This window comes from Arachis stenosperma, chromosome 6 (assembly GCF_014773155.1).
Source record: "Arachis stenosperma cultivar V10309 chromosome 6, arast.V10309.gnm1.PFL2, whole genome shotgun sequence".
Lineage (NCBI taxonomy): Eukaryota > Viridiplantae > Streptophyta > Magnoliopsida > Fabales > Fabaceae > Arachis > Arachis stenosperma.
The window spans coordinates 136,233,557-136,305,645 of NC_080382.1; the positions used below are offsets into that span (position 1 = coordinate 136,233,557).

Below are 72,089 nucleotides of genomic sequence, written 5' to 3' on the forward strand. Positions count from 1 at the left end.
TTATTTAGTTAAAGGTTATATCTCTATTTTTTTTTCAATTCCACTTTAATATTTACCAGTAAATTAAAAATTTTTATATTAGACATCTATTTTGATAATTAGTTCTCAAACATAAATTAAAATAAAAATTAATTAAAATATTAATGCATTTTGTACTTTTATCTATCTAAGTAACTAATTATATTATTATTATTATTATTATTATTATTATTATTATTATTATTATTTGAAATTAATTTTTTGTCTTTTTATTAAATAATTAAATAATCTATAAAATATATAATGAGGATATGAAAAATTTAGTATAGATTTTTTTTTCTAAAATATCATTTATTGTATATAATTCATAAAAAAATATATTTTACTTTTATTATTGATTAGAAGATAATCTATTTATATTTTGATTAATTTTATTTATTATTATTATATTTAATTTACAGAAAGATAAATTAATAACTATATTATTATTTATCAATATATTAGTATTGATAATGATTACATAAAAAATATTTAATATTTATTATTTTTATATTATTTATTTTTTTATATATTTTGATATATTTATAAATATTTTTTATTATTTTTATATGCTATATGTTTATTCCCACTATTTAAAATTTTTGGATCCGTCACTATTTTTTAACGTGTTTCTTAATTTATTTTTTATAATTCATTGAATACAATTTATTACAGTAAATTAATTATATCAACTAATTGATTTGATTAAATATTTAAATATCATACGATTTATTATAATTCATATCAATCAAATAATTGTAATTTATTATATCAATTATTTTAATTCATTAATTTATAAGGTACATAATAACATAGATGATTTGTTACTTATAATGATTAAATATAATAAATACAGATTAATTTAGTTAAAAAAATCATTGTCTCATATGTTTTCTTATTTATTTTTTAATTTATTAAATCTAATTAATTATAATAAATTAATTATATCAACTAATTAATTCAATCAATTATTTTTTAATTTATTTTTTTGAATTCAATAAATCAAATAAAATTAATTATACTAATTATTTGTATCAACTAACTGATTTGATTAATTCTTAAAAATATTTCTATTTAATTTATTTTATTTATTTAAATACATGAATTATAATTGATTAGTTATTTAATTTTATTATGATAAATATCAAATTCTATCCCGAATATAAAAATATAAAATTTTATTCCTTCTATTTTTATTTTACCACTATAAAAGATCATATATGCTAGAAGAAAATATCATTCATTTACCAATTACTCTTTCATTAGATAACTTTTACAACAATTCTTTTTCTTCCTATGAGGCGTCATCGCAAGAAGGCAACTATCGTCGACACAAATCACCACACACTCTTCAACTCCCGTGCTCATCATACAGAGCAATATATGATATGTTATCCATGAAACATTTATAGACCATGGTGTTATCATGTATGCATAAATAAAAAAATTTCGTAATTAAGCTTAAGTCATTTACCTGTTTGTGTGGTATATTATAGTATGAAATTACTTTCAATTTGTGTTGTGCAATGATATTATGGTTTAATCTAAACTTTTGTTTTAGAACTGTGTTATGATTTTATCTCATCATTTTCTCTTAGATATCAAGTTGATGTATTTTTATTTATTATTATTGAAACGGATGTGATATAAAATTTGTAAAAAAAAAAATAAAACTCTCACACTTAATTTATTTTATTATAGTATTTTATCTCTTCTATTTCTTTTTATTTTCTTCTTATTCATTTTATTTTCTTTTTAAATATCATATAATTTATTATAATTTATACCAATTAATTAATTATAATTCATTATATCAGTTAGTTTAATTCATTAATTATTTATAATATGCATGATAAAATAGATTATTTGTTACTTATACGTTTATTCTACTAAAAACTAAATCTGAATAATTATATTTTTAGTTTTAGTTATGAACAAAATATTATTAATAATAAATAATAATTAACCACTCATATTTTTAATCAAAGTGTTTGGATGATTTTTATATTTATTAATATTAATTGTTGATTATTTTTCGTCAATAAATTATATTATAATTTTATGTTAGTTCATAATTGATTAATGATTAATATTCATGAAGCTATGTTATTCTAAATTTTATATTTTACAAATATTTTATTTAAATGTATTTTAAATATAAAAATGTATTATTTTTAATACTATCATACTTTTACTTTTTTTTTAATTATTCTAAATAAATATTTTATCTAATACTAATTAAAGCCATCCTTCTATTTGTTTTTACTAATTTATTATCTAACTATTATATAAAATTAAAATCATATTAATGAATTTAATATTAAAGTTAATTTGACTTTTTATTTAGAGTATTTTTCGATTTTTTTAATCTAATCAACCAAAACTATTCAATTATAAATAGTTGCTTCTATCTTATTTTATATTATTAACTAATTAAAATTACTAAAATTTAATAATACAATTCTGTTTTATATTTTTATATTTAGTTCAATCTATCTGAGCTATATAATAATTATTTTAATTTTTATATTTTATAATGTAATACTACATACAGTAATAGTAAAATAACATAGTAATTTTTATGTTTTAATATTAAATATAAAATTAATACGTACAAAAATTGTTAAACTTTTAAATCAATACAAATCATTGTAAATAATACTTATTTATGGCATAAACAAAGAAATACAGAATCTTAATAAGTTTTGCATATAAAAATACAAATGTACTTGCATAGTATTATTTTTTTTAATGGTGTAGACCAACAACTCTAATTTTATTTCATGGTCAAATTTAAAAAAAAGTCATAATTTTAAAGGTAGTTAGAAAAAAAACAACAAAATTAATTAAAAAATAGTTACTTATATTATTCTATTAATTTATTTAATATATTAAATTATTTTTATTTATATTAAGATTAATTTTAAATATTTTAAAATAAAGAGTATAATTAATTATAATTTGCATCTTAAATTATGTTGAGTACATAATATTCTATTGTGCTGCTAAAAGTAAAAATGAGATAACAAATATAATTTTATCTCTTAATTCAGTATATTTATTTATATTTTATACTTTTTTTAAGATTAATTTTGTACGATGTTGGTATATTAAATAAAAATACCTGTTATAATAACAAAAAATAAAATAAAATTTCAATTAATAATTTTATATTCTTTACGTTTTTTTTCAGTTTTATTTTGGATTTTAATTTATTACTAAAAGGTAGTAAAATTCTATTGATATTGAAATAAAGTTGCAAAAAAGTCCATATGGTAGAATAAGTAAAATAATGTGATATCCACATTATAACATCCAAATGAAACAACCTAGGATCTAAAATGTTTATCTTTCTCTTTCTCACTATCTATTATATTATCGATTCTATTATATAAAAATCGATTTTTTTACATTTAATAATAGAGTCAACGTAGCATATTTCTGAGAGTGTTTCTTAATTTATTTTGTTTAACTCATTAAATACAATTCATTATGATGCATTAATTATATCAACTAATTGATTTGATTAGATATTTAAATATCACACAATTTAAAATTATGTATATTGATTTGATTTTTATGATATATAAATTTAAGGAATAAGTTAAAATAATATAATTTATTACTTATTTAATTTGAATACAACAAATACAAAATTAATTTAGTCAAAAGTTTATTATTTTCTAATCTTCTATACATAAAAATGATAAAATAAAATTGTAAAAATAATCTTTTTATCGTTTTTTTATCATATACGATAGGTTAAACCCAGGTTCAAAATGCTGAAACGAATGAAAGAAAACAGTGGATATATGATTAGAGAAAAATTATATAATAACGAGAAATATACTAAAACTAGATTTTTCCTCCAACTAATAAAAGTGAGGTGTCAATTCCTCATGACTTCATTTTTCCTTTAAAATGAAATCACTATTTTCTCTTCTAAATTTATTTTAGAAAAATATCTTTATTATAATTATATTACAATTAATATTTAACGAATAATGCATGATTATACTAATTTAGGAAAATATCTTTATTATAATTATATAAAATCAATATTTAATACATTATCAACTAATAAAATTAAAGTATCAATTTCTCATGAATTTATTTTTTCTCCAAAATGAAAGCACTATTCTCTCTTCTAAATTTATTTTAAAAAATATCTTTATTATAATTATATTACAATATTACAATTATATTACAAGTAGCATTTAATGAATAATGCATAATTATAGTAATTTAGAAAAATAAAATAAAGTCCAGTAATTTATCTTTCGACTGTACACGTATGTAGAATAACTTTTAAGAAGGAGTCACGTATAGTAAATACGGTCGATGATTGTAAAACTGTATACTAACATTGATATAATATTATTTCAGGTATATGTTTTGCAAGTATAAAAAAAAGTGTTGAGTTATTTTTTAGTGGGTTTAAATTATTTATTATTCATTAGAAAATTTTGTGCATTAGAATTCTCTAATAATTTATTATTTATTTTGAGCTGATTTTGATATGTTCTTACTTGACAGTAAAACAATATATAAAAATTTGTTGGTGGGTTTAAGTATTACTATATTATTTATGGTCACATTGAGTATATATGTTTGATTTATTAAAAAAAAAAGTAAATTACTAAAACTAATTAATAACTATTTTAGAGTTAATACATTTAATACTAGATTAAGAAAAAACAAACAATACATAATATATGTTACATTTTTATCAATCAAATTATTATAATTCAAATTAATCTTAACAAAAGAATTTAAAATTATAATTTCAATCTTATCACGTGCATGGCACGGGCTACTACACTTGTTGCAACTATTAAATAAAACTAAAATTTAAAAAAATATGTTTATATACTTAGTGAATATTATTATTGTGTCGTGTATATATATTATATATATTTGATTATTTGTTTAAAACAGAGGTAACTATTAATTTGATATCCAAAAGATTCAGACAAAATAATCGTTGAATGATTTAAAAATTGTAATAAAAATAACTAATAAATATTATATTTATTAAAAGTGACAAAAAAAACTTTTGTATTTAATAAATGACATATTCATTCAACCTAAATTGTTTTGCCATCGTTTGAATAAATATTTAGAAGATACACAAAAATATTTAGAGCAAAATTTGATCTCTAAATTTTACTTTTTTATTTTTCAAAAAAATTTAATCATTCACAATTAAAAAATTTTAAAAAAAATCAGTTGACATAAAATTATAAATTTTTGAGAATGAAAAGATCTTACTTTTTACTATTACTTATAAAAAATTGCATCAAAATATGACATCTAAAGTCTTTTTTTAAAATATATATTTAATATATATATATATATATATATATATATATATAGTTTTTTGGGATTTATTTATTGTTAACACTTTTAGAGTTATTTTTTATTAGCGATGTAAACTTTTCGATACTATTTTGATTGTTTACTCGTTTAAAATAATATATTTTAAAATATTATTCTCTCTTTTATAAATTACTGCTAGGTTAGCATCTTAATTTTAAAACAATAAAAATATTTGATAGTTAATAGAATTCAACTCAATATTTTATTAGATTTGATTATAAATATATAAAATTATTTTGTTTTTTTAACAAAATCAAAATAATACTGTATGTCTATTCATTGGTACTTTTTTTTAAGTTAATTTTAGTTTTTTTTTGGGACAACATTAGTTGGAAAAATCTTTTTAAATATGAATATTATAAAGAATCGATTTCGTAATCGTATATAAGAAATGAATTTTTAAATGATTATTAATTAATGACATATATAAAAAAAGAGATATTTGATTATATTGACAATAAAATTTTAGATTTGATTGTATTTAATCTTTTTAAAATATAAAATCTAAAAAATAAAATTTTAATTTATATATTATTATTTAAATTATTATTTTAGTATTTTAATTTGTTGATTAGATAATTTAAAGACTAATTATATTTTATAATAATAAAGTATAATTATAAAAATTATTATTATATTATGTATATTTTGTCTCCAATCACAAAATTTTTTAGATCCGTCACTACATATAATAAATTAAACATCTAACATATCTATTATTCACAACTAGAAAATGGATTAATACAGACAGATTTACAGACAGATTTAGTCTTTATTACAGACGGATTTTTGGTTACCGACGAAATTACCGACGGATTTTGTCCCTCTGTAAAAGCCCCGTCGGAAATTTTTTACCGACGGATTTTTTTCCGTCGGAAAATTACAGACGGATTTTTACCAGTTACCAACGGATTTTCCCTCTGTAAATTCTCCCTCCATTTCCTGAAGGCGACGAACTTACAGACGGATTTTCCGTCTGTAATTACAGACGGATTTTCAGGCGGATTTTCCGTCTGTAATTACAGACGCATTTTCCGACGGATTTTTCGTCTGTAATTACAGACGGATTTTCAGACGAATTTTCCGTCTGTAATTACAGACGGATTTTTCGACAGATTTTCCGTCTGTAATTTAAACGTTGGAAAATCATGATTACAGATAGAAAATCCGTCTGTAAATCCGTCAGTAAGGTAAAATAGAAAATTTTTTTAATTTTTCTATTGGAAAATAAATACTTTAGATTTGTTTTCTAAATTTACTCCATCAAACACACTGTAAATTGAAAAAATGAAAGCCAAAAATCACATAGATAAACATAATATTCATTACATGATACCTATAAAATTGGATGTTATTTTTCAACACCATTATTCAATATCTCACTGTCTCTATAAAAAAATACCCCAAAATTTCTTTTAAACTACAACAGAGAAGGGTAGGACTTTCAGCCTAAATTTTAAAACTATTTCCTCATGCTCTCTTTAAAGTTTAAACTCTCCAATCTAATCTGAGTTACATGATTCTTCACTTCATGGTAGACTCTTGTGTGGCTGAAACTTGAAAGTATTTGTTCATCTAGTTCTTCTTCTTTGATTTGTTTACATTGGATTGAGCATATGCAATTCCCTGGTGTCAAAAAATAGGATATGGACAGATTTCAGAAGCCTAGCAATGTTTTATAGGATTAAGAAAAAGTGAAGGAGGATAACAAAAACACAACTTTAAAACAGAACTGCAAGAGAGAGAGATGCTTGCATGCTCTTGAAGCACATTTAATTTGTTCTTCAGGAACACTCACATTTAAGAGATATGCTTGCATGCTCTTCAATCATGGTCATGCACAGAATGCATAAAAACAAACATGCATACAAGTTATTTGTCAGATTGAGTGAGATCCAATTCTTAGGGAATGAGAGCAAATATCTCTGCATAGCAAACCTGAAAAGATTCAACCAAGATCACAAGTTAACTAGATAAGCTTTCTAGAAAAAGGGGGATATATACAAATTAATAATTTAAGGGACTAGCCATTGACCCTGAAGAAGGAATCTCAAGCATAATAACAGTTTGAAGTTATTTAATTCCATGCAGATGTATCATTTAGTTAGCTACTGCCAGCAACAGTTAATCATAGATGCAACTGTGCCATAACAAACTATAAAAATTAATTCATGCATAAAACTCAATCATCACAATTAGCAAAAATTATTCCAATACCAAAATTATAAAATAAAAAGAGGTATTAAAGTCTGGTACACAAGCATCCCGCATAATGCAGGGTCCAAGCAAGGGGCATGCTCAAAGAAGAAAGGGAAAAAGATAAATTAATAATTAGTTGATACTTGATAGCATTACACAGGAAAGTATTGGAACACAGCAACAAACCTTATCAGCAGCTGCCTGCAATGTCAAATGATCTCCCCATTCTCCAGACCTGTTATAGTGGACAGAAGATGAATGAGTAAGTTGGAGGAAAAAAGCCCACTAAATATGACGACAAAGGTCCACTCATTCTAGGGTAAATAATAAAGGTAATAAGTACAAAAAGCTTAAATAATAAAGGTAATAATAATAACAATCAATAGTGTAAATCAAAGAGGTGGTAGCCAGAGATACCAACATCAGCTGCAAAATGAACCAATATCGTGTTATTTTAGGAACTTGACCCTGAATAATTGGAGCATAGTAGTTTAGAGAAAGCATTCAAGTGCAAACGAACAGGCCCATTGCAAAACTAAAGCTATATATATATATATATATAGTATCTTTCACCGGATTTTGAATTCACAAGTCACATGAACCCACATATTAAAATATAAACATATACACACACATTAACAATATATAATGTAGTACCAGTAAAATAAAAATAAAAAAAAGGAAAAAAGAAAAGATGATTATGCTGCAATTACTAATTAAATAAGAGCAGGCAGGAGAATGTCAATGATGCGAAATATACAGTCAAAACCAAATAACAGAAAACTGCAAATAACTACTCCCTATTGAAAATTATTTTAGTTTACTTCCATTCACCAAATCATTCAGATATTTAGGCAGTGAAACAATTTTATCTACTGCAGTAACCCCAACAGATGAAATAGACAATGACACTTCTGAATATCTTTTTCACAAAATTTGACACCAAGAATGAAATAGACAATGCACTGACATGTTGGATGGAGAGAGACCATATTGTTGAAAGTAGGCAGGTATGGAAAGAGAGAAAAACAATGATAACCCAACAATGATGATATTCCGAGAGCTTCCAGCCTCACTATATTAGATTGCTTTCTTTAATCATTGCCAACTGAGACATTTGATTGAAAAGTTTGTATATGAAAAAATATCTTAGCTGTAAAACTTAAATAATCAAAATTTAGCATAAGTACTGTCCTCAGCTGTAAACTAATCAATGCCCTTATTTTCCTTCTGAAATTCAGATAACCAAATTACTCAATAAAGAAAGATGGTGTAGCCATATGTAGATAGGATTAGTACAATGAGTCAAAACAATCAAGAGAGTAAGTAATGAATTGAGAGTACTATATAGGTCAAATTTTCAATAAAGTTTGACAATAGTTAGAATGATCATTACTTTTGACTGTCCACAATGATATAAGTAAATGGTGAAGTCCCTTCCTCGGATACCTGCAGATAAAAGAGAAGTAGATAACACAATAAGATAAATTACACATGCATAATAAAGAGTAATTTACCGACCAACGACTAGAAACAAATCAGATAACTGCAAGACTAGAAACTGAAGATCACAGAAACAAAAAGCTTCATGGAGATTGCAAACAGTTAGTTTATCACTATAAAAGATGTATCAACACCATCAGCCTGTAATTCATCTATTATGGCCCTGCCATGAGTGTCATCTGTAACCTAATAATAATCGGGTGTCAAATAGGTTCATAACTATTACATAAAAAACAGGTTATCAAATTAATAAAAAAAAGAATGAAAACAATGAATAATAAAAAAAATAGATTTCATCAATTAATAAAAAAAAGAATGAAAACAATGAATAATAAAAAAAAGAATGAAAACAATTAATTAAGAAACTTAAATTTCAGCTACATTATTATCAATCTGTAAATTAAAAATAGATTTGGTAAATTAAAAATAGATTTTCGTCTCTGTCTATTTAAAACATTTGTATTTCTTGTGTTTATGTACTTTTGTTGTGAAATAGCTGTCGCATAAAATCTAAATATATGTTTGCTTTGAATTTTTATTTTTTATTTTTACAATTTTATGAAAGAAAAAGTAAAAATTAGAAAGATTTCATAATCTTTATTATTTTTCTATTAGATCATTTTAGAGTCATCAATTATATCTACATCTTTCAATTTATTTATTTTTTATTATTTTTAGAATTCTAATAAAAAATAGAGTGCAGATAGAAGCCAGGACAGAGGAAATTTATCTCTCTGTCAAAAGATTGATAGTAATAATGGAATATGTAACTGATGGATGTACCATAAAAAAAAATTAAATATTAATAATCATTTAGAATGAGGTAGATGATGTGTTCATACTTGCCGAAAATCTTCAAGATTTTTCCACTTGAATTCAATTAGTCCCTCAAGGCCATGCTCTATAACACAAGAAAATTAATAACACTTTAGAGATAGTGAGAAGAACATAGAAGGAAACATTCTAAATGTTAATTTGTGAAACCTTTCTTGGTAAGACCAATCAGAAGAGATAAGTATTCGTTCAAAGCTCTCTTCAATTCAGCAATGGCTGATCCACCTGCATCAATTCATACCCAACCTTCAATCTGGAATAAGTTTTACATTACCATTCATTCCTAAAGAAATTTGTACATGTTAATGGTTGAAAAAGGTAGACTCATTATGGAACATAAAAATATTTTGTGAATTACATACCCTCTTAGATTTGTTCTTTAATTTCTCTAAGGAAAATGTCTCCGGGTACATTAATAGAAAAAGAAAAAATGCTATGCACAAAAAATTAGCCACCAAATCATGACAACAATGGTGACATAAAAAATTTATACGCACCAGTATCTTCAGCAACCAATGCTATCTGATTTCTCAGCGAGGACAATTTATGAGCAAGATCCTTAGGGACTACTCCTTTTTGGGAAAATAAAATGGGAAAATATGTAACTCCAACATCATATTCATTCTTACTTTTATTTTTCCAATTTTAAACTAATAGCTTATTCACCATTCAAGTTGATGGCAGGAGACAGTTTCCATGAGGACTCAACATCTTAAAGCAGGTAAAGCATTGTTTTTTCTCATCTATATTTCATTCTAAACCTTACAAATCCTCATTCTGTGAGCTTTATTTTTCACTGCTCATTATGTCATTTGGGGAAAATATTAGTGACATGCTTTCTCACAATGACAATCCCCATGACATTCATTGAGTTCTATATAATAATAATAATGCAAAACAGGGCATCAAGGTAAAACCCCTTTCAACATGTTAATCCCAAAAGGCTAAAAAAATAAAAAGGCTAAAACCCCTTCCCATCATTAGAGTCATGGCTTTTAAGGACCCAGACATGGGGCTCTCTTCTTCAATATCCATCATTCCCCCAAGTTATCAAAGATATCAAATCCAACCATGCAAGCAAACAATTTTTACAAACACCCCTCTGAAATTCAGGATTATATTCGTTAGCCACAACCTCTATTCCAAGTTATAGATCTCGAATTTTACATGCACAAAAGAAAAACTAATATGAAGAAACAAAAACTTTATTTCTCAAATCATACATAGCTCTAACCATTTTAAGTAGCAATTGCCAACATGGAAAACTTCACAGAAAGATTTTGAACATAAAAGAAAAGAACGTGTCTGTTTTATGCAGCATACTAAAAAATAACACAGAATTCGCTAAGTAATTCTTTAACCAAATTTTAAAATCAAAGAAGGAGGAAGAGGAGGAGATGGCATAACGTCCAAACTTATTTTAGAGATTGAGTTGATAAAATCATAAAATTGCATAGTGATTCAGATCTGAATACTTACGTGGATGCCAAGCTGAAACACAGTGTCGCAGATTCACTGTTCTGGCTCTTTGAACAAATAAATAAAGAAAACATTTAAGTACACACCATCAGTTGCTTGAATCCTTTCATGTGGGGTTGCATTTGATGGAAGTTCTTTCTTGTATACAGCAAATGTGAGGATAATGCCTAGACGATTTGTTTTGAGCAGCCTGATGGGAGCAGTTAAGACTCCTTTGCCTGACTCTCTTGCACGCAACACGTTTTCCCGGTCTTCCTGTAGATGAACAAGTGAATAACTTCAAATTTGGTAGCCATATATCGAAAACATCAAACGTGAACAATCACTAACAGTTAAGCATTCTGATGTCCACAAAGTTATACTATTCAATTCTCTATACTCCATAAGGTATCAACTCATGCAGATGAAAGAATAGGGAGAGAAAGAGAATTGAAAAAGTATCAATGTTGGAACATAAATAGTTTTGGGAATAAGCTAACAAGTGTTTAAGACCCCATAGAAGCCTTTAAAGCGAAACCTTAACTTCTCCTGCAAACATTAGAGCGAGACGTATGAAATCACATGGAAAAAAAGAAGACAAAACAAAGTTTCATTGGCTTTCATGACAATAATATTAACTTAGTAAGTATGTTGTTCTTAGTTCAAATAAATATAGCTACAAAAACACAGCAAATCAGTCTAGTATAGATTTAGCTACCATAACTGTGATTCCCAAATATCAAATATCAGCCTATAGAATAGTGTGATTAGATAAGTTATGAAACAAGAAAAGATTGAAATATTCAACCAACCAAAATGAAATGGCCAGAGATTAGAATACTAGTATAGATTTAGCTACCATGACTGCGATTGCCAATGATCAAATATCAGCCTATAGATTAGTATGATTAGATAATTCATGAAACAAGAAAAGATTGAAATATTCAAGTAACCAAAATGAAATGGCCTGAGATTAGAATACTTGCATGTTTAATGTTCAAGGGAGAGTCAAACTGCATAGCCATATCCAAATTGTGAAAGGTTATTGTTTTAGTTTAGAATACTAAATACTTCTATGATAAACCTTGGATGTAAATTCTTTTTCCTTTTTGGTTTAGAAGAAAACTAGAAATCCAAACAATAAAAAATGATCCTAAATGAGTCCTTCATTTTCTAATATGTTCTTCAAGTAATTATTTGCCATACTATAACATGGAAGTTCTTTCTTGTATACAGCAAAACGAATCAGTAAAGGAAAGAAATATAAATCAATTGAAGAAAAAAGAGTCTCTAAAATCCAAAGCATGCAGTTTTTCAACAGAAGAATTCCACTTTATTTATAACAGATGCATGATAAAAGATATTATAGCATCTCAATTGGCCCAAAAAACTCAATAGCTTATGGTAGTTTCATAAACAACTAACAGTTAAACATATGATTGATCTTCAGTAAGCTTTAATTCTTTTAATTTCTTGTCTGGAGATGTCTCACCAACACTTTATTCAGTTTTTTAATCTATTTTTCCACTAATCATAAATGTTACAACACTAAGAACCTTAACATTGAGCAAAATCCCTCAAAAAAAATGTTGAACATAACAATAACAACACAATAAGAAAACTCATCAGAAGAAACACCAAGAACAAAAACAAAAAATAAAAACTAAGAAATAGGAAAAAAATCTCAAATCTTACCTCAGAAATAAAGGAAAAATGGCGTATGGAGGAGGTGTGGAAGGAGGGGCACAATGTGATTGTCGACGACAGCAAGGAACTCAATGATGGAGGAACATGCGACACCTCGGTTCGTGGCTCTTCAGATCTACTTCCAATGGAGGAGTGAAGGAACGGTCATGACTCGTGAATGAAAGCGAGGAGGAAGGGCAGTGGCAGAAACACAACGGCGACACAGAGAGAGAAGGAGAGCGCTCGAACAGAGGAGAAGGCTGTGGGGTTGCGAGGCTGTGGGGTTGCGGAGAGCTGCAATGGCTGATGCGGGGGCTGCGTGGCTGCAGCGGCGGTGGCAGAGACTGCGGTGGCTGCAGCGGCGAAGAGTTTAAGGGGGATGAGGGCGAATGGTTATGCAGAGTGTGAATGGAGTGTGAATGGTGTTCCAAGAGTTTAAGGGATTAGGGTTCTCAATGTTTCCGACGGAAAATTTAAATTACAGACGGAAAAATCCGTCTGTAATAATTTAGTAAAAACGCAGCGTTTTGTCTATTTAATTACAGACGGATTTTCCGTCTGTAACCATTTCTCACTGAAAAAAATTAATTTTTCCGACAGAATTATAGACGGATTCTCTTTTCCATCTGTAATTTATGCTAATCTATTTTTTTTGTTTTCCGACAAAAAAATTTCTCTGAAATTTTGTCTGTATTTCAGTGGGATAAAATCCGTCGGAAATATCCGTCTGTAATAACTAATTTTCTAGTAGTGATTCACATTATTTAATATTTTTATTATCTACCTATATTTTTCCTTTTAAAAATGTTCAAAAGAGACGACAATATCTAAAGCCTTACTCAAAAAAATCCTTTGATTTTTTTTTCCAACTATATATACGATAGTAGAAAAAAATACAATCAACCACTTTTTTCGATGTTCTTCTCTAATGACACGACAATCCAACTTTTAAAATGCTTTTTTATTATTTCTAGAAGCGTTTAAGGACGTCTAGCATTAAATGTCCAAATACACCATATTTATCAGAAAAACTCACAAACAATAACTAAGTGGTGCACATTTTTAATATCCTTATTCCACAACACACATAGTTTTTGCCACAAATAACATTTTATCATATTTTTTATTTACAACAATACATTTTAATCTTTTTATAATTACCAAATAACCAAAATTACATAATTAGCTAATACTCAAAAGATTATATTTTAACCCATTAACCAAAAAAATATTTTCAATAAAAATAGAAAGTTATTATCAACTTTTTCAATAGCAATGATCTTTTTTTACCATCATCTCTAATGCTATATTTAGTTGAAAGGAAAAAAATAAAGAAGAAGGAAATAGAAAGGAAAGAAAGGAAAAAAAATTGAGTAGATTTTTATTTTTCTTAGATGTGTTTAGATAAAAAAAATAAGGAAAGAAATGTTATAAAAAATAATTTTATCTTTATATTATAAATGATATAGAAGAAAGTAAAGGGGTAATATTGGAAGTAGAGAGAGATTTAATTTTTTCTCTATTTTCTCTTCATTGTTGGAAAGAAAAAAATTGGTGGATCCCACTAATATTTTTTCATCCATTTTCTTTTCTCTCCTATTTCTCTCCTCAACCAAACAAGGAAAAATAACTATTTTCCTTCCTATTTCTTTTCCTCCCTTTTCCTTCCTTCCATTTTACCTCAAACAAACACACCTAGAAGTTACAAATCCTCCATCATATTTGTTGAGTTTAACAAAGAATGTTGACTTTTCTGTCATGTACCTAGAACATTCTATCTAAGTACTATATGTATTTCTTCTTCTTGAATGTTAGGTAAATATGCACACATTCTCAAATAACCTTAAGTATCCAAATTAATTTGGATATTTTGAAGTTAATCCATTTTGATTGACCAAAAGCTTTGAAATCACAAACGATCTTATATGTTTTGTTTCTCACTATTCTTTTGACAATAAAGTATTAAGAGAAAGAATGACCATATTTATTGTAAGTAGAACAATGATTTCTGATTGCATAATGCTAAAAGTGATTAAAGATTTTGAATTTTCTAATATTTGAGAAAGATGCAACACTTTTGATAAATTAATTTTTAGCAACAGCATCCTATTTAGCAACATAACTCAAACCAGAATTTTTTGCCACCGATTTAGTTCTTGAAGATGAAACACTTTTATCAAAATGTAATTTTTCAAAAGCAATATCATTGTGAATGAAATAACCCAAATCAGATTTTTCAAATAACGATATTTGATTAACAAGTAATTTGTCCAAGTTGCTGGAACTATGAACAAATTTTGCTAAGTCATTATTTAAACCTTTAATAATTTCATTTAATCTTTTATTTTTCACAATGAGTTCTTGTGAAGTGTCAACTGAGCGCTTTCTTTTAAAATTTTTCAATTTCAAATTTTAAAAATCTATTTTTTCAATAAAATCAATAGCACATTCGATTTTTTTCACTTTCTTTTTTCAAAAAATTATTTTTTGCTTTCAAAATTTAATTTTCAGACTTGCATTTATTGTATTTATTCAGTAATTTTTTCAGATCATCAATAGTAACATGTAAGTCTTCAATGGATAAGTTAAAGTAATTTTCTTCATCTAATTGATCATAATCAGCCATTTGATAGACTTGTGCTCATATTCGGAGTCTTCATCTTCATCAGAATCATTTTCTAAATCCTCTCATGAAACCAAAAGTACTTTCTTCTTTTCTTTCTTTGCCTTATTCTCTTTCTTGAGTTTAGGATAGTTGAACTTGAAGTGACCTGCCACCTTGCATTGATGACATATACCTTTGCTCAGATTCCTTTTTTGCTTCCTTGAACTCGAGCATTTGCTTTTGTCTCTACTCCTCATTAACCTTCTCAATCACCTAATGACTCAACTTTTGATTTTAGGACACTCTTTTTTTTTTGTATTTTGGCTTGTGTATATGGTTTCATATGCAAAAAATTTTTCTCTCAACTTATCATAGGTTAAAAGACTCAGGTTGTTACTCTTGGCCACAACAGTAGTATTTGCTTTTCACTCTTTTGTAAGACTTATAAGGATTTGTTTCACAAGAATGTATTCAGTATAGGTCATACACATAGCATCCAAGATGTTTATGATGGTTGAGAATCACTCAAACATATCATCAATGGTTACTCCATCTTTCATAAAAAATATTTTATACTCTTTTCGCAACTTATCAATCCTTTTTTTACTTGTTTGGTACCTTCGTGTGTGACTTGGAGTTTATCCCAAATCTTTTTTGTAGTCTTGTATCTAGATACCTTCCGATATTCCTCAAAGCTTATAGCACAATGCATCAAGTTTATGGCTTTAGCATTTAACTCCACCTTCTTCTTGTATTCATCATTCCATTCAGCTTCTTCCTTTGGAGTTACCACTCCTTCAGCACTTGCCTTGGTAGGAACTTGAAGACCATTCACAATAATCTTTCATATATTGTAGTCAATGGATTGAACAAAAATTCACATCTATTTCTTCTAGTAGGTATAGTTCTTCCCATTAAAGAAAAGACGGCTATTATTTGACTAACCCTCTGTTAGAGTGTAGGTCACAGTATTTTCACCCAAGTTATTAGCCATTAAATTTTTTCTCCAAGCTGAAACTTGATCATTGAAGACCAAGCTTTGATACCAATGAAGGTTCTTGATGGCTTAGAGAAGAAGGTATGAATCTATGGCCTTCTTTTAATATTGAATAATAAGTCCTCAAGACTAGAAAATGAAACTTTGCTTCTGTTTAGTTTGCAATATTAATTATGCAGGAGAAAATTTTATTTTGTTTCAAAAATCGTGAAAAATAGAATCAAAATAGGAAAGAAGAGGATGATACAGTCATGTATCCTGGTTCAGCTGCCTTGTGCAATGCAACCTACATCCAGTCTCCACCATAATAGTAGTAGAATTTTTACTACCTTTTTAAGTATTACATACACTAATTTCCAAGGATTCAACCTAATTCTATCAGGGACAAACCAAGCTTTAACATAAGCTTGACTTGGCTAGGTTACCTCCTAAACTCTCAACACAGTAAGTGCTCACTTAACTTAGCAAGGGATACCTCAGATACAAGATACAAAACAAGAGTTACAAGCAAAAGAGATTAAGACATAAATCTTAACTTTTCTGTCCAAGTACCTTTATTTGTCTTTTCTCTCAATGACTTTTTCTTAATGCCTCTCTTATATGCCTTTTTTCCACTAAATGAAAATAAAGTGAGATACAACATACAAATAGAATAATCAAAGATAAACTATGAATGAGATAATGTTGAAAAGCTCAAACTCTATACGGTTAATCCAGTTTTTGAACTCTCAAACGTTGTTATTCATCTTGGCGGAGTGCTTCCTTTTGTGTAAGTGTAATATTTCCAAGACTTTAAGCTTTGATTTGTGAGGTTTCTCTTAATTTTGATTTTGGGTTTCTCTCCTTGTTCACAACTGAAGTTGATTTTCCTTTTTTGTATAGAGTGAGATTGCCAAGCTAGGGCTTGCTTTTCAAAGTCAGTTCCTTGATTCTTGAACCAGCTGAGATCTTCACTTTCTTTTCTTTACTTAGACCCAAAAACAGGAATTTAAAATCAGAGCTAAGCAATGTAGCAAGTAGATTGACATCAGCAAGTTCATTGCTAACATATCCGGAATGGATTTAGTAAATCAAAACCATTAATCTAGTGTTTTGGCATCAAGTTTCAATATTAGTCTTTGATTCACAGCAGATTAAAGTAACATCCACCTTCTTCATGTTACCCGAAATAGTTGTACAGAGAGGAAGGTGAGATCAACAAGTAATTTACTTGTATGTTTATGAAAATATTTTACCTTTTTCTTCTTGACTTGAACATTTGCTATTGGCTTCAATCTTGATTTGACATAACCATCAGAGATTACTTTTTCTTTCTTCCTCTTTGGTGCTCAAGAGAAAAGTGATTTTCTCATCCTTCTTAGTGCCATACTCGAATCATAACACCACCTTCAACTAGAAGCTATTCTATCCATGAAGACATTGGACTGGTGCTTGCATTTGATGCTTTTGTCCAAATCTCTATACAATGAGATCCTTGCTCTTTATATTGGACCACACTAATGATTATTGACTTGGGTCTGCAACACTTAACCATTAATCAAAAACACATTTTGGTTATCAACCTAACCAAAGCTATGTTTGTTATCACCAAAAATGTTATTATTGTTCACTAACTCAACATTTATTTTTGACAATCATTGCCCCCAAAATAGCCTACTTCAGTTCATGATAAATGCATTAGCAGACAATTACAATTTTATTCTGAGCATAACTGAATAGAACAGCAAAGCTTTGAGTCTTACTAGGGAGGACTTCATTGCCTGGGAGCCACCAAAAGAGGGATGGGCTGAGTTAGATGTCGACGAGTCTATTTTTCAACTGGGTAATAAGGGCGCGAGTCGGGGATTGATTAGGGACAGCAGAGGAAGATTCATTGCAGGATTTAGTCTAAATTTAGGCAAATACACTATAACAATGGCAAAATTGTAAGGGTTGTATGTGGAAATCAAATTGGCAGTGGATTTGAGAATTCCTTACTTGGCTGTGGAATCCGATTCAAAGTGCACGGTGAACTTCAATGCACAAGCTTCCAATAACTCTCATGTTGGGTCCTCTTTGATTCGTTCCATCAAGGAGTTGATGACAAAATCAGAAAGGATGAGTATTCATCATGTATTTCGATAAGCCAACCAGTACGCAAATATGATGGCAAAGCAAAGTCAAAATCTAGATTTAATCACCACATGAAACTGACATTTTAATGCTGTAATCAAGTTGCTTCATAATATCAACGATGTAAACTCTTTCTCTTCTCTCTACTAGGATTTGAACCACTTTTATCTTTGTGTTGTCTTGGAGGGAGGCTGCCACCGCCGCTAACCAGGTAAGGTGGTGGCCTCCCTCTCCCCTCTCTTTCTCCTTTTTTAATTCTCTTTTCTTTCTTCTCTTGGTTCTTTTATTTTTCTTTTTTTTTGTAATTTTGTTTTCTCTTCGCACCTTTTTCTTTTCCATTCCTCTTTTTGTTCCTTCATCTTCTACCCCCTCTTTCTTTACCTCCATTGCTTCCTCTCCCCACACTTTTTCTGTTTATCTTTTATTTTATTTTAGTTTCAGTTTTTTAATATTCCTATGTGGTGTATTTTCTCTCTTTTTGTGGTGTTTATTATTCTTCTTTTATGGGTAGTGTGGGTATTTTGGTACAGATGTATCAGATCTTGGAGTATACACTGAAGTTTACTTGTTATTCATGGAAATATCTTTAGATCAGAGGAGGATTCTGTTTTATGTAGAGAAGAAGAACGGATTTTTCAATATGTTGCATCACTTTTAGTGCTGAGTTAGAAATTATAGAGATTCAAATCTATATAGTTTTTACTGGTTAAGATTCTTTGTAATCGAATATTGGGCTTACTTTCAATTTATAGTTTAGCATAAAATTCATCTAATCATCTTTTCTAAATTTAGATCTAATTTATCTCTATTTATCTGTAAGTACTATTTAGCTTTTCTTTGAATGATGTTTTCTTCTGTTAAAAAAAAGGGTCAAAATCTGGATTTAGGGGTGACTTGCTTCGAGAATCCTCCTACTTTTTTTTTTGGTCGGTGGATTGGACAACTCCTAATCCTAGGTACCCCAATGAATTGAACAACCCCCAATCCTAGGTACACAACACACTCACACACTCCTCACACATTTTATCACATTTTTTTCTCAATTACATTCTTTAGAGTTTGAACATGTGTATGGTGTAGTTTGTGTTTATTTGGGCCTTAGGCCCATTAAAGATATAAAAAAATGGTTAGTTCATATGTGGCCTGAGGCAATGTTTGGTTTTAAAGATAGACATATTAGTACATGTTCATTATTTGTTATATGTCTATTGTTTGTTTATCGAAACATACATTTTAGATAGACACATTCCGTTTGTTTAGTGTATAGTATGAGACATGGACATAGGGATGTCAATGGGGTAGGGCGGGGTGGGGGATGCCTCCCTACTCCCCATTCCCGCCCGCAGATTTACTCCCTATCCCCGCCCCGTTCCCCGCCGTGGAGGAATATTGCTCCCCATTCCCATTTTTCGCGGGGACCCCACCCCGCGGGAACCCCATTCCCCATCTATCTGATAGTTCTAACTAATTATTAATTTCCATATGAATAGAGATGTAAGTATCCATTTTATACAAAATAACAAGATTTTATACAAAAAATCTAAACGACAAGATGGTGACTTCTTTCAAAATGACGCAGTGGAGGAACGCAGCGGCGAGCCAGAGAATAGAGAAGTGGACAAGGTGGGAGACGCGATAACAGAGAGGAGAATGGACACGACGACAAAGTTATGGAAAGGAACCCCGCAAATAGAGAGCACGACGCAGTGAGGATCATGGCATGGTGAGGTGTGACGATGCGGTGAGAAGGGAGAGCGGCGAGAGGGTGGCTACACATAGGTTGGATGGAGTATGGACAGCATTAGGAATTTCCGAATTGAAGAAGAGTTATGCAAATGAGGATTAGGAGTTTGTGTGTGTGTGTGTGTGTGTGTGTTAAATGACTAAAAAATATATAAGAAATAAACTATTAAGGACAATTCACTAAATTTATGAACTTCGGGGATTAGCGGGGATGGGGCGGGGAACTCCGCTCGGGTCCCCGCGCCTGCCTCGGGAAAATTTTGTCCCCCATCCCTATCCCCACAGAAAAAATTTTTCATAGTCGGATCCCCATTCGAGGCAGTCCCCACAGGGATTCCCGCGTCTCGAGGAGTTTTGCCATCTCTACATGGACACAGAGACATAGACTATATGGACATAGACACAAAATATATGTATACATGTTTTATGTTTGGCAAAGAACATACATAAAGCACATAAATTTTTAAAAAGTCAATAATATCCTCATCATCTACCTTTATCACCATCATCACTGTCTATATTTTTTTCATCAACGGTTGTAGTGATTCTTTTCTTCCATCTCCATTCATAACAAAAAATTACCCAGATAACAAAAATTTCAGTAATTTTAACAACAAATTCAATACATATCTTCTTAATCAAATAATAAGTAATTAATTGTCATGATTCCTATTTTGAATCTCTGTGTCAATTTTAAGTTGTTAAAAAAATTAATTGGAGGGTGAGATATTTCAACGCTTAGAAGCCAACGAAAATAAATTATCCATAGTATTTAGATTATAATTTTTTTCTAACACAGATTAATAACAAAAAAAATAAAGAAAAAATAGAATTTTATTTTAGAAAAAAAATCCAGAAAGAGGCAAATAGAAGGATGAACAAAGATGAAGATGGAGGCACGATGGGTCGATGATACAGGTTCAATTGCGACATGGCAGAGATACAAATCACAGATATAGAGATTTAGAAGAAGGAAGAAGACGCAATCTGGATAGTATGAGGAGGAAGTGAGGTAGTGACAATGACAGAGGTACTTCAGTAGAGGAGGTTGGTTGGCCATGAAGAGAGAAGAAACAGAAGTTGAAATGGGGAGGAGAAGGGAGAGGAGAAGAAATTCTGCTTAGTTGGCCATGAATAGAGAAGAGAGAATAGACGGAAGTTGAAATGGAGAGGAGAAGGAAAGGGAAAAGAGATGAAGAGATCTGGAGATAGGTGAGAGGAGATGACAAAAATAAAAATATAGAAATAAAACAAGAATAAAATTGTCAAAATAATCCGTGTCTCAATATTAATTTTCTTGTCTCAACTTATTCAAGGTACACTGAATACATGTAATTTGTGTCAATCTGTGTACCAACGTGTCATTCAAAATTGTGTGTCTCAACAACAACCAAACAGAGGACATGTGTCAGCGTGTCTCTGTCTTATGCAGACACACCCACTAACCAAACGCTACCTAAATGTACATAAAATACATGTATTTAGTGTTTTTTCAAAATATTAAGACAGGGAGACACGATCAATTAGACACAATTTTTTACACTTTTATCTCTTATTAATTTTTATACGATTAAATTTTACACTTTATTTCTTATCAATTTTTTACACTTTTATTCTTTATCAATTTTTTATATTTTTATCCTTTATTAGTTTTTATAAAATATGAACTTTTTTTTTAATTTTATTGTGTTTTATTTAATATTTTACCAAACACAACAATATACATACACTACTAATTTGTGTCCATGTCTTTAATATTTATGTTTGTGTATCTATTTGGGCTGAAAGCGAGTCGAGTTGAGTTGAGTTAGACCAAACTCAAGTTCGGCTCACAAAAGTTGGGCTTAGCTCACTCATTAACAATCGAACATATTTCTTAAGTTCAAATTTGACTCACTGAAAGCTCACAAACTGGCTCGAACTCACGAGTTAGCTCAAATAATAGAAACATATAATCTATATAATTCTATATCAATAAATTAAAATTTATATATTTTAAAAAACATTTAAAAATATTAATTTTATATATTGTTTATCTATTAATAAATTATAACTTTTATATAATTAAGATCATTAATATATATATAATTGGATTGGTTTACGAACTAATGAGGTCAGCTTATCCAAACTCAATCTCGACTTATATAATTTATAAATTCAATTCCATGTTCAAGCTTGGCTCACCAGCTCACGAGTTTAATTTATCAAACTATTAACGAATCGAATTCGAATTGGTTCATAAACTTATTTGACTCACTTCCAGTCCTAGTATCTATCTCAAAAAGGATATAAATCAAATGCTGCTGACGGAACATCTCCCAGTAGCACATGACAACACCAAACCCTTATGTCTATTTGGTGGTATTGTACCTAGAATCTGAAGCAATGACTAGTAAGTTTTCCATTAACGGACTGGGCAATCCAAGCTACAAAATTATATCTTGAAGGATGACAGCGCACTTTACCTATGACAAGTGTATGCATTTTTGGCGGCTGCCATCTATCAACGAAAATGCTTATTGATGAACATAGTCGAAACGCTTAATTAACGAGGGATAATAGAAACCAGTACGCCGTAGGTAAGCCTTCAACCTCTCTTGCCTCGTAATCATGTCAGGATCCATCAATTTTCATAAAAAGACCTCGATTAATGTCTCATGTGGGTGTTAGAATGCGAGTCCCATGCACATTGCATCATTAAAAAAAAGTCGTTATAAACATAAGCACAAATCTTCTGAAATTTTTTTTATTTAAATTAATTAAATATTTTATTTATTAAAATGTCTAATATATAAGATATGGGTTTATTTATCTTGTACTGTTAGGATACACATGTTAAGATTATAAAATAAATTTTTTTATTAAAAATATAAAAAATTTTAAAATTTTAATATATGTATTTTATATTTATTAAATGAAAATATTTAAATTTTTTCATTAACGAATATATCAGATGTCGTTAGGGCACATGTTAACTAAACACAAGATATTTATTATTATGTATAATATGTTATGTTCAATTTTTAAAAAACAATCAAATATTTTTTTTATAAAAAATATTGATAACAAAAAAAATTAATCAAAATCAACCAAAATTTGTCTTATTTAACATTTATTAATTACTAATTAATAAATATTAAATAAGACTAATTCTGATTAGTTTTTTCTTTTTAATATTATCGTTTTTTTATAAGGTATTTTACATGCATCTCAGGTGCCAAATATATATAATCTCTTGTGATTATTTATTTTTTATCCTTTGTATTTGAAATGTATAATAACAATGTAAAAACATCAATATATTACACGTTGCACATTTTAGTAAAAAAATATTTAATTAATTTTAATAAAAAAATCAAATCTACGACATTACATATCATTTCGTGAATTTTAATATGATATATCTTTGGACATTTATTTTAATTTTTTAGTGTCACACTCAATGATCTCTAAATATATGTTCAATAAATTATTTACCTATAGTCCCTTTCTATACATATCTAAACTGAATTTTAATGTTATGTGACACATTTATTTTAACATAAAAAAATTACTAAGCTACATTTTAATCAAAATTTGAATTTTTTTTAGTTTAAATTAATTAATATAATAACAAAAAATTTAATTTTGATAGAAACACGGAATGCAACTTATCCATTTTGTGGGTGGTACTTCTAAAATAGCACACATACACATTTCTATCATTTCTCCAACATATACATGTTTTAGTAATTAAAATCTTTTTCGTATTTAATTTTTTTTTCAAAAACATCTCAATCCTATTTATATAGATAAATGGTTCCATATTTTCATATGCTATTATGACATAATAACGATACATTTTTTCTTCTATAATAAATCATAATACAAAGGGATCGGATAACTTATATACATATACGTTTTCTTGTAGTGAACTACCATTTTTAGTGGTTAGGCAATGAAATCATTCTAAAACTCACATAATGTAGTAGTTATTAATTAGTGATTGAAACTTACAACCAAATTAATAACTTATAATTAATAAAGGACAAAGACATATATACGTTTTAATGTATGAAAACATATTATATAACAAGATTAAGTCGCATAATCCAATTAACAAAAAAAAAATCATAAACAATATACATATATATAGAAAAAACACTAGTCGCAAGAGTCAACAACACATATCACATCCTTTTAATTTTTACTTCTCAGGGAAGTTGCATCAACAATGAAGACAACAATGTTGGCACTAATCTTAATTATAGCAACAGTTTATACACTTAGTTCTGAAGTAGGAATTGCATTTGCGACAGTTACAGAAACCTTAGCTGAAGAAGTTGTTGCTGAATCACCTAATAACCCTGCTTTTGATATCAATCTAAATGATTCGCCGGCACCATCACCTGATGATGATAGCTTCAATGATAACTCATCAGAATTAGAGCCACAAGAAAATTTTATATTTACCGATGAGTTATTTTAAGGGCAAAGCATAGAAAAATCAAATCCCTTTTATTATTATAAAGGTTTTCCCTAAATATATGTTAAGAAAGAATATGGGAAAAATCTATACGAATATTTTAATTGTTTTAATTTTATAATAAATATCTAAAATTCATTGAGAGAAAAATGTATTGTAATAAAAAGGGTAAAAATTTTCCCTTTTTCTTTAAATTTATATATATTCAATAAGATATAATAATGGTCTTAATAACCAGTGTGCATAAGCATAACTAAAAAAAATTAATTTGAGAAATTAAAGCAATAATGTATTATAATAAGGAAAATAAGGTCATTACATATTTCTATAGCGATGGCAAAACGGGTCAAACCCGCCGAGTCAAACCGCCAAAACTATCGAAAAAGGCAGAATCGGACCGAGATTTTGAATCCGCCAAATTTTAAAAAATCGCTTAAATCGCACCGCCAAATCTGCGGGCTAAAGCGGGGCGAGACTGGCTGACCCGGCGGGCTGCCAACTTATTTTTTAAGGGTATTTTTGTAAATTTACATATCATATAAATAAAAAATTTTCACTTTTCCTTCCCACAACCCCAGCTGACCCTAATTTCCCTTCCCTCAGTTCCCTGACATTGACTCCTTGAGAGAATGAGAGTTGAGAGTGAGACCCTTAGTCCCTGACCCTCGAGGCCTCAACTTCCTTCAACCTTCAGCCTTCAGCAGTTCATCGTCGTCGGTGTTCCAGTCGCCGGTCCCTATCTCATCATCACGATTCTCGCCAGTCCTCACTGAATCGCACTCCCGACGGCGCTGTTTGGTCTTGCCTCTACTCTATCCTCTGCTCGTCTCTCCTCCTTTGCAGCTCATCATCGTCGGTCTCTCAGTCGCCGGTCCCTGTCTCATCACGATTCTCGCCAGTCCTCACCGAATCGCACTCCCGACAGCGCTGTCTGGTCTTGCCTCTGCTCTATCCTCTATCCTCTGCTCATCTCTCATCCTTTGAAAATTGGGCCTCGACGGTTGTGTTCGGCCTCCGGCGGAATCCCGGCGCGCTCCTCTCTCCTCATCTGCTTCTTGGCGGGTGGCGGCTGTGTTTCAGACTTCCAGTAGGTGAAAATTTTTATTTTCTTTTTTTTTTAAAAAAATAAGGAACTGTGAATATGTGATTACCTATTCTTTGTTTTTGTTAGGGCTCTATCATATAATCATATATTCATCTGTTTGTGGCTGTGGACAGCTTGTTTCGTGTTTTTCAATTTTTTTGTAAATTTGTTTATGAAATTTGTTTTACTGGACAGATTCTTTATTCTTTCATGCTTTTGTTGTAACACCCCAACTTTCGACACGTCATGACCAATGCCAATTATACATATTTCTGCAGAAATTCTGCACAAAGCATTTCCAACAACCTCACATACCAAATCCTATATTCAAGCCTAGGATTCATCTAAAACCATAATTTTACCTTTCTTTTGACTAACTAAAGTTGCTAGCATAATCAACACAGCTCTAAGAGTTTATATTCATTAATTTACCCCTTGTTGCAAAGGCCCACTCATAACTCAAACTCACTTTTCTGCATCTTTATCATAACAAAAATTCACTATACACTTTTCAACAAAGAAACACATGATAAACCATCAATCATAAGCAGTATACACAGCTGCAAGTAACATATCTTGTATAGACTATCCCTTACCTCTCTTCGAGAATTTCACAAACCAAAGTCTGTCCTTTGCTATATTAAATCAGAAAACCCTAACAAACATAATTAAAGAGATTTATCAATTCATAGAGCTAATTGGCCGAGTTGCATATGGAGCAAGAGAAGAGTTCTTACTCTTGTGATGGGCTGAATTGATTGGTTTGGTTACCAATTAAAAGAATTGGAGCTCAATAAGGGTAGAATCTTTAATTTAGGAAAAATCAACAGAACACAAGTTACTGGTTCTTACCCAACAAGAGGAACACTAAGAAAACCAGGAAAGGAAAGAGGTAGGGTTCCTTCTTTGGCTTCGGGTAGTCGCTCTCTTGATGACCCTTCTCCTTCTTCTTGGTGGTGAGGCACGCAGATGATGATGATTTCTGCTGGATCTTCCTCTTCCTTCTTCTTGGCCGCCACTCTTGCTTCCTTTCTTCTCTTCGTGTGGTTTCCAGGAAAATTGAGAGACTTGGCTCATCTATATATATCTACAGAAGGTGGGAAGAGGTGAGCTGGTGTGACAAGACTTCATGGCCTCTTCCTCTTGTAACACCACATCACAGTATTGATTATATGAAGAGGTAACCATGGTCTTGGACAACACGTTCGGTTGTGAGAGAAGAAGGGAAGATGAGTTTAATCAGAGTTTCTCTAGGTCTGGGTTATTTAAGGAAAGCATGGTTTGGTTGAACCGGGAGAAAGAAAATCAAACCGGTTCAAAAATTTGAATTATCTAACTTATATGGTTCAAGGGAATACTTATTCCATAGAATAATTGAATCGGAAAAAGGTTCGTCGCTTGGAAGCACTAAAAGAAAAGTTTTGCGCTACGTGTTCTAACTCTAATTCGTTATCTATGCTACTTATATATAAACCTATGCGTGTCAGCGAACGCTGTAAAGAATAAAAAAAATCACAGGCCTTATGGGGTAGGGTGGTTACATTTGTGGACAGCTTCTTTTTCCTATTTTAAAAATGCTAACTAACTTCTAATTTATGAATGAAGTCAAACATTAATTGAAACTAGTTTGGTGGCTTGGTAGCTTGATTGAATATGCTATTGACTGTTTATTCTTAATTTCTTATTTATGTTGATATGTTTTCTTTGATATGCATTCTGTTTTAATTTGTTGCGTTAATGTTTTTTGCCTTTCTGGGATGCTTGGTGTATTTGTTCTGATGCAAAATTATTGATGGTTCAGTTCTGATGCTTAGTTTCTTTCATACTTGTTCTGATGTAGTTGTGTTATTTAGGTTGAGTTGTTGATTTTGCTATGGATAACTCTTTTTCTATGGAGGTTGATGGTGGGAATGTAACACAAAATCCTGAAAATAGGAAACATCTGAAACGGCAAAAGATATTAAAAAGAAAAAGACGAAGGCAACAACATCTGATGTGTGGAGATATTTCACAAAGCTTGGATCTGGTGATGATGGTATAGATCGTGCTCAATGTGATGGATGCAAACATAAGTTTAAGGCTAGTGGTAAACAATATAGGACATCGTCACTTAAGTGTCATTTAAACAGATGCGTGAAAATAGACTTTGAGGATATTGGTCAAACTTTGATAGAAATGCAAAATAAAATGGGGGCTCTCAAGATAGATAATCATGTATCGCGTGAGATGTTTGCTGTCTTTGTGATTGATTGCGATGTTCCCTTTTCTATTGTTGATAATAAAAAATTTAGGAATTGAGTAAAATACATCAGTCCAACTCTAGGCCTGATTACTAGAAATACTCTTAAGGAGGATGTCCTAACAATTTACACAAGGAAAAAAGAAAAGCTTAAAAGTACTTTAGTAGGCATTCCTAATAGAATTTGTTTGACTTTTGATTTGTGGACATCCATCACTACAGAGAGTTATTTATGCTTAACTGCTCACTTTAATTTGTTGATTCAACTTGGAAATTGCAAAGTAAAATTTTGAGTTTTTGTCATATGCCTCCTCTTCACACGGGATTTGAATTGTCTTTCAAGATTTTTGAGCTTTTAAATGAGTGAGAAATTGAAAAGAAGATTATGACTCTTATACTAGATAATGCATCTGCTAATGATACATGCCAAGATCATTTGAAAAGTACATTAAATATGCATGATTGGTTGTTGTGTGATGCGGAGTTTTTTATATTCGTTGTTCTTCTCATATCTTGAATCTTATTGTACAAGATGGATTAAAAATTGCTCATGATGCATTGGATAAGATTAGAGAAAGTGTGAAATATGTAAGGGGATCGAAAAGTAGAATGATAAAGTTTAAAGAATGTGTTTCTGCGATTCATGCTTTGAATTTTACAAGTGGATTGCATTTAGATGTTACTACTCGATGGAATTCTACGTACATTATGCTCGAAAGTGCTATCAAGTATCGGAAGGTCTTTGAGTATTTGAAGGCAACCGATCATGCTTATAAGTATTGTCCTTCGGTTGATGAATGGGGGAGAGCTGAAAGGATATGTGAATTTTTATACCCGTTTTATGAAACTACTAATTTGATTTCTGGCACATCTTACCCTACTTCGAATTTATATTTTCTACAAGTCTATCATATTCAATGTGTTTTGATGGAAAGTTTGAGAAGTGAAGATGAGCTTCTAAGGAGCATGGGAGAAAAGATGATGAACAAATTTAAGAAGTATTGGGAAAAGTATAGTATCATTCTTGCATTTGGTGCTGTTCTTGATCCTAGACTTAAGATTTTTACTTTAGAGCTTATGTATGAAGAGATTGATGCTGAGACTGCAAAAGGAAAGGTGGAACAGGTGAAAAAGTAATTATACAAACTTTTCGAAAAATATGACAAGAATTCTCCTCCAACTGTTGAAGCACAAGGACCTAGTATTCAGTCTTCATCCATGACTCATATCCCTGAAAGTGCAAGCAAGAAGCGACTTGCGATTGTTGGCGTAAGTAATGTTTAACATAATTTAATTCTCTTATATTATTAATTGTCATTATTCTATCCTAACAAGATGTGATTATTTGTATTTTGCTAGAAATTGATGAAACGTAATCATCAAGTTGAGGTTTCTAGTGGAAAGAATCCACTTGATACATACTTGGAGGAGTCACTTTTGTCGAAGGATTGCTTTGAAGATTTAGATGTTTTGGAATGGTGGAAATTATATGAGAGTCGTTATCCGAAGTTATCAATCATGGCACGTGATTCATTGAGTATTCCAATTACTACGGTTGCATCGGAATCTGCCTTTAGTATTGAAACTCATGTCATTAACAAATATAGAAGTCGAATGTTGCCAGAAAATGTTGAAGCTGTAATTTGTACTCGCAATTGAAATAAAGGCTTTGTTGATGGTAATTAGATTGTTAGTTACTAATTTAATATTTATATAATACTTAAGTATTCATATCTTGTTCTAAATTTGGGTATTCTTCTAATTGTAGGTGAACGTGAAGATGTGAATCCTCAAGGTGTTAGGCGAGGCGGTGTTTCAACTTCCGGATCAGATTCAAATTTTATTGATTTGGAAGTTGATAATTAATTTATGTGGATTGATTTAAGGATTTTTTGGGGTGTCTTGTTGATTTATGAATTATGTTGTGTGTTTTGTTTTAATTATAGTAGAATTTATGTGTGGCTTATGTGTTTATTTTATTATTGTTATGCACTTATATTTGAGACTTTGATACTTATTATTTGTTATGTTATTTTCAATAAAAAAGTTATAATGGTTAATTATATTTTTTTATGGATTAATAATTAATTTAAGATATTATTTTATATGTTAAAAAACTAATTCGATGACATAATTTTATTATAAAATAAAATAATCGTTAGTACAGTATTTAGTAAGTTAGTACGTTAAATTGAATTTAATTATAAAAAAAATATATGATTAAAAAATATTTAAAAAAAAAAGATGCGAACCGGCTATCAATCCGTAAGTCCACTCTTTGGTAGGACAGAGTAGCAAGTTGGACCCATATTATTTTGGCGGAGCGGATTGGCCCGCCCCATATTTGAGCGGACTTTAACAGGGTAGGACGGGACGGGCAACCTCGCTTTGTCACCCCTATATTTCTATGATAAGTTGCTATTAGTGACCGCTATTTTTGTGTGCAATTAATATCACTGAATATAAATGGTTCCATATTTCCTGTGGAACTTTCTATTTTTGTAAAATAAATAAAACGAATGCAACTATAATGAATACATATATCATAAATTCTTAATACAAAGGGATACGTATACCAGATAGTTGATACGTTAGATTCCTTGTAGAAGACAACCATGTTCAGTAGTTAGGCAATGAAATCATTCAAACTCTTACACACAGTACAGTAATTATTAATTAGTGGTTGAAAGTTGAAACTTACAGTCGAAGGAATAATTAATGTTTATCAACGAGACAGATATACTTTTAACAGATGATGATAACATTATTATATGCAGCAAGATTAAGTTCGGCATAATTCAATTAACTAAAGCTTTGAAATAAATTACATAAATCAGGATTAACAATAAAGACAAAGATTGGCACCGACTGACTTCATCAATGAATTCGAACAAAATAGAGCGCCCTATTTTATATAATTCTTATATAGGTATTGCACATTCGAATCCTACAAATTCATATTTTACAACTTTAAAATAAATAATTATAATGTCACCTCTAAAATAATATGGAAATAATTTCATCAAGTAATTATAATTTTTTGACTGTCTAAAATAATTGAAAATAATCTATAAAAGATTGTCGTTAAAAGCTCATGGACAATAAGTCATTCAAAATCTATTATAATATAAAACAAATAAATTAAAAAAAAAGTTGTCCTGGATATTACAGTCTGAAAATAGAAGTTCAAAACAAACATGTCATTATTAAGTTGTCATAATTACCGATTCATGTCATATGATCAATCTCACAATGCAACCTTTTATATGTATATTCCACGGTACAATCTCTTACAACAATTATTGCAATTTTGATTTTTCTTTTCTTTCCCTCATAAAAAGACAGCATATGAATGAATGAATCAAACTATGCCCAACCATGAGTTCCAAGTTGAATGGCCCAGTCTTCAATGTAATCTGGGTTGCTGCTGACTATCCTTCTAGATTGAGGACGAAACCCATTAATCTTTGGGCTTGGGCTCCTGGTATATTGGTAACTTGTTGTTCCACCGGAGCTAGACGAGTCACAGCCTGAACCCGTAACAGAACCTCCCTTTGTCGATGAGTTCCACTGTGGCCCAGGTGAGGCCCGTGGCTTGCTTGGGCCTTGATCCCGAACCTTGGCCTTTGCAGACTGAGTTGGTGCCATATAGCTGGGTCTACTTGGGCTTGGAGGTCTTTGATGTTGTCTATTGAGAATTGGGCTTTGGTCAACAAAGTCTTGGTTCATTGGGCCCATGTTGAGATTATTACTTGGGCCTGGAGTTGCAATCTTGTCCATTTCTACGGTTTTCTCAGACATGTTATCTGTTGTGGTTGAGGTTGTTGAAGCAAGATTCATATAAGGGGTCTCACGTGGGCTCAGGTGCTTAACATTGTGCGGTTGAGATGACATCCAACGCTCTAACCAGTTCCAACCCCATTGGGCTTTTTCACGCTCATTGGGATAATAAGTTCCCATATCATCACTATTTGGAGCTGTTTGCATGTATTGATTATGTGGTTGCTGCAGGGTTAATGGTTGTTAATGAAATTAAAAAAGGTTTAATTATTCTATTGGTCCTATAATTTTATCAAATTTTTAATTAGATTCCTATACTTTTTTTTCTTTTAATTGAGTCCTTACACTGCTTTTAATTTTGTAATTACGTCATTTTCATTTTAAAAATATTAAAATTAACATAATATTTTTACCAAAATACATGCGGTAATGATTTAATTAAGTTTTTTAATTATAAATGCATTCAATTTGCGAAGAAACGTTCAATTAACTCTAATATTTTTTACACTAAGAATGACTTAATTATAAAATTAAAGCAGTATAGAGATCCAATTGAAAGAAAAAAAAGTATAGGGACATAACTAAAAATTTGGTGAAACTATAGGGACCAATAGAGTAATTAAACCATTCAAAAATCCAAAAAAAAAAAAGAAAAAACATGTAAACAAAGGGCATGATTGATTTCTGCTTTACTTTCTGTTTTCTTTTTCTTAAAAATTAAAACAAAAATCAATCAAGTCCTTTAGCTTTCTTCTTTTCCATAATTGACTATGGTTGGGTTGTTTATGATTATGATAACAATGATAAAGAAATATTTTATAGGAGTTACTAATATAAATGTAGTAATTGTAAAGGTTAAGCATCAGTAAAAAGGATAAAAATATGAAAAATGGAAAATTTATTTTGAATATGAGAAAATCTTAATCATGAAATAATTAGATAATTTATTTGTATTATGAAATAGTGAGCATCCAATGTTTGACAATGCATCAATTAACAAGAGAAAGGCAAAAAGGACTAACCTGCTGGGAGTTGAAAGCATAAGCAAGAGCTCTCTCCCTCTTCATTGCAGTATCATGTTTCCTCAAATCATTTTCCCTAACCTTGTGGCTACTTTGATGCCTATTGTCCCAACCATCACTATTTCTCATGGGGCTCATCATGATAGGCTTATTATTATTGGCAACTTGCTTCGGATGAACTTGTACTTCTTGCTCATCATCAATATCATCATCTTCTTCATGATGATGAAGATGCTTCTCATGATTGAGCTGAATCCTGCGAGCTCTCACTCGTGCTTGCACCCTCACTAATGCTTGCATACACCGCATTGTCATCTGAGCTTGCTTCCGCACATTGTGTCCCCTCACCAGCGCTTGCAACCTCACAAGTCCCTTTAATGCACGCAAAGCGCGTCGAGCCTGCAAAATGTTACACTCAGTATCACCAAAAGTTAGGCTAAGAAGAAAAAAGCCGCATAAAACCATTCATCCTAAAATATCAAAAGTTTAAACCGACAGGAGAAAGCACATGAATGATTATATCTCTAAGAAAAGTAAATAAATTGGTACCAGGTAGCCCCTGTAGTATGACTGAATCACTGTTGCCGCTCTCTCTTCCTTGGAATAATGCCGCCCATAACCCGCCAGTCTCACAACTCTAGCGGCAGCCTGAGCAGCCGCAACCGCTGCCTCCGCAGCCGCTGCAGTTGCTGCCGCAACCGCAATAGCATGATTCCTGTCTTCAGCCCCAGACGCTGATGACGTGGCAGTCTCCTCAATGATCACATTTGGTGAAGTCTCTGCTTGAAACCGCTCAAAAGGCACAACTTCTGCTGCTGCTGGTACTTGGTGCTGCTGTTTCTTCCCTGGGTTGTTGTCCTTCTGAGAAAGTGAAAAGTGAAAGGCAGGCAAATTCTCGGGTCAATTAGCATTGTTTTGAAACAGTTACATAACGGTTTATTTTGTATTATTTTCACGGTAACACATAAGAAAAGAATAAAATAACTGCGCAAAATATTAAACTAAACTTTACTAATCCTGAGAGGAAAAGATGAGTATTGAGTATTAGCCTATTAGGGATGTATACCGATCTAAATTAAATCGTATATTCAATCCATTTTAAATCGAAAATCGATTAAAATCGTACTAATTCGAATTTGATTGAATTATATTTTTTGCAAACTGTTATATCAGATCGGATTTCTGATCTAATTTTCATAACTGATCCAATCCAATCCAAACTGCACAATATGCTATAATATTATTATTTTATTATTATATTTACAATTATACTTATAACATGTTTAATTTTTATATATTTTTATATTATTAATATATTATTATTATTTAATAAATATTTTATGTTCAAAATATTATTTATTTATTTATTTTAACTAACCTATAATTTTATTTCTATTGTTATGTTATTGTTGACTTTTTAAGATATTGTTAAAATTTGTTATGTTATTGTTGATTATTTAAAATTGGATGTTTAGACTTATTATATGTATTTAATTTTTTTAATTTATAAAACTGCAAATCCAATTCAATCCAAACTGCTTGAAATTGGATCGAATCGGATCGAATTTTTAAAAAAAAAACATCTAATCCAAATCGCACCGCAAATAAAATTAGTTAAAACCGATCCAAATCGTACCGCTAACACCCCTAATGAGTATCACGCTAAGAGAATTATAAATTATTACATATATATAACTATTTATGAAATTTTATGAAATAATATTAAAGATTGTCGTTTAATCAAAACGATGATTTGACAATTATTATAGATTTTATATTTATAAAAAATGATGTCTCTACAAAATTTTATACATGTGTTAGGAATTTTTTATTTTATGAGTTCATTTTTGAGAGTTGAGTTGACCCTTTAATTTTAATTCTAATATGGTATTAAAATTTATTCGATCTAATATTAGTAGGTCATTTATTTGTAAATTTTTATGCTCCAAATAATCATTCGTGAACATAATAAAAAGTATATTACAAGTCTTATATCTATCAATTTAATAATATCTCTAAAAAATTCACAAGCAAAGTATCTCTCACCCCATAAACTAGTTGTTAGGGTTGAGTTAGTCTGTAATTTCAATTCTAATAACAATAAGAGAAATGTTAGAGTGTTATTAGAATTTATTATTTTTTGTTATTATTTTTAATTATTAATCTAATTTTTTAAATTAGTAATTCAATAATATAATTTAGTCTACACTTTTAAACATTAATAACTAACTCATAACAAAAAATAATAAATTTTAATAACTCTCTAATATTTTTTTAATAATAATATTATATTATCATCTCTAATAGTAATATATATCAATTCTTAATAATATATATTGCCAATTTATTTTTTATTTTCATTAGATAGAATAATAATATGGGATCTAATTGATATAAATCTAAATGAATAAGCCCAATTTTATTTCCAAAAATTAGTTCGAAGTGTGAGAATTGTTTTTTATTATATTGTACATGATGTGAGATTTTAATACATTGCCTCGTAATGGATTGTGATATTATATTAAAATTCAATGCGTCTACTTTTAACTAAAAATAGTTTAAATATAAAAAGATAAAAACATATTTTTTGTCCCTAAAATTTATAATTTTTTTAAAATATTCCTAAAATTTAATTTTATTGCTAATATTTTTAATTTATTCAATATTATTCTAAATATTTTTTATTTGTATCAAAATTATTTAAGACATTTTTTATTTTATTTTTAATGTTTTAAATAAAGTTAAGGTCTACGAATAGTTTTGACACAAACTAAATATATTAAGAACAAAATTAATAAAATTTAATATAAAAAATATTTATAAAAAAATAAAAAAATCACAAATATTAAGAACAAAAATTATATTTATTTATATAAAAATTATATAAAGATGGTTGACATCTCATTTATAATGACGGAGAAATAAAATAGGCGTCGCATGTTATCTAAAGTTAAAAGAGAAGAAATCAAATGTTGTGTACGGACGGGAAAAAGAAAGTATACTACTAATTAAATTAGCATAACCCTGACGTGAATACATAAAGAACAAAATTTAGAGTGTAATTTTGTTTATGCAGAAGGATCTAAGTTAGTTCTAACGTAAAATGCACACGATGCTAAGAAGATGAATGATGATGTGATGGGGTTGGGTAGTATGATAACTACGTGAGACATAAGCTATGATATTAATTTGGTACACGTTGACATTATAGGGGACCATACACCATACCCAACATATAATTTACCTATTGTATATTGTTGATGGTCCTGATGAAAACAGAGAGGTTCAGCCGCTCAGGAAACTCATCATTAGTGTTGTGGAGGAACGCATATATAAAAGACAAATACTAAACATTTTGGAAATTAAATTGCTGTACCCTTTGGTGTAGTTATGGTGGAGGTTTGAAACATTTAATGTGTAGGGCATATATAGAACCCAAGAATTACTATAAGGTGAATCTGGAATCACAAAAGGTAAGATATATGCTCTACTTAATAATAGGATTATTATCATTACCATGTAGTTTATCATAGGATTTCATTAAAGTTATTTATTGAATTTTTTTAATATATTAACTAATTTTTTATTCGACTATACTACGTGTACATTAAAATTAGTCATAAGCATATGTTGGAATATAAATGTACTTTACAAATAAATTAAATTAAACCACACATATACTTATATATAAATTTAGTGGCTGATTTTAGTGTATAAATAGTATTTTTATTTTTTATTTATCGGAAAAAGGTTATAACTTAACTGAGTAAATTAAAAATGTATATGATACTTTATAAAAATTTAATAATTTCTGGATAAAGAGAGACTAATATCTTATTCTTCAACTTGCTTGTACTCCACTTAAAGTAGAAGGCGAATAAAATACTTGGTGGTATATTTATTCTGAAACTAACTTTTTACTAAAACAACCCATAACTTCATTTATGACATCATTAATTGGGAGAGTAGAAACAATAAGCTCCATAGAGTGCAGCGATAAGATCAGTTATGTTGTAGATATGAAGCTTGTGGTTACTATTGAGTCTGATGAGATCTAGAAATAGAAGGAGGCTTATGACTAATTCAACAGCTTTGACTTGAATAAGTGGTAATTGAAATAAAAGAATCCCTTGATCATCGGTACCAATTCACAACTTAAGAGAAAATAACAATAATGAAGAAGTACAACAGAGCACTGTGATAAGAGAAGAATCATAACATATCAAAATCAGAAGAGAAGAGTGGAAGGATGGATGACCTTTTTGGCAGGCGCCGGAGCCGGCAACAAATTCTTATTAGAAGAAGAGGATGACGACGACGAGGACTTGAAAACTTTCTTTACTGACGAAAACCAGCCTCCTTTTTTCCCCATCGGAATTGAATGATCTGCTTCTCATTAGCAAGAATGATAATTCAGCCATGTCAAAAAACTATATGATAGTTAAATTGTTAAATCTGTAATTATTATCCAAGTGTACACAACACATACATACAGTAGTACCTGGTGGTGATGAGAGGAATATTGCTGATATGGATCACATTACATAATATTGTGGCTTGCATGTGAGAGAGAGAGAGAGAGAGAGTGGGGGGAGGGTGTGAGGTTAGTAATTATAAGAGAGGGCGCAACCGTCGATGGTATTTAACAGATTCACGGAGGTTGGGTTGGTCCCCAGCCCATATATATATATTCGGATATTCCCATTTAATCTTTATATGCATTTTTATTTTGATAGACCGTGTCTCTCATAATTTTATAATAAGTATATCCAATTATATACTATTATAAAATAAACAAATAAAAAATAAATAAATATAAAACAAAAAAATATAAATAAAAGACTTTAGTATTAATATTTATTAATATTATTATCTCAATATAATAGAGATGATTTATATATATATTCACTAATTATATTGTAGCATTATAAAGAGAAAGATGTGTTTGCTGTGTACATATTCTTTGTCTCTGATCATATTTTTATAAGTGTCCAAAATTTACTTTTTTAAACTTCATTAAATTTGCTTCATTTTAAGAAATGGTATCTTTCATAATAGAAAAATTGAGCCACTCATATAAATGGAAATCCATCATTATCACAACATTCTCTTTTGAATGTTCATTTAAGATTATGTCTCGTTATAATTTTATTAAAGAAAAATAAAAAAAAGTTTTATTGAAGAAAAAAGAGTACAATATCCTTTGTGATGATAACTACCTTATTAAAAACTGTCATGAAAAATCCAATAGGGATAAAAAATCTGATTAAGAAAAAAAGAGTATAGCCTCCCTCTCTTGTCAACATTATTTAATATCTTAAAATCGGCGCATCCCAATCTGATGTACCAATCTTTTAAATGAGGATTTTGAAAGTAACTTTGTAAATAAATCTGTCAGATTATCGTTTGAGCGGATCTGTTGAACATCAATTGTTCATTGATTTTGAAGAACATGAGTGAAGAAGAATTTAGGAGAAACATGATTTGTTCTATCACCTTTGATGTATCCATTCTTAAGTTGAGCAATACATGCTTTATTATCTTCAAAAAGAATAGCCGAAGCTATTTTATGATCGATCAGTCCACATGAGGACAAAATATATTGGATTAAACTCTTAAACTAAAAACATTCGTGACTTGCTTCATATATCGTTAGTATTTCAGCATGATTAGAGAATGTTGCTGCTATCGTTTGTTTCATGGACTTCCATGATATAGTTGTATCATTATATGTGAATAGGTATCCTGTTTGAGATCTTCTTTTGTGTAGATCAGACAAGTATCTTGCATTTGTATAGCTAACTAATTGTGACTTGGATTCATATGGATAAAACAATCCTATATCAACTGTTTCCTGAAGATATCGAAAGATTTGTTTGATTCCATTCTAATATCCTCTTGTTAGAGAGGAACTATACCTTGCTAGTAAATTCACTGCAAATAATATGTCAGGTCGTGTATTATTAAAAAGATACATTAGTGCTCTAATGGCACTGAGATACAGTACTTCAAGACCAAGGATATCTTCATTTTCTTCTTTAGGATGGAATTGATCATTTTTCACATCCAAAAATCTTACGATCATTGGGGTACTTAATGGATGTAACTTATCCACATAAAATCTCTTCTAAATCTTTTTTGTGTATGTTGTTTAATGAATAAAGATTCTATTTTTTGTATGCTTGATCTACAGGGCGAGACAAAATTTAATTTTTCCAAGATTTTTTATCTCAAACTCTTCTTTTAGAACTTTTATAATTGTTAAAATCTTTTCAAAAGTTCTAATAATATTTAAATCATCAACGTACACAGCAATTATAATGAATTCAGATGCAAATTTCTTTATGAAAACACATGGACAGATATCATCATTCTTGAATCCATTTTTAGCCAGATAATCAGTAAGACAATTATACCACGTTCGTCCAAATTGTTTTAAACCATATAAAGATATTTATAATTTGATTGAGTATAACATCTGCGAGTATTCATTGGATGGTTTAGATATCTTTAGTCCTTTAGGAATGTTCATATAAATATCACGATCTGATGATCCGTATAAGTAAGCAGTCACCACATCCACTAGATGCATATGTAGTTTATGGTATGCGGATAAACTGATCAAATAACGCAATTTTATTGTATCTACTACAGGGCAATATGTTTCTTCAAAATCTATATCGAGCCTTTGTGAAAGACCTTGTGCCACAGGTCGATCTTTGTAGCGTACAACTTCATTTTCCTCATTTCATTTTCTCACAAATATCCATTTTTATCCAATAGGTTTTATAGCTTCTGGTGTACGGACTACAAGTCCAAAAACCTCACGTTTTGCAAGTGAGTCTAACTTAGCCTTTAAAACTTCTTCCCATTTTAGCCAATCATTTTTTTTGTCAATATTTTTCGACTATTCTTGCCTCAAGATCCTTACTTTTATGCATGATGTGTAATGTCACATTATATGCAAATATTTCATTGATAATTATTTTATTTCAGTTTCATTTTTCTCCTTTAAAGACATAATTTATTGAGATCTCATTATTTTCACATTTTTCAGGTACCTGGACATCTTCTGGCGTCAAAATTACATCAGAACTTTAGACAACTGCAGGTGTCTTTATTATGTCTTTATCTTTTTCACCAGAAATAGTATTTACCTCTTTTCTTTTTCGAAGATTTTTGTCCTTGGAACCGACAAGCCTACCATGTTTCTGCCGTGAATTTGTTTCGGTAGTTGTTTGTCCGACTGGAATATCAATTCGAATTGGATCATTTTCAACTGGTATATAGGATTTAGTTATCCTTTTTGTATCAAAAAATGCATCAGGTAATTCATTATCTATTCTTTACAAATGTATAATTTTTTGAACTTCTAATTCATATTGCCCTGATCAAGTATCTAAATGCATTAAAGATGATGTATTCTAATTAAGTTCCTTATCAAGAAGCTTATTCTCTCCCTCTAATGTTGAATTTTTTTTTTCATCAAAATGACAATCTGCAATTTAGGGTCCCATTTTGGTGCGAGAAGGCAAGCCAATTAGAACATATATCACACACCTAAATATTCTCAAATGAAAAATATTTGGCTGCTGGCCAAAAGCCAATTGTATAGGAAAGAATTGATAGTAACTTGTTAGCCTCAAATGAATAAGTGCTGCAACATGTAAAATGACATGCCCCAAGTAAAGCTTGGGAGATTGGTTCTTATAAGGGTCTAGCAATCAATTGGAACACCTTAATAAGTGACTTTGCTAGTCCATTTTGTGTATGAATATAAGTTACTGGATGTTCAACACTTATACCATTGGCCATATAATAAGCGTCGAAAGCTTGAGAGGTGAATTCACAAGCATTATCAAGACGAATTGTTTTGATTGAATTTTCTGAAAAGTGTGCTTTTAATCAAATAATTTGAGCAGTAATCTTGCAAACACCAGGTTGTGAAAAGACAATAAACACACATGTGACCATCTCGAAAATGCGTCTAATAGAATTATAAAATATCTAAAAGATCCACATGATGGATGAATAGGTCCACATATATCGCCTTGAATCCTTTCTAGGAAATCAGGAGACTCAAATTCAATCTTTACTGGTGATAGTCTTAAAATTAATTTTTCTTGAGATCATACAGCACAACAAAATTCACTAGATTTAAGAATCTTCTGGTTCTTTAGTGAATGTCTATGGAAATTTTCAATAATTTTTTGCATCATGGTTGTTCCAAGATGACCCAATCGATCATGTCAAATTATGAACTTATTTGGGTTGGTAATTTTTTGGTTTAAAATGGCATGTGATTCGATTGCATTAATTTTAGTATAATATAACCCAGATGAAAGTAAGGGTGATTTTTTTTAATATAACATTTTTATTTGAATCATGACTTATGATATATAGGTACTAATGATTTTTCTCATTCATTGTTTTAATATGATATCCATTTCGGCGAATATTTTTAAGAATCAACAAGTTTCTTAGAGATTTAGTAGACAATAGTGCATTATTTATTATGAATTTTGTTCTTCCAAAAAATAAAATTATAGTTCTTCCGAAGCCTTCTATCACATTGCCTGAGCCAATAATGGTATTAACACATTCTTCTTTTGGTACAAGATGAGTAAAATATATATTATTTTTTAGAATGGTATGCAATCTTGTACTATCCGCAAGGCAAATATCTTTATTGTATGTCCTTGCCATTTTCTTCAAAGACAAATAATAATAATAAAATGAGTAAAAGTACATACACAATAATATTGTATTTTTTATTGAAATTATTTTTCTAAAAAACACTGTATATAAAAATAGTATCATATACTAAAAAAATATTATTATTAATATTGTTATTATTTTAAAACTTGACACATTTAGTGATTTTAAAATTCTTAAACATAAACATAAATATTTTATTAAACATTATTTATATACATTATACTTAAAAAATTTAAATGCATAGCAAATAAAAACTTAACAAGAAGTTTTAACATTATTTATTTACATAAGTACTTAACGAACCCTAATATTAAATTTTTTTATCATTGATTAAATGACCAATATTTCCTTGAGGATCCTCAAAGAAATTAGATATATATTTCATAATGAGTGGTGTAATTTTCAACAACATTCTTTGAAACAAAATTTGTCTCCATTCCTTTATCATCCTTTTTTAAAGATACTTAATAAAGATCAACTAAGTATCTTGGAGTATGACAGGTATGAGACCAATGACTCTTTCTACCACAATGAAAATATTTATCCTCTGTTGATTTATTTTGCCCATTATTTCTTTCTTTATCCCACTTCTGGTGAGATTTTTTCTTGTGAAAATAATTTTTCTTTCTTCCATAATTTTTCTTGTTACCAAAGCCTTGTCATTTATCTCTTTTGAAATTATAATTTGCCGCATTTGCTTCAAGAAATGGAGCGACGCTAATTGGGCGCGCTTCATGATTTCTTAAAAACAATTCATTGTTACGTTTCGACAATAAAAAGGCAAGAAATTAGTTCAAAATATTTTTTAAATTCTTTTTCTCGATATTGCTACTACAGGAGCACATTTGAGGTATGAAAAGTCAAAAAAGTTTTCTCTAACATGTCATTATCAATTATCTTTTCCCCACATAATTTCATTTCGTGAGGTAATTCAGAATATTGTTGAATTGTATTTATTTATAAATCTAAAATCCTGTAAACGCAAGTGTGTCTATTTATATCGGATTTGAGAAAGTATCAATGTCTTTTAATGATTATACATTTCTTTAAGATTCTTCCACAGATCTGCAATATCTTTTAGTGTGAGATATTCATTTTTCAATCCTTCATCAAGATGACGACGAAGGAAGATCATGGCTTTGATTTTATCCTTAAGAGATATTTTATTTTCAAGCTTAATAGTATCTCCAAGATGTATTAAATCAAGATGAATTTTGGAATCTAATATCCATGATAAGTAGTTGTTTCTAGATATATTAAGAGCATTAAATTTAAAATAAAAAAATTTTGATATAATAAAAATTTATTATTTAGGTCTTCTTAAATTTTTATTAGAATCTCGTACTGATAATGTATTGTGAAATAAATAAATAAAAAAATAAATATAAAATAAAAAATATAAATAAAAGATTTTAATAAAATATTCACTTATATTATTATCTTAATATAATAGAGATTATTTATATATATATATATATTCACTAATTATGTTATAACGTTATAAAAAAAGAGAAGAGTGTTTGTTGTGTGTATATTTTTTTTTATCTTAGACCATGCTTTTATAGTAGTACAAAATTTACTTTTTCAAACTTTATTAAATTTGCTTTATCTTAAAAACTTGTATCTTTTATCATAAAAAATCTGAACCGCCGATATAAATGAGCATCCACTCTTATGACATATATTATTATATTAGTAAAAGTAACTTATTTTAATAATTAATATATATGATAATTATTTAAAAAATAATATTATATAATTAATAAATATTATTATTTTTTATCAATATTTAATTAATAATAATTTATATTTATATTTATAAATATTTTTATATATAAAAAATATATAATTTATATTTATATTTATTAAAATTTTATATATATAAATTAATATAATTTATATTTATACTTTTTAGAATTTATATAAAAAAATTAATAAAATTTATTTATTAAAAATAATTTAATATTTATACTAATTAAATAATAATTAAAAATATTAAAAATTACTGATCTAAAAAATTTCTCTTATATAAATGAATCAACGTAATTGAAAGATTATGCAAAATAACACATGCTTTATCAAAATCAATCTCCTCTTATTATTATTATTATTGTTAGGGCAGTTGGCGTGACCACCTAATACATACTCGTGTTTAATGTTCACCCAATAATATGCAAGCAATTAGAAATATTAATTAGTTAATATATACTCTCAATCTTTAATATTAACAAAATTAAAAGAATACATAAAAAATACATAAAAATAAAAGATATTTTTATTTTGTATTTTTTATTGATTGAATTGAATTATAAATTATGAAGATAAAATTAAATATATATAAAGCATTGGCTTAAGAAAACTAAAAACAAATAAAGATAAGATAAGAACAACTAGAGATAAGATAAAAAAAAAGATAAAATAAGATAATAAAAACTAAAATTATAATTGAATTTATGTATTTTGTTGGATTAAATTTATGGGCAATGAAATTTTTTTATTGTTGTCATGGACTAAATTCAATTACAATTTTAGTCTTATCTTAACTTTTTTTTATCTTATCTTTAGTTGTCTTTATTTGCTTTTATCTTTTTTAAACCAATGTTTTATATATATTTAGTTTTACATTCATAATTTACAATTCAATTCAATCAATCAAAGAAATACAAAACAAAAGCATTCTTTGTCTTTACGTACTTTTTATGTACTCTTCCAAAGAAATACGTAATCCTTCATAAGCTGCTTCCTTCTTCATTTCTCTCGTCAATCGTCTTACTCCAATGGTGCCCACGTAAATTCAGTAAGAAATGCTACTAAGATTACAGATTCCGGCGACACTTCTCTCCCAACTCACGTGCCGCCAAAGAGCAATACCTGTTGCTCACCGAGATTTTCAACGCTGCTTGCGTTATGAAATTCTTGAACGGGGAAGGTATTCGTGACAACCGAAAGATCTACAGAAGGACCAAGAGGGCACTTCTATGAAATGCACGCATGTGGAGAAAATATCCAATTAAGGGACCGCGTTCAATCTACTTGGACTTGAAAAGAGAGAACTTTCGTCTGAAAGAAGAGCTTCGCCGCCACCGGGAAGAGGAAGCAAGGGAGATTGATGAAGAAGGTGCAGACAGGTCATAATGACTATTTTATAAATAATAGTTGTTTTTTTGTTAGAATAAAGATAGATGTTGATTTTTTATTTGGATTGATATAATAGAGATTGGTTGAATTCTGAACTAAATTAGAAAATTAATTATTCATTGTGGAAGGAGGTTGAAAAAGAAATAGGGTAATTTTTTACCGCAAAGATGATAGCTTATGTATCTTTTTTAAGGAGGATACCGATGCTATGATACCATGACAAGATTGAAAGAGTACATAAAAAGTACATAAAGATAAAGAATGCTTTTATTATGTATTTCTTGATTGATTGAATTAAATTGTAAATTATAAAGATAAAACTAAATATATACAGAGCATTGGCTTAAGAAAGATAAAAGTAAATAAAGATAAGATAAGAACAACTAAAAAAAAGATAAGACAAGATAATAAAAACTAAAATTATAATTGAATTTATTAGGATGAATTTATGGGTCATGAAACTTTTTTATTGTTGTTATGGACTAAGATAAAAGAATAGTTTAATAAATATTGTTTTATATTATATAAATTAAATTTATTTTAATAATTTTGTGTTTCAACTTTATTGACCGTATATGTGTGTACGAGTATTAGAAGTTAAAATAATGCATGTAAGTAGGAGAGAGTAACTAATAACAAAATTTTCCAGAGTTTGAATACTGGAATGAATGGATACTCTCAATATAGGAAAATTTAGTCAATCATGTCCCCCAAAAAAAAAATTGAAATAGATATTGTCACTTCAATTTTAAAAGCATCATTCATTTTCTTATAAATTCATAAAAGGTTATAATGTACAAATATTACGTGCAAAATGACATTATCAAAAATAAGAGTGTCATACATATATTATCATTATTTCTCAAAATATTCATTATATATTCTATGTTCATGATTCTATATTATATGAAACGAAAAGGACAAAACTAAAATTATTTATGAAATATTAAGTTATTGGTAAAATTATTTATTTTTTGGATAAATTTATCAAACTCATCAAGTCTTTTGAATATATATTTGATAAATTTGTATTGTTTGATAACTTTATCAATGACATAATTAATTTTTTATAAATAGAATTTTTAAATTTTATTTTGTGCACTTTAAACTTTAGAGGAGAGGCTATTTAACCATCAATTTTTATACTTTGCTTAATTTTCATATACGGCTTATGCGCCATAACTTTTAACAATTCAGTTGGTGGATTTTAACATCTTTCTATAAAGACCAATTTAATAAAATTTCATAAAATTTGAAATTAATTTTATGTGTTATTTTAAATTTTTATTCTTATATGTATATTATAATTTTAAAAGTATGAGCTAATACAATTGTTAAATTACATATTGATAAGAATTTTTTAAAATTTGATATTGATTATCAAAATAATATAATATAATTCTAACACTAAATCAAAATAATATCAAATTTCACAAGCTTCATTATTTTTTCTTATACATTTAGTGCTTTTATCAAGATTAGGGAAGTGAAAATAGGCCAAGCGATTTATCAAGAACACATGGTCTACATTCAACTTATCTTAGCCTGATCTGGTATAAAATAGTTTCAGGTTCAGAATGATTTAAAAGTTTAATAGTCCTGGTCTAAACATACAAAGTAGTCTAATAAATTTATTAAGTCTGTCTAAATCTGTTAAAATATAAATAAATACAAAAATAAATTTTTATAATTAAAATAGTTATTAAAAATTTTAAATTTGTTATACTTTATTATAACTATTTTTCATATTTTAATTACTTTAAAAATTTAGATATTATTAAAAGGATTGAATTTAGTATATTGTATAAAAATATTTTTTTTAAAAAAAATTATTTTTTAAATATTTTTTATTTTACTAAAAAATTATATATATAAAATTTTTTATCCGGTTTCAAACTCGACTAAGTGCAATAAGACATCAGACTTAGTATTTAAAATAAAGTTTATAACAAGTAAGGATAAAGTTTGGCCTATTTTCATCCTTAATTAAGATACATGATATGAAAATGATTACTAGCTAGCTAGTAGATTTAGACAAACAAAAAAAAGAAAAAGACAAAGAAAACAAAAGTAGGAAGCTAATAAGAAAAAGTGTTAGTTCTCACATAGCTCAATGTTGACGCAATAAATTTTAAATTTTAAATTTTAAAAAATTACAATGTTATTAATATAATTTAACAAAAATCCATATTAATTCACTTGAGATTGCTTAATATTACTATTTCTTCCGAGTTTCCTAATTCATAAGTATTATTAGTCCACATTATAGGGTACTTAATTAGGACAAAAAGATTTGAGTACTTATCATTAGTTTGCTTAACTAAAAAGAAAAAAAAAAGAAAAAAATTATAGGTATTATACTATCACTTTTGTATTTGTTTAAGGACGACGTAATCAGTGGCGGAGCTTAGTTCAGACAAAGGGTGGCTATGGTCCCCTCAAACTTTTATTAAAAAAAATTAATAATACTTTTTCAAAAAATAAAAAATAGTTCAGTTGGTTCAAATATTTTATTATGACTTAAAATACCAAAGTTTAATCTTCATCTCTTGCTTTTATTGTACAATAATTTTTAGTTTTAAACATTCAAAACATATTGGATTTGAACTGAATTGATTGTATTTGCATTTCGCAGCTCTCTATTCAATAAGCAACACTCCCTATACGTTTGAGTTCAAATATAAAAAATTAGGTATTTTTTATTTATGTAATTTAATATTATTTTATATTTTACTGCTTATTTAATTTAATTTTTTATATGATAATTAGAATATTCAATCAGTATTGATATTATTGTATTTGTATAAATTAATAAAAAAATTCAATAAATATTATAAATTTTAATATTTGTCCTTTTAATTTCTTTTTTACATATTTTACCGGATATATATTCAAATTTCTATATAAAATAGTCATAAAAAATCAAAGAGTTGATGATACATTTTTTAAGAAGAATGCTAATATTCAAAAAGGAAAACATATAACTTTTATAATATCAACACCTGTAGATAGTTTTTCTACCTTAATGAATCACGAAAAAAGTAAGATACAACATTCAAAAGTTTAAAAAGTTACATGTGATGAGTTTGATCTTAATTCTTTAGAACGATACTCTGAAAAATGACTTCAAATTTGGCAATATTATCCAAATCAGAGAAATATTAGACGAGCTTATCTTAAATGGGATCCATATCAAAAGTATCTTGACAATTATCTTTGTTTGACCCCTCCAAAATTTCATTTTAAGTTCCGCCACTGGACGTAATCATGAATTATATATGTGGGAACGGAAGTGAAAGGTTTATTGGAGGGTATAGAAAAGAAAGATTTTAGATGGGGACGGAGAAATGAAGGGAGGTTTGAGATTTTTAAATCCTTTTTTCATTTACGAGTTTAAAATAATTAGAAAAAAAGGATTTGGAATGTTTACTAGTTTACAATTTTATCATCGTTTACTAAAGTATTATATATGAAAAAGCAAATAATAATAAATGGTAATATAATAATTTATTAGAAAAAAGGTAATTTAATTTAAATTTCATATAAGTCTTCCAACTTGAAGGAACCTAAAAATGAGGAGTTTAAGAGAAAAAGTTAACAAAAAATACTTATCTCCTAATTAAATAATAAGACTTGAGAATTGAAATTTAATTATCTGCTATTTTCTCTTTTAAAAATCTTTCAAAATCAAACTCATAAATTTACAAGGAGAAGAGGAAGGAGAGAGGTAGTTGTGCAGTTAAAAAGAAGGAGAAACTGTAGATGAAGATGGATATGGCGTGTGTAATAAACATTTAAGCTAAAAGTCATTGCTGTTAGGAGAAAAAGAAATGAAGGGGGGTTTTCACCATTATTGTTTTTTGTTTAGGCTTGAAGATTACTGAAAAGTCGTAGTTAAACAATTCATATCATTATTCTGTAACAAGAGTAGTGAAATAATGGTTCTTTTTTGCAATGATTAATTATTGAATAACAAGATGACGATAACATATATATATTTGTGCCACGATTTGCTTTGTTCATTCTTCATAAACCATCTTTTTATCATATTTGGGCCGACAATAAAATGAAAAATAATAATCGATAATAATAAACTATGTAGCACTGTTTGGCAATGATAAGAGAAGAAGTGTTTTTTAATGGTTAGAGTTACAACTAAAGTAATAATTAAGTACCAAGTACTATGCCCGTTTGGGGCAAAAGTGTGTTATCATGTACTTTCTTTTTTAAAAAAAGAAAATTTTTAATAAATCGATCTAAATTAAAACAAAATATTTGGTGACATAATTTGAAAACAAAAAAAATCATTTTTTTTTACTTTTATTTGCATGTATTAATTGCTGCTGAAATAAATAAATAATATTAATATATATAATTTTAAATATTAAATTAAATAAAATAATCTTATATTATTATTTCTGTTACGGCCTGGTCCAGGATTCCCACGGGTCAATCCGGCCCAAGCTCCACCCGACTCGGTTACGCACCCTCCAACCGACCCGGACACGCGTCCTGTACAGCTCACACACGGCTACAGGACAGCGTCCTTGAGAATATGGGCCTGTCCCCATGAGGGGCCCACTACTGACATGTATATAAAGGGAAGATTGGGTTCTTCCCCCGAGGTACGTCACCTTTTCTCCCATCATTTTCCCCCGCCTGCACACTAGCTGACTAGAGCGTCGGAGTGTCTTTGCAGGTGGCGCCCCCCCCCTCTTTTCCTTCACAACGGGAACACGGCTACGTGTCAAATCCGGACTTAGCACAACTGCGAGTGAGGCGTCCTCACCCCATCCCCTAATCATCCAACCTGTCCGGCAACCGACCACCGAACATTGGCGCCGTCTGTGGGGAACGCCTTAATGGATGTCGTGCTGGGCCCCGGAGACCAAGGCCGAGGAGCCGGAGCAGAAGGGGCGGCCTCTGTTGCCTCACTAAGAGGACGACGAAGGTCCCCCCGACAACACACCGAACAACACACGAGGACCCGACCCTTCGGAGGAACGGGCGGCGACAGCGCCATAATAATGCAAGAGCTACGTCACAGGGTCCAGAACTTGGAGCGGCAATTGGCCGACCAGGAGCGTGGCGAACGAACTACCGATCCCAGCTACACCCCATCCTCCGAAAGCCAGGAAAGAGACTCTTACCGAAGCCGTCTGCGACATGCCTTCGCATCCCGAACGGAAGCGGAGAGCACCTGGGAAGAATCCCCAATTCCGAGGAGACGGAATGACACGATAATTTACTCCCGAGGCAGGGAGACGCGCCGCACAGCGCGAGGTCGCGGAGACGGGAGGTCCAACAGGACACGACAACCCGTAATAATGGGCACCACCCCGTTCCACCATTCCATCCTCGAGGTCCGGTTGCCGAAGCACTTCGACAAACCGACGGACATGAGGTACGATGGAACTCAAGACCCCCTAGAACACCTCACGGCCTTTGAAGCAAGGATGAATCTAGAGGGAGTAGGGGACGAGGTGAGGTGCCGAGCTTTCCCGGTAACCCTCGCGGGACCCGCGATCAGATGGTTCAACGGCCTACCTCAAGGATCCATCCACGGGTTCTCAGACATCAGTCGTGCATTCCTCGCCCAATTTACAACACGAATAGCAAAGGCAAAGCACCCGATAAACCTTCTGGGGGTAACCCAGAGACAGGGAGAGTCGACCAGAAAATACCTGGATCGGTTCAACGACGAGTGCTTGGAAATCGACGGCCTAACCGATTCGGTGGCCAGCCTTTGTCTGACGAACGGCCTCCTCAACGAAAACTTTCGCAAACACCTCACCACGAAACCGGTCTGGATGATGCACGAGATCCAGACGGTAGCTAAAGAATATATAAACGATGAGGAAGTCAGCAGAGTCGTGGCTGCCAATAAACGGCAGTCCGGCTACACCCAATCTCGGCAACCCGATAACGGAGAAAGACTGAAAGAACAAACCAGGGAGGAGGCGCCGAACAAGGCTCTCAGGTCGTTCCCCCGGGTCGGAAAATTCGCCAACTACACACCACTCACTCTTCCCATCATGGAGGTTTATCAACAAATAGCCGAGAAGGGGATCCTGCCGAAACCCCGACCACTCAAGGACCGTACGGGAGGGAACAAGAACCTCTATTGCGACTACCACAAGGGTTACGGCCACCAAACGCAGGACTGCTTTGACCTGAAAGACGCACTGGAACAAGCGATAAGGGAAGGCAAGCTAGCAGCATTCTCCCATCTTATCAGAGAGCCGAGGAGACGCTATCGCGACCATGACGAAGAAGCCAAAACCCGTTCGGCAAAGCAGCGACAAGAGCCACAAGATAGAGACCACGGCCTCACTGTGATAAACGTGGTAACAGCCAAAAACACCGCGCCAAAGTCCCGATCGGCGCACAAGAAAGATGCTAAGGTCTTAGCGGTCTCCTCCTCGTTGGTGCGAAACTCTAAGAAGCCTCCGTCCATTTCTTTCGGCCCGAAAGACAAATGGTTCGATGACGCCCCGGAAAACCCTCCCATGGTCATCACGGCCAGAGTGGGAACTGGCCTCGTCAAACGCATCCTTGTCGACACTGGGGCTGATTCAAACATCATGTTCCGCAATGTATTCGACGCACTGGGGCTGAGGGACGCCGATCTGACGACCCACCAACACGGGGTCATCGGATTGGGCGACAACTTCATTAAACCTGACGGAGTAATATCCCTACCGATCTCGGTAGGACAAACCCAAGGTCGAAGGTCGACGATGGCCGAGTTCGTGATCCTCCGAGATTCCACCGCCTATAACATCATCTTGGGAAGGAAGACGATAAATGATTTTGAAGCGATAATCAACACAAAGCTGCTAGTCATGAAGTTCGTGACTGATGATGGATCTATAGGGTCCATAAGAGGGGATCTCGAGACGGCGGTCGCCTGTGACAATGCCAGCCTCTCCCTGAGAAAGAAATCAAAGGAGGCGTCCGGTGTGTTCCTGGCTGACCTGGACGCCAGGGTGGACGACAAACCTAGACCGGAACCAGAAGGGGACCTGGAAAAATTCATAATCGGCGACACGGAGGAGAAATTCACGTTCATCAACAAGAACCTCCCACAAGAGTTAAAGGAGCCCTTGATCGAAATGATAAGGGCCAATAGGGACTTGTTTGCCTGGACACCTGCCGACATGCCGGGTATAGACCCGAAAATCATGTCACACCATCTGGCCGTCAGGCCGGGAGCACGCCCGGTAACACAACACAGAAGAAAGATGTCGACAGAAAGGGCGGAGGAAGTGGCCAGGCAGACGGCCAGCCTCCTAGAAGCAGGTTTCATACGAGAAGTAGGCTACTCGACGTGGCTTTCAAATGTTGTTCTGGTGAAAAAGCATAACGGCAAATGAAGAATGTGTGTAGACTACTCTGACCTTAACAAGGCATGCCCAAAGGATTGTTTCCCCCTCCCCAACATAGACGCGCTCGTCGACGCTGCGGCGGGTTACCGTTATCTGAGCTTCATGGACGCCTACTCCAGTTATAACCAGATACCGATGCACCGTCCAGATGAAGACAAGACGGCGTTCATAACGCCAGGAGGAACCTTCTGCTACAAGGTGATGCCGTTCGGCCTAAAAAACGCAGGAGCGATATACCAGAGGCTGATGAGCAAGATATTCCATGATCTTATAGGCAAAACGGTGGAAGTCTACGTCGACGATGTTCTCGCGAAAACAACGCGACCAGACGACCTCTTAAAGGATCTGAAAAACGTATTCGCATCTCTCCGGCAACACGGCATGAGGTTGAATCCCCTCAAATGTGCCTTCGCCATGGAAGCTGGCAAGTTCTTAGGATTTATGATAACTCAGAGAGGGATAGAAGCCAACCCGGAGAAGTGCCAGGCGGTACTCCAGATGAAGAGCCCAGGTTGTATCAAGGACGTCCAAAGATTGGCGGGGCGACTGACCTCGTTATCCCGGTTTCTCGGAGCATCGGCAGCAAAGGCCCTGCCATTCTTTAACCTCATGAAGAAAGGGATGGCGTTCGAGTGGACACCCGCATGTGAGGAAGCCTTTCAGCACTTCAAGGAAATCCTGGCGGCACCGCCTATACTCGGGAAGCCAAAGGACGGGGAACCGCTATACCTGTACCTCGCCATAACAGGAGGAGCCCTGGCCGCAGTTCTGGTGCAGGAAGAAGGGAGGGCTCAACAGCCGGTCTATTTCATAAGCAGAGCCCTGCAAGGGGCAGAATTAAGATACAGCAAACTAGAAAAGCTAGCTCTGGCTCTCTTGACCTCCTCACGAAGGTTAAAGCAATACTTCCAAAGTCACCAGGTTGTCGTAAGAACGGACCAAGGGATCCGGCAAGTACTTCAAAAACCTGACTTAGCGGGGAGAATGATGACCTGGTCCATCGAACTCTTCCAATACGACATACAGTATGAACCCCGGCAAGCCATCAAGGCACAGGCGATGGCAGATTTTCTGCTAGAAGTAAATGGGGACCTAACCGAAGAAGCGAGCACACGGTGGAAGCTCCACGTGGACGGAGCTTCCAACCAGACGTCTGGAGGTGCCGGGATCATCCTGGAAAGCCCGGTGGGAGTTGTATACGAGCAGTCGATCAGGTTCGAGTTCCCCGTTTCGAACAATCAGGCAGAGTACGAAGCCCTTATAGGGGGCTTGACCCTAGCAGCGGAAGTCGGGGCAACAAGGCTGGAAATATGCAGCGATTCTCAGGTCGTCACCTCCCAGGTAAACGGGAGCTACCAAGCCAAAGACTCGTTATTACAAAAGTACTTGGAGAAAGTCAAAAGCTTAAGCCAAAAATTTGAGGAGGTCACGGTCCACCACGTGCCTAGGGAAAGGAACACACACGGGCAGACCTCCTATCAAAGTTGGCCAGCACTAAACCGGGAGAAGGCAACCGGTCTCTCATCCAAGGTATGGCGAGAGAGCCGGCAGTCACCTTACACGTGACAAGACTGGGCCCTTCATGGCTAGACCCCATCACTAGCTTTCTGGAAAACGGCAAAATTCCTGACGACGAAAAGGACGCGACGAAACTGAGAAGGGAAGCAGCCAAATACGCCGTCATCCAAGGACAACTATTCAAGAAAGTACTCAACCAGCCACTATTGAAGTGCCTACACCCCGACCAAATGGACTACGTCCTCAGGAAAGTCCATGAAGGCTGCTGCGGACACCACATAGGAGGCAAGGCCCTAGCAAGAAAATTAATTCGAGCCGGATATTATTGGCCGACAATGATGGCAGACTCCAAAGAGTTCGTCAAAAAATGCGTGAAGTGCCAAGAGAACGCCAATTTCCACAGGGCACCGGCCTCCGAGTTAAGTTTGTTAACGTCCTCCCAGCCATTCTCTCAATGGGGAGTTGACCTCTTGGGACCCTTCCCTGTCGGTCCTGGGCAGGTCAAGTACCTCATAGTTGCCATTGATTACTACACCAAGTGGATAGAAGCTGAACCACTAGCTAGCATATCCTCATCCAATTGCAGGAAATTCTTGTGGAGGCAAGTGATAACGCGATTCGGGGTCCCGGAAGTCGTCATCTCGGACAACGGCACGCAATTTACCGACAAGAAGTTCACGGAATTCCTCACCGGCCTAGGTATAAGACAGAGGTTCTCCTCGGTAGAACATCCCCAGACAAACGGACAGGTGGAGTCCGCGAACAAGATTATCCTCTTAGGGCTGAAGAAGCGATTGGATAATAAAAAGGGCGCTTGGGCCGACGAACTAGCCTCGGTACTCTGGTCTTACCGAACAACCGAACAATCCTCCACTAGGGAGACCCCTTTCCGACTAACATACGGGTTAGATGCGGTGATACCCGTAGAGATCGTGGAACCGAGCCCCCGGCTACTTTTGAAAGGAGTGGAGGAAGCCGTGGAAAAGGACTTGATAGACGAAGTCAGAGAGATGGCCCATTTGACAGAGACAGCGCTAAAGCAAAGAATGGCCCTACGCTACAACACCAAAGTGCTCAAAAGGGAATTTGAGCCAAACGATCTTGTCCTGAGGCGAAACGACATCGGCCCACCGACCCCTGGAGCGGGCAAGCTAGCGACAAACTGGGAAGGCCCCTATAGAATCAAAGAAGCAATGGGTAAAGGCGCTTTCAAGTTAGAAAGGCTAAATGGTAAGGAAGTCCCGAGAACTTGGAACGCGAACAATCTGAGAAGGTTCTACTCCTGAAGCGCGGGGCGACTAACCGACTAATCAAGCTAAGTGGTTAAGATGCAAATTTAAACTTTTCATTATGACCTATGGGTCCCTTATGCAATTGCCGAATAAGATATACTTGCGCAAATTTTCTCTTTTGTAATTCCTCTTTTCCAGATAACACGCTCTGTCACAACCCGACAACGACGCGCGGCCCCGGGACTGATCACCCCGGGAGCCCGTCAAATACCGTCATAACAAATGACTACGCAAAAGGCCACGGCTCGTTAATATAAACAGCAACTATAAACCAATAACGGTTAATAGAAACGATAACACGGCCAGACGAATAAGAAAGAGTTAACTACGTTAAAACGGGCAAACGACGGAAAAGTCAAATTGTTCACAAAAGCCAAAATAAAACGGCCAGACTACAAAATTTTAAACAGAAGGTTCATTTCTTGGGGACGTCAACAATCTTGCCGTCCTTAATGACCTTGAAGACACTGATTGCCGATGTGTCGAACTCGGGGGCAACAATTTTAACTTGAGCTTTGAGGGCCTCCTCGGTCGCCAAAATCGCACCCTTCCCTTGCTTGACGACGTCTTTATACTTTGCTTTCCATGTTGCCAGTTCGGCCTCCACGGCCTGCTTCTCTTTCTCGACTTCGGCCACCCGTTTCTGCGCCGCGCCGACCTGACTCTCCAAAGCCATTTCACGCTCGACAAGACGTGAAACCGTGGCGTCCGACTCCTCCAATTTTTTCTCAGCAGTAGTGGCCTTCTGTTCGGCAGCAGTGGCTTTCTTCTCGGCGGCGTCAAGCTTCTCCTCAGATTGGGTCAATTGCTCCCGAAGGGTCTCAACTTCACTTTTCAGCCCGTTAATAGCCTTCCCAGCAGACTCCAACCTCCTGCGGAGGGACTCCATCCCATACAGTTCGAACTCGGCCTTCCGAGCTATCACCGCGCCGCGTAGGAGGGTACGGTACATCCACCTCGCCTGCCCGGCAAGGGATGACTCATGAAAATACTCTTCAGTACCGGGAATCAGCTGGGAGTCTATAAAGTTCCCGGCGTCAAAATTCCTCTCCATAACAGTAAGGACCCCCTCAGGACTAGACGACGCCTTCCTCTTCCTCTTGAAGCTGGGAACCTCTTCCACCTCGTCATCAGCATCCGGGTTAGGCGTGGAACCCCCAGTGCCGATAACCTCACGGAAAGGGGAAGCATGAACCGCCTGGTCACCTTCGGTCGCGGCGCCTTGAGCCGAGGTGCCGGTCTCGTCGACCGCTGCCCTTTGCTCAGAAGCAGCCTTGTCCTCCGGAGGAGCAGCAGGCTCCCCAGCGGCGGACTTCTCGTTACCTTCCTCCTCGTCACTATCACATAGGAAGGTTTGGAACAAGTCAGGAAGACCCGTTACCTCGGCAGACATTCCCACTGCAAAAAAGAGAGAGGGAGAGAGGAGGTGAAGTTGGTTAGTCGCAACAAACTATTAATAAAAGCAAGAATATACGAGGCGAAATGAGCAGAGGCTTCTCACAAATATAATTACGACCGGCCTCCCGATCACCCATAAGGAGGTGAGGATTCACATGATTCCTCCCAAAGACCGCCATCAACACGTCGGTGATCTTCCTATCCACCGCCGACATGCCCTTATAGGTTACCTTGACGAAAGCATTGGATCCCGCCCCGAAACTCCAATAGGTCGGGATAAGCCGTACCCCCTCCAACGACAACCAAAAGGGATGACGACCTTTGACAGGACGGACCTTGAAGTATTTGTCCTTAAACCCGTGGTAGGAGTCCTCAAACAAACCAAAAATCCTCCGACCTTGGGCAGACCGGAAGGACATGAACCCCTTTTTGTGTTTCCCCTCCTTTAGGCGTGGAACCCCCAGTGCCGATAACCTCACGGAAAGGGGAAGCATGAACCGCCTGGTCACCTTCGGTCGCGGCGCCTTGAGCCGAGGTGCCGGTCTCGTCGACCGCTGCCCTTTGCTCGGAAGCAGCCTTGTCCTCCGGAGGAGCAGCAGGCTCCCCAGCGGCGGACTTCTCGTTACCTTCCTCCTCGTCACTATCACATAGGAAGGTTTGGAACAAGTCAGGAAGACCCGTTACCTCGGCAGACATTCCCACTGCAAAAAAGAGAGAGGGAGAGAGGAGGTGAAGTCGGTTAGTCGCAACAAACTATTAATAAAAGCAAGAATATACGAGGCGAAATGAGCAGAGGCTTCTCACAAATATAATTACGACCGGCCTCCCGATCACCCATAAGGAGGTGAGGATTCACATGATTCCTCCCAAAGACCGCCATCAACACGTCGGTGATCTTCCTATCCACCGCCGACATGCCCTTATAGGTTACCTTGACGAAAGCATTGGATCCCGCCCCGAAACTCCAATAGGTCGGGATAAGCCGTACCCCCTCCAACGACAACCAAAAGGGATGACGACCTTTGACAGGACGGACCTTGAAGTATTTGTCCTTAAACCCGTGGTAGGAGTCCTCAAACAAACCAAAAATCCTCCGACTTTGGGCAGACCGGAAGGACATGAACCCCTTTTTGTGTTTCCCCTCCTTTGAAGGGTTTGTAAGGTTGAAGAAGAAAAGAAAAACATCTACGGACACCGCATCTCGAGATATTCACAAACCATCTCGAAACAGCGGATCGAGGCCCAACTGTTCGGATGCAACTGCGACGGCGCCACGGAAATCCGACCTAAAAGCGCCATTTGGAAGGCTGAGAACGGAATACGAACTCCGACTTGGGTAAACATGGACTTGTAGAACCAAATCCAGTCGGTAACTCGGGGATGTTGGAAGTTGATCTCATACAATCGTTCGTGAGGAGCCGGGACAAAAACGTCATAATTTGCTTCCTCATCAGTTCCTCCGCACAAGTACTCGGCTTGTCGGAACTCGGTGAGCTCCTCCTCGCCCATTTGATTAGGCGAATCCTTCACGTCGGAAACGACCCAAGCATAGGGATCGTACGCCGCGGGAGAAGGGGAAGCCCGGGAAACCGTGCGAGCCATACCTACATGGGAGGACCATCCAGTCAGTCTAGGAGATCGGTTGCTCAGGCCGAATACAGACACTACCCCCCACTACTCCCCGACTAAGGCCAAACAGAATTAAAACGCGAAAAGAACAAGGAAAAACCTACCCTGGAATGGTACTTTCCCCCCTAACACGTCTAACCGCAATTGAAAGGCTACGCAGCAATAACAAAAGCCAAGCAACATGCATAAAAGGGCAAGAACAATGCATAAAAGGAAAAGAGTTCAAAAATTACCTGAATTAGCGGAAGGAGGATGAAGCAGCAGATAAGAAAAGATGCGAAGGGAAAGACACGCGAGGGCACCACAAAGAGATGTTTTGAGATTTGGGAGCAAGAAGAAGGCAGAAAAGGGAGATATGAAGGAAAGAAATAGTACCAAAACTGGCTGTTTGAAAACTGCCTCCCAGGAAGCGCGAAAAATATGGGGGCAGAATAGTCTTTACAGACAGGATTTTCCACCCCATTATGAGCATTTAATGCTCGGCACTAGGAACGATGCGATGAAACGGTTGCTTGTGCAACCAAAGGACACGCGCGTTGGGGGCATATCCTTCCCACGAGCAGCCGATCAGACGAGCACAAGTGAGATGCGAGACGACACGCCATTGATAGCTCCCACGACTACCATTGGCGCGTGGGAGCACTGTTACGGCCTGGCCCAGGATTCCCACGGGTCAACCCGGCCCAAGCTCCACCCGGCCCGGTTACGCGCCCTCCAACCGACCCGGACACGCGTCCTGTACAGCTCACACACGGCTACAGGACAGCGTCCTTGAGAATATGGGCCTGTCCCCATGAGGGGCCCACTACTGACATGTATATAAAGGGAAGATTGGCTCTTCCCCCGAGGTACATCACCTTTTCTCCCATCATTTTCCCCCGCCTGCACACTAGCTGACTAGAGCGTCGGAGTGTCTTTGCAGGTGGCGCCCCCCCTCTTTTCCTTCACAACGGGAACACGGCTACGTGTCAAATCCGGACTTAGCACAACTGCGAGTGAGGCGTCCTCACCCCATCCCCTAATCATCCGACCTGTCCGGCAACCGACCACCGAACATTTTCTCTAATAAAATCCATATATATATATATATATATATATATATATATATATATATATATATATATATGATTCACTCCATATGATCCTTATATAAGTTGAGAGATCATTTATCTTTAATCTTGTCATTAATAAATGCACTTATATTAGTAATTATCACTTAAACTATATGTTATGTGCATATTAAATTTATTATTAAATAAAAAAAAATTTAGTGACCACCAATTTTATTAAATTTTGGTCAGTATGTAATTAGTAAAGAAAAGTAAGTCCATTAATAAAATTTCACACTATTAAAATTATTATTAATGACTATTTGATGGCTACAAATCACAAAAGTTACTTACCACTAACATTCCTCTTAAATAAAATACACATTAAAATACAAAATATACATTAAAATTGAATTGAACTTCCATAAGACTCTAATCTCTTATTCAATCGAATCGGTTGCAAAGCCCATGTAATCAATTGAGGTAAGATAATTCTCTTTCAAAAAGTACCTTCCTGTACAAGAAATTCCACCCACTCTAGCACATCTCCATAACCCACAATTCGTTATGAATATAATGAGTGATCCTTAAATTTCCTACCATGTATCATGCCGAGGCAAGTTCTCAGAAGATAACATCCTGCCAGGATGAATTCCATTATACAAACAAACCATTTTTTTTCCACAACGCCTAGTCCTCTTTCGAAAACCTTCGTCACCATCTAAACAAGCTAAGAGTGATGTGTTACACAGTACAACATCTCCTAAAATGTATAGAAGGATGTACAAAAAAAATAAGGAAACTAAGAATGAATATTTGGAAAAAATATCAAGTAGTATTTTGATGTTTTTAGGATCCATTCACTTGTATATATAGTTAGAGAGTGTCATAATGACGTTGGAAACTATTCTTTCTTTCACTGTATGCTTAATTTTTAAAATTTTTAAGTATATATTATGAAAAATATTAGAGGATTATTAAAATTTATTATTTTTTTATTAATTAATTATTAATGTTTAAAAGTATGGAATAAAGTATGTTGTTAAATTACTATACTAAAAGAATTAAACTAAAAAAATTGAATTGATGGCTAAATAATAATTAAAAATAATAATTTTGATACTCTTAGTATTTTTCATATATCATTTATTACAGTATTTTTAGCATAAATAAAAAATTATTTTGTAATTTTTGAATTTTTTTTAAATAGTCTACCTTAATCAACGCACTCATATTTTAAAACCAAAAGACAGCCAATAGTTTTAAACGCTTTTTTGGAATTTTGTAATGATATATCTTTATTTTTGAGGTATAAAAGCGTTTCGATCCAACCCAACAAGTGGTGGAGGTCCATTTTGCGGACTAATGACCCGTCGAGTCCTCGACCTGTGCACGCCGTGACTTGCACATTACTCCCCTTCTCAACGAAGATCTAAACAGTTGACAGAAACTTTCAGATGGATGGACTCAAGTTAGAGGGTCCACCTGAGTATCAAATATAAATGAGGAGAAACCTACTCCTCTTTAGAGATACGTCACTCTTATCCTAATTAACCGCTTTATTATACAGATATTAATTTTAGCATCGGAGTATTTTTGCAAATGACTTTACCCGCCAACCCACTGACTATATATCCAAATGATCTCTTGTCTCGAGGAGCTTGTGTTCAAGTCAGATCTTTTCCCATACAACTGTTGCTTTTGACCCAACACCATCCGATCCACTAGTCCAATAATATTTTTTAACTCTCGAAAATCTTTTTCTATATTAAAAGAATTTTTTTGTATTTTTAAATTTTTATTTTAAGTACTTAAAAAATAAAAATGATACATATATTTCTCAAATATTTCTGTATCCAATATATCCGTGTCCATGTTTCTATATTTGTCTCTGTCTAGGAGATTCAAACAAGTATAACCAACACCTGATATGCATATGCTCCTATAGAAATATTAGAACGATCGAAACAGAAATGAGCCGATGGAAACTGTGTACAAGTAATCAAGTATAATACATAGATGAATAAATTTTGAGTCTCATGTACATTTATCTTTGTATTTGATAATTAAAAATTATTAAATAATAATTTAATCTAATATATTAAATTATTGGATAAAGTATATTTTTTATCTTTGAAGTTTGGCAAAAGTTTTATAAATAACCTTAAGTTTTATTTTATTTTAATTTTGTCCTAAAAGTTTTTTATTTGCATCAAATATATTATCAATGGCTAAATTTTTAAAAAATTTAAGACCAATCTAACAATAATGCATGAAAATTATGCTTGATTTGTTTGTGTTGAGAATTGTTCTTATGAAATTGTTATTGAATTAGTCTTAAATTTTTTGAAAAATTAGTCATTAATGGTATATTTGATGCAAATCGAAAACTTCTGGAACAAAATTGAAATAAAATAAAACTTAGGGGTATTTTTAAAACTTTATCAAACTTCAGAGACAAAAAAATATACTTTACCTTAAATTATTTAATAATAATTTTTTTACTATAACTTCACATGTAAATAATTGACGTGAGTTTTCACTATAAATTTTTGCCACAAATTATATCAAGTAAATAAGAATAATAGAATTAAGTCCAATTTTCTCCTTGAATGCACAAATTAAACGTACGTATATATGGAAACGTGACCAAAAGACATGTACAGAGAACGATTGGCGTATGAGGCAAATAAAGTAGTTTTTATTAGACAAGTTATACCTCACATATGACTAAGGCAAAAGGGAATTGAAACTCATCAACAAGTTTAATTGCGTTGGAATACTAAAGTAGCCAAAAAGGAATGGCTTCATTTTTAAGAAAACCTAAAACATCAAATTCAATTGTCTTTAACTGTTCACTATATAAGTACACCAACATGAACAAGTCTAATTATTCCCTTCGTATATAGATCATTTAACATTTAATTTGGCCTAGTTTGTTATAATTCAAAATTAAAGGCAAGATATCATCATATATCAAAAGATGGAGCAGCAACCGATGTCTACCGCAATCTACGAAGATTTGAAGCCAAAACAAGAACTTAAAGAGGAGCGAGAAGCATTCATTCTTCTTGTTCATATTCCTACGGGTTTGTCGTCTTTGGTTTATTCATATTTTTAGATCGAATTAATTTCATCTTCTTGTTTTTCTCTTATGTTTTATCGTTTTCGGAGTTTTCATAAACTTCTAATTATTTCAACTCATAAGAATGATAGACACTCCCTCCCAATTAATAGTTAAGAATAATTAGATAATAATAATATAATCAAATATATTAAATTATTTAATCTTTTAATTATCAATTCGATATAAAAATAAGTGCACGTGAGTATTCATCTATAAGACAATTAAAACTTTTTTTCCACTCCAATATTGCTTTGGTTAATTTATTTTATGTTTAATATTTATTATTAAAAAATTATTTTTCCCTTCAAGACATTTTTAATATATTATCAGTATTTGTTGATTGATTTTTTGTTTTGTTTTTTCAATATATCATTATATATATATCATTGAATAATTTTTTTGTTTATTTAATGTTTTTAAAAAATATTTATTAACTTAAGAGCTTAATTCTTATAAATTTATTATATTTAAAAAATTTAATGTAAATCTAAAATCGTTTATTATAGGTTCTATACCTAAAAATCAACTAAATATATATTTTAAAATATATTATAAATAAAAAAATTTTAGTTAAATATTTATTCACTCAATATTTTGATATAATCTAGTATATAAGATTTAATATAAGCTTGATTTGATTCTTTCTATATACCATAGCATGTGATTATATATTAGTATATAAATATATATTATAAAATTTATTTTTAATATATATATTTTATATTTTAACATATATTTTTTTAATGTACATAATTGATATAAAGAGAGAGATAGCAATAATTTTATTTATATTTACATACGTTTTGTACATAAAAAATATATAATTTATACTTATATTTATTAAAATTTTGTATATATAAATCAATATAGTTTGTATCTGTAAATTAATATAATTTATACTTACGTTTTTTAAAATTTGTACATATAAATTAGTAAAGGTAAAAATTTAAATATAGTCAACTTTACGTAAAATTAATAACTAAAAGCTATTAAATAAAAATTTAGTCAAATTAATCAAATCATTTAATATCTATCAAGTATTAAACTTTACAGAAAGTTAAAGTTTTCACATTCTCATCATATATATATTTGGAATGATATGATTGGATGAAGAAATTAAAGCAAGCAAGGATAACTGTATGCATGGATATGCTGATGTGTTTAAGTATGCAGGATTTGAACGACAGCATTATGGTGCAAAAGTGGAATTCGATTATTCAAGAGTAAGGGTTTTCGGTGAACAACCACTTGAAAACAATAAAATCAAGCGTTTCAATATAGTGCATCAAGTTCCACCAACTTGTGATATTAACAGGATCACAGGGAAGATTTTGGATGGCTCAATTGTTAGCATAAAAATGCCGAAGAAGGTTCCTTCGGATCCTGTTCCACAAACAACTGAAATCGAAGAAGAACCCAAGACATCGCCGGAAGCAAAACCAGGTGAAGATGATACGGAACAACAAGCCACAACTGAAAAGGAGGAACCGAAAGCATCAACTGAAACAGAAGCAGAAGCAGGCAAAGATAATGACGAACCGGACGGACCTCCCCCGCAGCAAGAAAACGTTGCTGCGGAGGCAGAAATTGAAGAGGATAAAAGAGGAATTTCAGATCATGATCACGAAGAACCTAAGTCATCAACGGAACAAAACAAATTTGATGATAGTGTTGATGATGATAAGAAACCGGCGGACGCGGTTGCTGCGGGTGGAGATGGAAATCTTGAAAAAGAAGGAAAGGAAGAAAGCGAAGAAGACGTTAAGAAGAGTGCGGAAGAAGAAAAGGAAAGAAGCGAAGAGAAAGTGTGTTGTATTAATAATGAGAGGATTAAATCTGAGTCAGCAGCAGTAGTGGGAGGGTTGAAGGGGATGGTAACAGGATTTGTGAAGCGGTTGGAGGAAGAAGATAAGCGAAGAAGGGTGATATATATGAGTGCGGCAGTTGTGGTGGTGGCACTTGGTGTTTATGCATCCTTCAAGTTTCGCAGCTCCTCACTTCTTAGAAAGTAGCCTAAGCATTATTCATTATTATTATGCTTACGTTCTTTCTTCTAATAAGGGCTAATAATAATGATCATGATGATTCATGAACAAGCATGTACATATATTAACTTCATAATCAACTTCAGCTTTCTGCCATATCAATTGATTGACTAATGAATTAAGAGCAGTGTCAAAAAATAAGTATGCTAAATGTACACCAAAGTTAGCCATAAGTAAAAAATACATATTTAAAATAAATTAAATCACACATATATTTATACATAAGTATTGTATAAATATATTGATAACTAATTTTAATATATATTCAGTAGATTCTGACTGAAAATTTGGTTTTATTTTTTTAAAAAAAAAATAAGAAGCTAAGAGGAGGAAGGTGTGTTTATGAGTTTGGTTTTGAAGAGTTTTATTATTTAGAGAGTGAGTTTTGGAGTTTGTTGGTCATTCAACCCCTCAATTTTATGTTTTAAAATTCAGGGTTTTCATTTGATTTTAATTAAATCTATTATTTTATTTCTAATAAATTCTTCTACTACCATTTATTATTATTATTATTTATGTATTTATTTTCTTATATATAATATTTAGTAATGAATAAAATTATAAAAATTTATAGCAAACTTTTCAAATCCTTTCTTCTTAAGTTCTTATGATATAAACTCATGAATAAGAAACGGGTTTAAAAAGCTTAAGCCCTCCCTTCATTTTTCTTTCCTTCTCTTTTCAAAGCCATTCTTTATTTCGTCTCTCTTGCAGCTCATCATGAATAATACACCATATTTTGTTAATAAGTGTCTTGCCTTTGTTAATAAGGGAATAATGGTATAATAAAGAGGTGTTTGTGTGAAAAAAATGAAAAGTAGTATGTATAATCTACTTTTAAAAGTCAACGAGCTATATTTCAAATGGTATAGTTTTTTCATACTCACCTAAAAGATCGTGGATTCGAATCTCTCTATCTTCAATAAAAAAAAATCTACCTTTATAATATGCATCTTGTTAAGGATTATAAGATTACCACTAACATATATTTAGAAATGTTTCTCATATATATTATAAATACATTCAAAAATTCAACTATTTAAATTTTTGAAAAAGTCTAGGGAGCCAATGGCCTAAGCGTACAATGTGTACAATGGAGGTTTAAGAAGTATTAGAGATATGACCATTAGTGTTACATTGTCCTGTCAGGTTACGCTTTTGGGATGAGTGGTTTCAGATATGGTATTAGAGTTCTAGATTCGAAAGGTCAAGAGTTCGATCCTTGGTGAACCCCAAAATCAGTTTAATTTTTTATTGAGATGTTTATTATCCTTGGTATCCGGATGGTTATTCTAGCTAGTATGGTGATGTTCATTTTATTTATGGACCAAAAATTTAGCCCATTGTACACATTGTACACTTAAGCCATTGGCTCCCTAGCACTACCCTTTTATTACAAGGATTTTTTTTAAAAAGTCACAGATAAATTGATCCATAGTAAAATAACGGAAAATCATAGTCCAACAACGGTCAAAAATTAGATTTTAATCCAAGGTATTATTTGAAATCAGATAATATTTTAGGTGTTGACGTGAGGTCTAAATAATGTCTGGTTTTGATTTGTTTGTCTAGATGTAATTTTTTATCCTCGTCTAAATGGTAGTAAAGGTATTTACAAAAAAATTTAATACTTAAATTACCAAATATTTTAACAGGCTTCAATTAAGTTGGATTGTTAATAATATTTGTGTATTGAGATATTTATAAAATAAAAAGATGATTTAATCATTCTTTATAAAGATAATTTTAGTGACGTAAAAAATTACTCCATATTTAAAGTTGTTATCACCTTAATAGTGATAATTGAAATAATAAAAAAAACTTTTGGTTTGCTTTCCAAATCAAATCAAATACAAATTTTGGTGACCCGTATCTTAGTCAATCCGACTAATAATATTGGTCCGATTAATGTTGGCAAAACCATACGGACTGAACTTATTACTGTTAAATCTAATTGTAAATGACAGACCAAATTGAGAATTGATTATTATTGAATAGCTTCTTGCACTAGTGAACTTTTGTTCTTGAGCCCATATATGAACAGTTTTAATTTTGCATTCGAAGCTTAAAATTATTAACATTCAATTCTAAAGGAGAAACCAAAACAACATCCCAAATCTAAATCCATTAAACATCCATTATATCAAATTTTGTGTTTCAGAGTGAACACATACAATTGTTGTGTGTATTTCTTAGACGAAATCTTTTGTTATGTAATAATTATCTTTATCTCTTCTTTCATTTTTTTTGTTTTTCTTAATTTTTGTATATCTATTTCAAAATATATTATATTATATAATTTAATTTTTATATTTTAACAATTAAATACGAATATTTATTTTTATCTTGTATTTTTTGTTAAAAAAATAATTTAAATGCAATTTTAATTTGTAACAGAAATTATTTTCTATATGGATTTATATATGGTGTTTTTGTAATATATTGTCTTTTGAAGTGTTTTGTACAAAAATAAAATTACAAAGGGTCAGATTTAACATACACCCTGCATTTGCAGGTTTAACAGAGAGATGCGTACCTAAAACTCGCCATGTGTCACATTTTGAGACAATGCACACCCTGCGTGTTGAAAGCCTCGTAGTCTGCTCCATGACCATGTGTTAAGTCCCCCGTAACACGCACCCTGCGTGTTGGTGATTCCCAGAATCACCTCTCATGCAAGCTTCGCCACGTGTCGTGCAACGAACAACACGCATTTTGCGTGTTGACCTCGGTCTCTATACAGCCGACAAGCGTCCTCTCCGAAAATCGCAGCGTACAACGGTCTCCATACTGGTGCCTTTAAAGAGAGGATGGGAGAGAGCTTCATTCTCCATGCGTGAGAGTGAGAGTGAGAGTAAGAGTGAGGATTTAGGGTATACGTGAGAGTGAGTAGTGTGAAGGAAGAGGCTCTAGCTTAGTTGAAGAAGATAAGTGTTGATAGTGAGTAGTGTATTTAGTAACTATGGTTCGTGATTATACTTGTTCTTGTATGGATACCTGAGAGGAGAGCTCGGCCCCTAGGAGTCGACGTCGAGTTGTTATCTACGGTGCCGAGCTTTGGGCCTTGTAGAAGTCCGAGCTTTACTCCAAGGGATGTCCAATTGTGCAGAGCGTGAGCAAGAAACAAGGGGGGAGTGTACCTGCAAAGGCACTTCGAAGCTTAAGTCAATATTGAGAATTCAATGTGTCTTTAGGATAGAAGATCATACCTTTTGTAGGTGGAAATGTACAAGTCGGCTATGCTTCTACTTTATTGCCTGTATTAAAGAGCAATAATAAGGGTGAAATGTTAGGTTGGACGTTTCACTTTTGGAAAGCAGTCTGTTAAGCTGAATTGTAACGTAAGTCACTCATTAATGACGTTGATTACCGATTAATAACTGTAACGCCGATTAATAATGTAACACCAATTAGTAACGTAATGCCGAACTATGATGCGTTCTGCTGAGTTATGACTTGATATTTGTAACGGTCGGATCATAGCCCCCAAGCTTAGCCTGTGATATGTTTAATGAAGCAGGTTGAGCTTTAAATGATGTATAAGTCGGCTGCTGAATAGTTCGGCGGGTGATTCTGCCTTGTAGCCCCCAGTTCAATTGGCTTTATTAAACAGTTTTTAATGCTAAGTAGTGTTATAATTAGGAGAGAGAAAAATTAAATGCGTGGTGCAGGCCGTGCATGTTCCCAATGGTCTTTTACTTTGGATGTAATTGATGTTATGGGAAGTAGAAACAAAATTTTGGGGTTAAGTGTGTTAATTAAAACACTTTGGAATCCAGAAGGTTTGCATGTTTGGTGTATTATTCTCTCTCAAGCAGTTGCAACCAAAGAATGAGTAAAAGAGGTATGCGTTGCTCCTTTCTTCTTCTCCTTTCAGTTTAGATTCTTGGTTTGTTATTTGTTGTTCTTTTTCTTCACTTCTGTTTTCAAATGGGTTATGAGAAAGAGACGAAAGGGGAGGTAGATTGGTCTTATGATTAGGTGAACGACGATGTCAAGGGTCGTGTTTCATTGTTTCTGGATGTGGGTGCTGTTAGTGGGATAGACAAGGATAGGGATGTGAGGTCTAGGTCTGGAGTTCAATTGGAGTTGCTTCCATGTTCAGAGAATGATAGGGTTTACCATAGAGAGGAGGGTTTTGAGCATTTCTTTATGTACAATTGTGTATTGGATGAGCTGAGGGTGAGGCTTCCATTTAGTGATTTTGAGTGCCAAGTGTTAAAGAAGTTGAACTGCACACCTTCACAACTACATCCCAATGGGTGGGTGTTCCTGTGTGCATTTGAGATTCTTATGGAGTTTTTGGAAGAAATCCAATCAGTGGAGCTGTTCTTCTCCTTGTTTCAGGTGAAAGGCGTGTGGAAAGGTGGCTGGGTAAATCTGAATAGTTCGCTGAGGTTTGGCGTTTTTAAACTATATAAATCTTCCTTTAAGAACTTCAAGGAGATGTATATTAAGGTGAAAAATTTTGAGGGCGACTTTCCATTTTATGTGGATGAATATTTGGGGGAGAAGTTTCCTTTTTGGTGGTGTTTGGAGCCTCAGAATATTCTAGGGCCTGAAATTATAACCCCAAGGGATGAATGCATAATTGAGTATTTGACTGAGGTTGTTGATCGGAAGGAGTTGATTTCAGTTTATGATCTGTTGTAGTGGGAGGAAAATAAGGCTGCTGTTATAGATTATTCGGGCAAGAATTTGAATTTTGGTTGTTGTATCATATCTGAGTTTTTTTGAAATATTTTTTGGTTTTATTTGCCTTTCAGAGGGTAAGTACCCAGGTGTGTCTGCTGCGAGTTTCAGATCTCGGGTGAAGACTAAAGTTCATAACAAAGAGGGATCTTCATCGAAAGCTGAGAAGGTCGGCACTGGAGAAGTTGATCAGCCAAAGCCGGGGAGGAAAAAGGTACTTTTGAAAAGGAAGAAAGCTGACGTGGTGGATTTGTCAGAAGATTCTGAAGATAGGCTAAAAGTTCCAGCCGAGGAACTGCAGAGGTTCTATGATGATCAGAAAAAATTGCATGATGTTGATGAGCAGAGTGAGGGTTCCTCTTTTTGAGGGAAGGATTATCCCTTCATGATTACTGCCGATGAAGTTTGTCATACTCCTGCCGATGTTATTTTGGCTGAAGAGGTGGGAGATGTGGCTATTGATCAGTACATGTAGGTAATGTGCATTTTTTTGTTTATTTTGTTTGATATTTTTATGGATAACCATGTTGGTGATTTTCGCTTTGTTTGTTAATGTTGTTGGTCTGAGGCTTGCCAGTTTAGGGCATAGCCGAGAAAAGAAACATATGAAAGCTGCGAATGAAAAGTTTGGTTCGAAGTTGAATGAGGAGTTAGATTTGAGGAATGCTAGGGTTGCCGAGGTTGAAGCGAAACTGGCTGAGGTACAAAAGGAGTTGACATTGACAAAGGAGAATTATTTGAAGGAAGTAGAAGACATTAAGAAGAAGTAGGACGATCTCTCTAGTATGAGTGCTCGTGTGATTGAGTTAACGAATAAGTTGAAAAAGATGGAAAATAGCAGACAGGGTGAGATTTTGGATTCTTTTATTGAGGGTTTTGAGAGAGTTTCTATTCAAGCCAAGTTTCTTGCTCCTGGAGTGGACTTCTCTCTGATGGATCTAGGTAAGATTGTTCAAGATGGGTTTATGGTGAAGGATGATGGTGCTGCTAAGCAGGGGGATGCGAATGTTGAACATGTTTAGGTTTGATTTTGTTGTATCTATTTTGATAAAACTTTTTTGCTCCTGAGTTGAGCTTTTGTTTTGTAACTTTATGTTGGTACCGTTTCTTGTAGAAAGTAACTTATGATGCTTCTGACTTCATGCTTTTTGCATATTATGATTGGTATATAAATATGTTATCAGTGTTATTTGTTTTTATGGCTTTTAGCGAAATTGCTTTGATATGGGTAAAACATATCAGTGTTTGTTAATGTTGAGGAAAGGCCGAGTTGGCCGAGTTTAGGGAGATGCCGAGTAATAGGCGTAAGGTTTATTTGATTTGATAAAATTTGATGTAACCGCATTCTGTTTAATGATTGGCAGTGTTGTTGATAAATTTTGAATGGTCATTTTTCGAGTATTGCTCTGCAATTTGTTTGAGTGATTAGTTCAGAGTAGTCTGATTCTGGGTAAGATTAGTTATTTGTTTTGACTGATATTTGCCGAATGGTCGGTTTTGGTTTAAAATCAGCTATCTGATTAAATGATTGTTTCCGAATGGTTGGATTCCGATTAAGGTCGGCTATCTGATTGATTGATTGTATCCGAGTAGTCGGATTCCGATTAAGGTCGGTTATCTGATTGAATGATTGTATCCGAGTGGTCGGATTCTGATTAAGATCGGCGTTTTGATTGAATGATTGTATCCGAATTAACGGTTTGGGTATAAAATCGGCTGATTGTTTCCGAATGGTCAAAATCGAAGTATAGATCGGTGGTATAGATATTTGACAAATAAATGAGAAGTATGAAATGCAAAGAGTATTGACTGGATAAAAATTTAATTATTGTAAAACCTTTGATTTCAAAGGCCCAGGTAGGCTAGCCTCGTTAAAACCTCTCCAAGCAAAATCTATTGTGGGAAAAATCTTGGTAGTAGAAAAAAGAGTACTAGCCTGTCCCTGGTTTTAACTATAATATAACTTTAAAGATGATACATTCCAAGTGTTAGGCAGATCTTTACCATCTAAGGTTTGTAATCGGTAAGCTCCATTGCTGATGACTTTTGTGATTCTGTAAGGGCCTTCCCAGTTAGCTGCTAACTTGCCATGGTTTAATGGTCTTCTAGCTTGTTCTGTTTTCCTGAGCACAAGGTCGTTTACTTTGAAACACCTTGGGCGAAGTCTTTGGTTACATCTTCGAGCTATGTGCTGTTGCATGACCAGGTGTTTGACCGCTGTGGATGATCTAACTTCTTCTACGAGGTCGAGTTCAGATTGCGGAGCTATGTCTTTTGTGGTATGGTCGGCCATTTCAGTTCGTAGTGACGATTGGGAGAGTTCCACGGGTATCATTGCGTCTGAACTGTAGACTAGCCGGAAGGGTGTTTCCTTTGTTGTTGAGTGTATAGTGGTGTTGTATCCCCATATGATCTCTGGGATAAGCTCAGCCCAGAGGCCTTTTGCATCATCCAGTTTCTTTCTTAGAGCATGTAGTATTACTTTATTTGCAGCTTCTGATAACCCGTTTGTTTGTGGGTGTTCTACTGATGAAAAGTGTTGTTTGATTTTTAAGTCTTGCAAGAAGGATGTGAATTTTTTATGATATTATTATTAGAAAGAAGTTAAATAATTTTAATTATTTTTGTTATGATATTTTCATTTCTTTTTATGTTAAAAATTATTTTTCTTGAACTTAGTTAGTAAGTAATATAATTTACAATGTAATTGTTAAATCTAATAAATAATATAAATGGAAATGAATTTTTTCGAATTTTTGTAATTTTGTGTTACTTTATTTTATGTTATAATACTTATATTTTGTACTAGTTGTTAGTTATTAATATTCGTAAATACAGAAAATAAAAAAATGCAATTTTTAGAGTTTTATATAATTATTTTTAATTTATATTTTAATTTTTTGTAATTTTATTGTAATTTATATTATATTTTTTGAAAATAACTTTGACTTTATATTTTGGACGACTATGA

At 32.5% G+C, this 72,089-nt stretch overlaps 3 protein-coding genes across 4 annotated transcripts; 2 read left to right on the forward strand and 1 right to left on the reverse strand.

Moving 5' to 3' along the window:
- Positions 1 to 28,931: 28,931 nt before the first annotated feature.
- Positions 28,932 to 30,188, forward strand: LOC130934736 (zinc finger BED domain-containing protein RICESLEEPER 1-like). The gene is made up of 4 exons (XM_057864277.1): positions 28,932 to 29,447; positions 29,490 to 29,591; positions 29,682 to 29,967; positions 30,091 to 30,188. The coding sequence occupies exons 1-4, from the start codon at positions 28,932 to 28,934 to the stop codon at positions 30,186 to 30,188; spliced, it is 1,002 nt and encodes a 333-aa protein (XP_057720260.1).
- A 1,275-nt stretch (positions 30,189 to 31,463) lies between these two features.
- On the reverse strand, positions 31,464 to 37,771 carry LOC130936818 (protein IQ-DOMAIN 21-like). Of its 2 annotated transcripts, none has more exons than XM_057866979.1 (5): positions 37,626 to 37,771; positions 37,383 to 37,510; positions 33,674 to 33,985; positions 33,125 to 33,523; positions 31,464 to 32,327 (listed from the first exon to the last, which is right to left on the reverse strand). In XM_057866979.1, exons 2-5 carry the CDS (start codon positions 37,494 to 37,496, stop codon positions 31,689 to 31,691), a joined length of 1,464 nt encoding a protein of 487 aa, XP_057722962.1. In that variant the 5' UTR covers positions 37,497 to 37,510; positions 37,626 to 37,771; the 3' UTR covers positions 31,464 to 31,688. The 2 variants fall into 2 exon arrangements, with proteins under 2 accessions (XP_057722962.1, XP_057722961.1); XM_057866978.1 differs by having other exon boundaries at positions 37,383 to 37,513.
- Positions 37,772 to 62,133: 24,362 nt separating this feature from the next.
- On the forward strand, positions 62,134 to 64,516 carry LOC130936448 (inactive protein RESTRICTED TEV MOVEMENT 2-like). Its single transcript, XM_057866516.1, has 2 exons — positions 62,134 to 62,343; positions 63,555 to 64,516. Exons 1-2 carry the CDS (start codon positions 62,238 to 62,240, stop codon positions 64,391 to 64,393), a joined length of 945 nt encoding a protein of 314 aa, XP_057722499.1. The 5' UTR covers positions 62,134 to 62,237; the 3' UTR covers positions 64,394 to 64,516.
- Positions 64,517 to 72,089: the final 7,573 nt, after the last annotated feature.

Coding starts and splice junctions, on each gene's coding strand:
- LOC130934736 (XM_057864277.1), top strand. CDS start 28,932: ATGATAAAGTTTAAAGAATGTGTTTCTGCGATTCATGCTTTGAATTTT. Junction 29,592..29,681: donor AGCGACTTGCGATTGTTGGC/GTAAGTAATGTT, acceptor GTATTTTGCTAG/AAATTGATGAAACGTAATCA. Junction 29,968..30,090: donor AAATGTTGAAGCTGTAATTT/GTACTCGCAATT, acceptor TTCTAATTGTAG/GTGAACGTGAAGATGTGAAT.
- LOC130936448 (XM_057866516.1), top strand. CDS start 62,238: ATGGAGCAGCAACCGATGTCTACCGCAATCTACGAAGATTTGAAGCCA. Junction 62,344..63,554: donor TCTTGTTCATATTCCTACGG/GTTTGTCGTCTT, acceptor TTAAGTATGCAG/GATTTGAACGACAGCATTAT.
- LOC130936818 (XM_057866979.1), bottom strand. CDS start 37,496: ATGGGGAAAAAAGGAGGCTGGTTTTCGTCAGTAAAGAAAGTTTTCAAG. Junction 33,524..33,673: donor CATACTACAGGGGCTACCTG/GTACCAATTTAT, acceptor AACATTTTGCAG/GCTCGACGCGCTTTGCGTGC. Junction 32,328..33,124: donor ATGCTTTCAACTCCCAGCAG/GTTAGTCCTTTT, acceptor TTAACCCTGCAG/CAACCACATAATCAATACAT.